Source organism: Amaranthus tricolor, chromosome 4 (genome assembly GCF_026212465.1).
Source record: "Amaranthus tricolor cultivar Red isolate AtriRed21 chromosome 4, ASM2621246v1, whole genome shotgun sequence".
In the NCBI taxonomy this organism is placed as follows: Eukaryota; Viridiplantae; Streptophyta; class Magnoliopsida; order Caryophyllales; family Amaranthaceae; genus Amaranthus; species Amaranthus tricolor.
Genome location: NC_080050.1, coordinates 12,683,267 through 12,755,355, shown reverse-complemented (window position 1 = coordinate 12,755,355; position 72,089 = coordinate 12,683,267). Strand labels below are relative to the sequence as shown.

Below are 72,089 nucleotides of genomic sequence, written 5' to 3'. Positions count from 1 at the left end.
AGATACACAAAATAATTTGGAGGGTTATAAATTTACTACCTGAGTACCTTCCTCTCATTTTCCTTACTAGAATATTTGAATTTCATGGACTCAAACAAGTGTTTGTAATACGATAATAAGTTGCTTACAAAAATACAAAAAAACGCGCAAAAGGTTCAATTTTAACAAATCAAAGAGGCTTTGTATAAGACCCATTAAGGACCTATTAAGGACCCTAGACCCTGTCAGATCCGTAGGGTCCGGTTCTGAGTTTGAAAATTTTGGACCCTTAGGGTCCGGATCCGGGTCTGGATCCAAAAAAAATAATAGCATTCAGGTCCGGGTCTGGCCAGACCCGCCCCATGACCATCCCTAATCTCAAGTAGAGGTTTAAGATATGTTAAGTAAGGGTTTAAATTTTAGAGTATGTTAAGTAGGGGTTTAGAGTACGTTAAGAAAGGGTTTAAAGAATATCAAGTAGGGGTCTAGAGTATGCCAAATAGGGGTTTAGAGTTTAGGTAGGGTTGGTCATGGGTCAGGTCTAGGTCGTGTACAACCGGACTCGGACCCACACCTATTTATTTTTTGTGGACCTATACCTGGATTTAGACCCTTAGGGTATAAAAATTTTGGACTTGAACCCAAATCCGTCGGGTCTAATAGGTCTAGGGTCCTAAATGGGTTCTAAAAAGGTCTTAGTTTAATTATTCATACTTAAACTTTTTACATTTTAAAGGTTTCATTAATACTAAAATGGGTTTATGGGTTGTATATAAGTCTAAAATGAGTCTAGTTAAATATAAAAATAGATTTAGAACAAAATTATAATTAATTTTGAATTGTATAATAAATAGGGTCTAGAGCGGGCTTAGCGGGTCTGGATCTTAAAAGGGGCCAGAGAGAGTGTACGTTGGGTTGAATCTGAAGACCCTAGACCCAAACCCCCATCTATTTTTTTGGACACGGACTTAGATCTAGATTCCGTAGGGTCTCAAAAAAGTAGACTTAGACCTTAAAATTAGAGGCAGATCTAGAGCGAGTCTAATAGGGTCTTAGACATATGATCATACATAGTTTTAAGGTATATCAAGTAGGAGTTTAGGGTTTCTCAAGTAGGAATTTAGGGCACCTCAAGTAGGGTTTAGGGTATGCCAAGTAGGATTTTAGGGTATATTAAGTAGGGTTTTAGAGTACCTCAAGTAGAAATTAGCGGTACCTCAAGTAGGAGTTTAGGGTACCTCAAGTAGGGGTTTATAGTATGTTAAGCAGGGGTTTAGAATATATTAAGTTGGGGTTTTTGTAATCGTTTCATATGATATAATAAACAAATAATTTTCTTTGATATAATAAACAAATAATAGTGCATATACATGTTAACAAAGTTTATGTGATCATTTAGAGTATGTTCAACAAATTCATCTCTTTATCATCTTGTGAAGAATATTATAAGCAATAGCAGGTCTAATATTTGCATCTTCAAAAGATTTTAGGGTATCTATTTTCTTGTATTTCCTTTCTACAAGCTGGATGATGAGTTTTCCTTAACAACAACAAACTAGGTACTTTCTAGTAACTTTATTCTTACTTGATCTTTGTGTCCATTTTTAGTACTAAATTATTTTACCTTCAAAAGCAATAAGTATAATTGCTAAAGATCTTCTAATTTTGAGAAGTAACTCCTTAAAGTGACCTCAAATATCAATAGTTTTTATGTCACTTTCATTTTAGAGTTACTTAATGTATTATCATCAACAATGTTCTGGATATTTTCATCATCTCTTGAAAAAAAAAATAGTAAACCCCTACTTGATATATCCTAAATGCTTACTTGTCATGCACTAAATCCTTAAGGTATCCTAAATGTCTACTTGATATATCTTAAACATCTACTTGAGGTATCTGAAACCCCTACTTAAGGTATCCTTAATGCCTACTTGACTTATGAAAATCGATAAAAACACAGTTTATATACCTTCATATATTCTGGCTACATTTTTATGCTCATCTTCAACCTTATTTTGATCATCAAATTAGATTAAGGGGGGTGTTTGGTATGGTTATAGAAAATGTAATGGAAAAGGAATTTGATAAAGAGGGGTAAGGGTAAGGGTAAGTGATATGGTTATTTGTTTTTTGATATAACTATGTAAGGGAAACACTTGTTTACATTTCCCTTACTTTTTGTTTGGTTTTGATTTGCTTTTTATGTTGGATACTTGCTTAAATTCTTATAGTGACACTGTAATTAAGATAATAAATGAACAACCTTACATCAAAAATAAACTATAGCCCCACATTTTCCAATTTTCTCCATGCATTAACCATCATTTCCTTGATAAAACTCAACATAATTCAAGTCTAAACAAAACTAAACATAACTACAACACTTCAACTAGTAATCTGCAATATGCTATAACAATTACTTTTCAATTCCCAAAATGCAGAAGTGTATAAACTAGGAAATAAGCACCTGACTATTCCTTTTTAGAAGACCATTTCACCTTTTCTTGAGAAGATCGAGCACATATTGTTTCTTGAGGTTTGAATGAGCTTGATAAAAAATACGGAGCTTGTGTTCTTCAGCAATGAGAATTGTAGCTACCTCTAAACTTTCAGAGGATGAGACGCCATCTAATTTCATAACTTCTTCTAAAACTTTGTTCACCTTCTCATCCATCTTCTGCTCTCTCTCCTCTCAGCTTTAGCCCACGCACTAACCATCGTACTAAGATTGGCATTAATGTTATCAAAATTTTCCTGAAATTACTCGTACCATCGTGGAGGGAAGAAACCAATTTATCAACATCACCTTAAAGAGTTTTCTTTCCCTTAAATTCCTTGACCTTGGGTTGTTTTGAAGATGTTGAATCATCATTCTCTTGTTTAATCGAGCGCTTCTTGGATTGTACGGAGTGAGTAGTCGACAGATTTCTTGACTCTGCATCATCTTCATCACTATCTATGAAAAACTGCTTCTTTGCAACTTCAACATCTATGTAATTAATTTCTCCCACAAAAGACTCACTCTGATCACCCGTAGCCTTATCTTTAGCATAAATCTCCTCAAGGATGTCATAGTGAGGAAAAGGTACCCAATACAATCCTTTAGCCTTCTTATGAACCTATTTTAAAACAAGAATTATTAAGTAAAAAGTTTGACAAATAAACTTGTCCACATTTTGGCCAACTACATCACAACAAATTCTTCCTATAAATTCCAATTCCATAACCAACTATCCCAAAACAAGCTCTTCTTACTTCTTACTTCATAGTTCATCCTAAACCTAACAGTACTACTCAAATCCAATAATCAAAGAATACAAAAACAGAAACAGTAGGAGCACTATATTTATATGCATACTAGATAAAATATTTTTATTAGCATAATACATGCATAAACAGACCAACAGACCTTTTGCACAATATACAAAAATTAATGCATAATGATCCCAGAAAAATCTACCTTTGCCCATTCATCAAATACCGCTCTCTCTACTTGCAACATCTTCTTGTCGGCATCCCACCCAAAACTCGAAGTAGACAACATCTCCGCAAGTGCAATGTACTTTTCTGATCAATGTTTGATTCTTGATTCAATGTGCGGAAAAAGCTTCAAACCACAACTAGGAAGTTCACCATTAATCAACTCTTCCAACCTATTCATCGAACCATTTTTAAACCCACCCTCACCCTTCCACTTAGGATCAATAGACAATTGGTGTAAATATTTTATTTGCATCGAATCTTCTTAACATGTCCAAAAGCGCTTATTCTTGCCCCTCCCTCTACTACTTCTGACTAATGGTATTCGCCTCCATATCAAGTACCTAAAAATTCATATAAAGTGAACGAAAATCATTTATATATGTCTATTCACAATAGTCAGAATGTAATAGGAAACTAAACTTCAACACATAATTATCAGTGAATCTTGTTTTCAAAGAATCTATTGGTACAATTGTGTGAGCAATCAAACAATCAAAAAATCACTTAGTACAAACCTTGTCTAACTCTTGTCCTTCAAGAATTAAACAAATCTTGAGCTAATGTGTTTCTATAATTAGTCCATTCATCAAAAGTAGCTATTGTAGTAATGTACTCAACTTCATCATCAAAATCGTCATTCGAATCATTATCACTCAAATCCTCTTCCTCTATATCATTTGTCGGCATCTCTTTCCTAATTAAATTATGAATAAACAACACGCCATCACAATGTGACCTTAAGTTCGAATGGAGAAAAATGAGGGGCTTCTAAGTGTACTCCATCTTACTTTAAGTAGCCCAAAACACCTCTCAATTACATTTCTTACATGAGCATGTTTCAAATTGTAATACTCTTCAGCAGTTTACGGTTGTTTATCTATCCATTCTTTAAGGTGATACCGTTGCCCTCTATACGGAGCAAGAAAACCCTTACAGTTTGTATACCCCCCATCAACCAAATAATAACAACCTTCAAAATTGTTGATATTGGATTATTAAAGTGATTTTTATTAACTATATAATTTTTCTTTTAAATATATAGATTACCTCTGGGAACTCTAAAGCCATTTGGCATAGAAAGAGCATTGCGAAGGACACGAACATCATGTGCAGAGCCTTCCCAACCTGGAAGAACATAGATAAATTGCATGTTGGTGCACAAACACCCAACACATTCATAGCAATGGTACCTTTTCTTGTCCAGTACTTTCCACGATCTTGGGAATGCACATTTACATTAAATGTAGGTACCATCCAAAGCTCCTAAACAATTATATAAAAGCACAGAAAAAAATCACTTGTTTAAACACAAATAACATTATTGTAGGTAAAACTTAGATTTTAAGGCGATAGTACCTTAAAGGGTTTCCTCCTTTCATCTTCACATTCTTCCAATATTGGTGTGGGCTTGTATAGCAAATGATCATGCAATTTAAGTATAGCCCTTAGACACAAGTTGAATTGACCACCCACAGTTTCTCTACTTCTTATGGAAAAGAGAGAAATTGATCTATTTTTTAATGGTAAGCTAATGTATACAAAAACATGGCAATTATCACTTCAAGAGACATATTTTTTGTCTGAGTGAGGCCTCTAATCTCCTTAAGCATCTCACAAATGATATTAAAGGTTTGTTTATTAACTCGGAGTTCACTTTTGTAATTTACATCACTTTCTTGTATTAAGAGATGCATAACTTTTAAGCGCAACATTTTTCTATCTTTTTTACTTTGGATCATTGAACACCCTTAACCGTAGCAAAACTTGTCGTATAACAAACCCAATACATCATAAGAACAACAATGACATTAATAACAACTAATTGAAGTTGTTTTAGGCTTCTTTTTCTTTGTAGTGATTGTGTAAACTGATCCATTTATGACAATAATAGTAAGCTGAATTTCAAAAAATCATAACGCAAAATAAAAATAAGCAATAAATTTTAAAATAAGAGGACAATTACATAATTATGTAAAATGAAAATGTATATCAAAAGATGAATGTAAACAGAGGACAATTACAAAAGATAGTATACAAGCATTCGAGAGGCTTGTTATCTCTTAATGTGTATAAAACTCCTCTTAAAACTATTACTTGAATGAATGGCTAATTCGCTTCCCCTTTATTCATACTAATCATCTTTACATTTTATTCTCCCAAATTAACTAGTTGCTAAGTATTATTTATTACTTAATTCCTATAATACTCCCTCTCAGCCCTTCATGACAGTTAGCTTCTTATATGTTATAGCCAAAAGCTCAAGATTATAATTGTAGCTTTGGTATATATGTCATATACTCCTATAATTAATTCAATTAGCTTCTGAAGAAAATCCTAAGATAATTTCCTAGTGATAACATTCATTTTCAAGCTTTATGGAGCAAATCCTATAATTAATTCAACTAGATTTGAATTTACAGCATCTAGAATCGAAGAGCAGGTAACTAACTATAAAAGCTTGAAAATGAAACACAACTACTAATATTGTGCAAAATTCATAAGCAAGCAAACAGAAAAATATGCTAATTAAGTTGTTTTCCAAATCTATTCATATAAAGAGGGGTAAATAAAAAGAACCCAAAACACCCAAATTACAATGATGAACATGAACAATTTAGCAATGCAAGTTACTATAAATCATAAAAATAAAAGACGTTTTCGCATGACTCCAGGATACATGGTAAAAGCATGTATGAAAAGTAGAGACATTGTGGATTTGACTCTGAATCAATAATCATAAAGACCAGAAAGCCTAGAAAATTCGAAACCCTAACTCAACAAAAATAGTTAGGGTTCATATTACACAAAACAAATTGAGCAAGAAATATGAAAAGTAGAGAAAATCAACATCAAACAAAAAAAGACAGGATGTTAAAAATATTAGTGAGATAGAGGAATGAAAATGTAGAAAAAATCAAGACCAAAAATTTACCATAAATGGAAGAATGATGTCGAAGAACGCAGAAGTGCACTGTATTTGAGAAGACAAAGAGTAACGGATATTGATTGAGGAATGAAATGAGCAGTAATAAAGTAAGGTAATCCATTTCCTTTAGGTAACGGATTGGATTATCCATATCACATAACAAACAATTAGTAATGGATTGGATTAAATGAATCCGTTACCCTAGGCCCAAAAGAACTATACCAAATACCCCTAAAAGATTATCAAGTTTTAAAACTTTTTCAATGATCACGACTATATGGAAAACTTATTATGAATTTGTTATTAAAATGTTAGGAAAAGAAATAATTATGATTCGTAAAAATATTCAGTATACTTATAATTTCATTTATATTCTAATCAGTTTGATTTTGTGATATAAATTGATCAAATTCTTGCATCAAGCCTTCCATTTAATCTCAGAAAAGATTTAAGTGTTAATGGGTGGGGCTCCTGAGAGATGTTTCTCAAATAGACAGTCTCTAAGAAGGCTGACTAATATTGTTATAATCAGTAAGAAATTATAATATATCCGAAGTACTGGAAAAACAATGTTGTCTAATCAGTTTGATTTTGTGATATAAATTGATCAAATTCTTGCATCAAGCCTTCCATTTAATCTCAGAAAAGATTTAAGTGTTAATGGGTGGGGCTCCTGAGAGATGTTTCTCAAATAGACAGTCTCTAAGAAGGCTGACTAATATTGTTATAATCAGTAAGAAATTATAATATATCCGAAGTACTGGAAAAACAATGTTGGATATGGTCGTATGTTGGATGCTGCAGTGGAAAGTATTATTTGGATTTGTATATGATTCTAGAATCAGAATATCAGATAGAGATTATAAAAAGTATTATGTGTTCATATTTTTGCCAAGAATCTCATTTTCAGTGAAAGAAGCCAAATGTACAAACCATATCTAAATACGCACTAAGAAGTAACAACTCCACCGATGTACATTGGAAACTATGCCAAGTCTTTTCCTTCTATATAAAAAAATTATTTATAAAATACTAAAAGTATATGAAAACGGGATGAAAACTAACTTTTTTTCCAAGGGAGTTGATATTAATCCGATGGATGATAATACTTCTATTATATTCAAATGACACTTCTTTTAACCCTTTTATTTCACAAAAATTGCCAAGAGTGTAATTTAATGGAAAAGAAATTGAGTTGAACAGTTAAAAAAAAAAAGTAAATGATGTAAATAATTTATTAAGATTGAGATAGTATAAATTTATGGTTGAAATGTAAAGGAGAGTGAGATAATTTCCAAAACAAGAAACGAAAAATCTTGTGTGAGACGGTTTTTTATAGAGACGCTCTTTATATATGGGCTAAATAGTCTAATAAATATATTTATTAGAATCTGAATTCTTTGTTTTAACGTCGTCTCACCGAAAAATGGTCTCTCACAAGAGTAGCTCAAAAAGAAAATGATGTAAAATCAATACACAAATTAAAAAATACTGCCTGTATTTTTTTTTTTTTCAAATGTCTCATTTGCTTTTGGGTTGTTATTCAGCAATCACTCTTAATTATATTGTATTCTTAATTCATGCATTAAAATATATAGTCAAATGAAATATTGTTTGATTCGTTTTAACATAAGGTTTATTACTATCTAGTTTTTATAATTTTAATCATATATAATTATCACTATTAAATATTAAACTAATACATTGACAACATGCAAAAAGCAAATAAAACATTTAAAATGAAACTGAGAAAGTGGTACAAATTAAAACAAATTAAATTAAAAATTTTAGAATAAAATTAAGCATCTATAGAGTTAGTTGCATCACAAATATGTTAACAACCTTAAAATATGTGATAAATTTAATCATGTTGTTTAATACTCAATTTTAATCCCATGATACAAATTTGAAAAGATGGGTGAAATACTCGTTATAATATATATCTATACAATATACTAATAAACAAATAATTATAACACATATTGACTTTACCATAAAAATTTTCCCGCTCTTTTCATGTTTTAATTAGGCAAATATTTTTTTAACATATCATGTAATATCTTTCTAATTAGATTTGTTTAATTGATTAATTACAAAAGATTTTAAAAAATACTTATTTACTAATATTTTATCATATACAACCAATTACGATATGTAGTATCTTTTAATTACAATTGATAATTATCGAGCAACATATTAATTATTCATCCAAAAGATATTATTTTCAATTAAAATATTTTTGTAACAAATTAAGAAAAGAAAATAATTTTGAAATATTTTTTCATAGATAATCTTATATATTACTTATATGGTTATATGCAAAAAACTACATAAATTAAATAGGTTAGACATTATTTATTTAAGTAAATAATTATGATATCAGTGAAATAAATTTAAAATGATAATATGTTAATTAATATAGTGAAAAAATATGCTCTCTAAGCTGAAAACATATTTTAAGGTTTTACAAAGACATAACATTTAAATTATTTTTTATATTAAGCTTTATGTGTTGAAATTTTCTATTATTATTATGTAATTATTAATAATCTATTGCTTAGTGAATGATTTTATGATTATAATTTATATATATTAGTAAATAATATGTATCTTAATCTAATAGTAATTCACTAATTTGAGTCTTATTAATACTTTTACAGTTTTTATAACAAATCAATTTATGATTTCAATACGATTAAAAAGTCATATAATAACTTAATACATATATATAATTAGCAATTTTGTATTTAAATAATTTGTAAACCGTGCTTGACAGGAGAAATTATCTAGTTATAATACAAATTCAAAGAGGCAGAAAGAATATTAGCAATCCAAAGATGGAATACGAGCAAGTAGAAACCCATGAGCTTTAAATTAAGAAAATAAGGTTACAAATTGTTCAAGTTTTTAAAAATCTGCGTCACATAAAAAAAGCACAAGTTAAATAACGAATACAGAAATGTACCTGAATTCAATACGAAATGAAAAATGCAATTACACATTTATAATCTTGATTACAAATAACATTAGCAGCACATATTTGTGTCCTCCACAAATTACATCTTATCTAAAAGAGCGCGCTACACCTAATTAACATAACCAACAACTCAAACACTAATTTCTCAGAACTGTGTCGTCTCACTTGGTGGCATCCAACTCAATGGCTGTTGAGCATCAATGGTAGAACTGGCCACATAATACGGTGCAGGTTCAGCTATAGTGGGCCCACCTATGCTAAACGGCACAGCTGGCGGTGGTGGTGGTGCTGCTGGTGCTAGCATAGTTACCGGTACTGTCGGTGGAGCTGGGATAGTCTCTGATGTGGCGGTGCCATGCTGAATTTCTGCATTCACAGGCATTTCTTGCTCTGGTGGTTCAATTGGAGGCAGAAATGACGGTACTGTTATACTCATTGTTGACAGATCTTCCAGTACTTGCAATGCTGTCAATGCATCCGCATTATTAATAGCCAAATATGGCTTAAGTATACCAATAGCGTCCCTCATTTTTGCTTGCTGCAACCCATTTTAAAACATAAGATTACTTCGGTAGGTGAACCGAAACCAGAAAATAACACGGATAAGTTGGATGAACAAGGCAATAACTATTACAAGTTTTGCCTCACCAATTTTAACAGCACGTCACACAAATGTTACATACGTTTAGCACAACTCAATCTAGAAATTAATTAAGGAAAAGGACTTACCATGTCTTTGACCTTATTTATCAGCTCTTCATCAGCAAATCGTTGCTCAGATGTTTGCTTCCCCGCAGCATTCTATAGCACAGAACTTGTGAGCAAGTGAGGTAATATAAAGTGTGAAACTCTAAAGACGAATCATAACTTTTGAAATGTCTTTGGTCCCAAGTGATATACATGCATTTTGAAGACAATTGCATGGAATAAGATCGTGACGGAATGAGAACAACACTAATACAAGACCAATAGAAGCATCATATTCCACCCTCAAAACATCACAATCCACAAATTTGAAATTTCTAGGTCATACAAGTCATATTTTGGACAATTAAAGACTCCGAAATCAGAATAACACTTTCATTAGTCCAAAGCTATACACAAACTTTATCAGAAATATGTCTTTTCCAGAGAATATCTTAACATAAGCAGCAAAGCTGTTAAAACCATTTGATGAATGCAAAAACGAAGGAAAAGTTATCATTAGGAGTGATTGAGGTTTAGAACATTTGCCTTCAACGAAATTTACCAATTGGACCAAAATAACATTAGAGAGAAACTAAGAAAGTCCTATGGATTGAAAAGTATGTAGGCAAAAGACCAAGTAAAATGACATCAAAGGTAGTACGACAGCCAACAAGGAGGGAAGAGCATAAAATTAGGTAACAAAGAAAAAAAACAGCGGTGAGGAACGGTTGCCCATGATTAAAATGATGAAATTATAGGATTTACTAGATAGCGAAGGTAGTGACAATAAAATGATGAGAAATTAGAAAGCATACAAGGACAGCAAAAAACAGAATCAAGCAACTATTTTGTTTTTTAGGCCGACGAACAAGACTAGTTTCTCTGCAAGGGAGCACAAAAATATACGAGTACAAGCAACGTGATCTCCACAATGACAACAAATATGCATGCTTTATGTACCGTTGAATTTCAAATATGAAAGGTCTCTTGAGCCATAGGTTTATCATACAAGATATTATATACTAATCAAAATACTTGCATACCAAAAGAAGGTGTTCCCTCTGATCCTTTTAAATTGCCTCACTTTCTACTTTGGGTTGTCCCCCTCATTTTGTCTAATTTCTTTATTTGCAAATTGACTCCATCACCTTCTTTTAATCTCATCCACATTTTCAAAGTATCTTTCAACAACAAATTTAATACACAAAAGGGAAAAAAATACCAATTCTCAATACTCCCCTCCAAAACATCCCCAAGCCAAATGAGGCTTATCCATTGGCACAAAGTAGTACTATACACACCTCTAACTTACTCTCTAGAACAAAAAATTACCTAGTTTTCATTAGACCACCCAAGCTTTGAGGTCATCAAATACACCATTTATCATCAAAAATAAATATTGATCAAAAGTAGACTATGCCACTTTTGGATTATGGAATCCACAAATATATAACTTGTTAGTATATACCACGTGGTATTGAAATCGTGAAAACCATTTGTTAACTAGTGGAAGTGTAGTGTATGCAACCCAAATCGATTACTTGTTAACTAGGAGAACGAGAAATGATAAGAAAGATTGCCAAAAGTATAAGGTCACACTGCATAAATATGTTGTCACCCAACCGAAACTCAATGTTGATATGCAATCACGCTCGCGTAAGAGTAAATCCAAACCAAGAAAGAATCACAAGATAGGACCTTAAAGAAGGAAATGTTAAAAATTTGTTGATCATATTAGACAAGCAAAGCGAATGTGAATTCCATTTGGACGAAGAATAAAAAAGTATGATCATGCGACAAAAGAAGAGAATGTTTAGATCAAGTCGTTGATGAATCTGAGGGTGGTATTGTACCGAAACAAGACACAACGGTAAATAAGGAAATGAAGGTTGTGATAAAAGAATTGGGAAGAATGTTATTTAGCTTTAGGATAATGTTGGGGTGAAAACATTGCAAAATACAAGGAAGTCGTAATTAAGTTAAAACAAGGTGTACATGCAGCAATGATAAATGCATACAAAGGGTGTACAAGCTAACTTGGAATTCAGAGAAGGGAGAAAGATCTTTACAAGATGGACTTGTGAAGAGACAATATAAAAGAATCGTAGGATGTAATGTAATGTGTCAAAGATAATTAAAAAGAGGGAACCAATGATGGATAGAAGGACTATTTCAGATGTCAAGAGAAGGGGCATGAGACATTTTAATAAAATTGTTCAAAAAAATAAAAAATCTATAAGACGATGAAACAAATTGGTGGTGGAAAAGGCTTAAAGTAAATGAAGCAAGAAAGTAATGGGTCCCCACTCCCGAAAGATTCTTGTTTAACACTTGGAATTGTGTAGAACAGAAGAGATTAAATTGCTTAACTTTTCTTTAATTAATATAGAGTAAATCAATATGCCAAAACACTAGAAGATAAACACTATGGTACCAATGTAAAAATGGGGGTGCACAAAGCCCTTAATTATCAATGAATTGTGCTTATGAGTTACATCATGAAGTTATGGGAGAACATAATAGAGCTCGCCTAAAAAGATACACAAGCATTTTGGATAACTAATTTGGTTCTATACATGACAATAGTGATTTAGTATGCAAAAAATGGAGCTAGTGTAGAGAAAAAGAATTTGTACATGATTTTTATTGATATGAAGAAAAAATAAGACAAAAAAACAAGTATATTTTAGGTTATGGAAAAACAAGAAAATGTAATAGTGATTCACGTCACTATCACTTCAATATATCAATATAGTCTAAGATATGAACAAGTACAAACCAATATTAGATAGTGGAAAAGCCACAAAGATTTTTAAATACTATAGATTTTTAAAGTATAATAGGACATGTGAAGGAGAAATCAAAATTTTGCAATAACAATTGATCTATATTAAAGTATGAGCCCTTTTGTCTCCAATGATCATAGATGAGATAACAAGATCTATCCAAGAACACGTTCTATAATATAAAAAAAGTTTTCTAGTGTGCTGTGGGCTGGAGAAAATGGGTGTATAGCCATTTTCTTTACCAAAGATTACTTCAATACCAGCAGCCGACCAGATCTGCCCTTTTGCCGATGGTATGCTGGGTGGGAGAGGTTCAAGAGGGCGAGGAGGAAGAGGGAGAGGGGAGGAGCCAAGAGCCACAGCAATGGTCGCGAGAAGCTCAACAGAAATTTCACCAGAGGACAGTACAGTAAGACAAGAGGTAAGATCAAAATAATGGTAGCGGTGGAAACCACCAGCAACAGCCACGAGAGGAGGAGCAACATGAGGCGAACAAGGGAGGGTCAGCATAAGAAGAGGAAGGAAAGAAGATTAAAGATAAAATTGACTAGTTGAAAACCCAATTAAAAACCTTACAAGAACTTATTCAAAGTATGGGGAAGGAGACGATGACACATCCCTTACCACAATCGGGTCTCGATTAGAAAGGTCAGGGTGCTGGACTGAGATCGAAATGTGAATCCTCGGAGGACTCGGGAACGGAAACAGTGGGCAGCCCTCTACATATAGGGAACGGGAAGACAGCCCTAACTTCACCACATCCGAATCGAGGACCAAATGCAACTGGGCTGGACTTGGAGAGTGATTTCCTAACATTGGGAAATCAGAAAGTAGGTAATTCATATTGGTAAGCAACCCCTCTAACCTCTTGGAGGGACAAGGTATTATCTCTGAACCCCACTATTGGTATACCCCTTAAATTTGTTGCCCCTTTGCTAGAAAATGGTAAGCAGATTGTGCATATTGATACCCATGATTTGGAAGAGTTAACTAATGTGTGGGAAAGAGCTATAGTGTTCTATGTGGTTAGTGAAAATGCTTTAGCCGACATTATCCGCAGATTCATCCGTAAACACTGGTCCCATGTCCAAACACCTATTATACATCCCCATGAAGAAGGATACTTCATACTACAACTTAAATCGGAGAGTGAATGAGCTGAGATTCTAAAGGGAGGTCCTTACTTCTTAAATAGAGCCCCAATTGTGGTTAAAAAATGGAGCACAAATTTTGACTTCAAGGCAGAAATTCTAAGAGTAATGCCAGTCTGGATAAGGTTACCAAGTCTTCCTCTTCATTTTTGGGGTGAAGAAACACCGAGTAGGATTGTTAGTGCAGTGGGAGTTCCAAATTTAGCTGATGACTGTATAGCAAAACAACTAAAGGTGTCATATGCTAGAGTGCTGGTAGAAGTAGATATCACAAAAGAGTTTGTCAAAGACATCAAAGTGCGAAATAGTACAAGAAGAGAGTTCACTCAAAGAGCCATCCCAAAGAGGCGACCTTTCTTTTGCCATAAATGCAACAAGGTAGGGCATATATGTAAGGAGAGTACTTAGCACCATAAAGGGGCAAACGACAAAGAAGAGAAGAAAACAAAAGGGGAAACAAAATGTCAGTTCCGTCAACAATAGCCAAAGTAATGAAAGATGTCATGAATATAGAGGGTCTCCGTACTAAATTGGCAGAAGTTGCACCCCTTGAAGAGGAGAAAAATGAAGTTGAGTCCAGGCCTCCTAGAAATCCCCAGACCCAAGTCACTACTCTCATGAGCAGCCCAGAGGTGGCGGAAGTACAGGGGTGGACGCCGGTTGCGCCGGGAAAAGTGGCACGCAGACACCACAACAAGGCGACAAAGAGTATGTCTCAATACACGGGGCAGTCAGGAGTAGGCATGGTTGTGAAAGATATAAAGGATTAGGAAGCTATAGAAAACACCACCCAGAAAAGGGACGAAATCTTTATAAATCCCTCAGAGCAATGATTATCACAGCCTGGAATGTGCGGGGTATGAATAGCCATAACAAAATCAAGGAAGTGGGAGACTTTCTTGAGGAAAATAATATCAGCATAGTAGGCTTGCTTGAAACTAAGATTAAAGAACAAAATGCAAGGAAAATACAAAAAAAGCTAGGGAATAAATAGGACTGGAGCATCAACTACAATCATCATGAGAAGGGTAGCGTGTGGGTGAGTTGGAGATCAGACCGGTGCAAATTCAAAACGGGCACTACACATCAGCAATACATTACCACCAGAATCACAACCATGGATACTCAAGAAAGCTTTTATGTAGTCTTTGTGTATAGCCTTCATAGAGTTATTGACAGGAGAGAACTTTGGCGAGGATTGCGGAGGTTAGACTACGACATTCCTTGTCTATTCATCGAAGATTTTAATGCTATCTACAGAGAAGATCATAGGAAGAATGGTTCGCAAGTGACATCTTATGAGATCTATGATATGCAAAAGTGGATGGAAGACTTGGATCTTCACCCCATCAATAAGCAAGGCCATAAATACTCCTAGACCAACAAAGACGAAGGGCAAAAGCGCACTTTAACAAAGATAGATCATGCTATTGAAAATCTGCATTTGATGGACAAGTACAATCAAGCCCATGTCCATTATGCTAATGCCCAATCTTCAGATCATACCCCTTTAATCCTGACCCTCATCCATTAGAACCAGCAAAGCCATTTTGCTTCCTCGACTACTTATGTGATCATCAGGACTTCATGCGAAAGGTTAAAAAAGCGCGGAATCTCAAAACTAAAGGCACAAGGTTGCAACAACTATGGTACAAGTTGAAGAATGTCAAAACACAGCTAAAAAGGTTACACTCGAAGGAGTTCACAGGGGTTAAAGACAAAGTAGAGAAATGGAAGGTAAACCTTGCAACCATTCAAACTCAATTGCAAATAACCCCATGAATGAGGAGCTGCATCAAAAAGAGAGAGAGGCAATCATACAGGTGAGGAAATGAAGGAAAATTGAAAACATGGCCCTTCTCCAAAAATCCAGAATTTCTTAGCTGAGAAATGGGGATGAAAATATTGCGTACATCCATGCTACCATCAAGGAAAGACGGGCAGCTAAAAGCATCTATGAGCTTCTAGACAGAGATGGCAAGTGGCTCAAAACTGAAGGAGAGATTCAGCACGAGATCACCCAGTTCTACCGAAATCTCCAAGGTGCGACAACTAAGAACCTTGTGATGCTTGACAAGGACATTATGAGAAAAGGTCGCCAGGTCAATGCAAACAACACTCAGATGCTAGTCCGGGAGGTGAACGAGGCAGAGATAAAAGAAGTACACCTTGGGATTTCTGACAACAAAGCTCCAAGGGTAGGTGGGTTTAATGCTTATTTCTTTAAGAAGGCATGGGATATCATCAAACAAGATCTTACTAGAGCTATCAAAGAGTTCTTCGATAAGAAAATCCTTTTCCCCCCTTCAACTGTACTTCTGTTACGCTTATCCCAACGTCAACTACCGCAAATAAGGTGGGTGACTATCGGCTGATTGCCTGCTGTACCGTTGTCTGTAAAACATTTCTAGAGTTCTAGCAAGGAGGCTTCAAAAGGTGATTAGGGATGTGATCGATCAAGCCCAATCAAGTTTCATTCCAAGTAGGCAAATGGTAGATAACATCTTATTGGCTGCGGAATTGATAAAGGGCTACTCTCGTAAAACAACAACCCTAAATGTATGATAAAAGTTTATCTCAAGAAAGCTTATGACTCAATCGACTGGTTGTTTCTTCACACGAGTATGGAAGAGATGGGAATTCCCCCCAAAATTTGTCGGTTGGATCATAACCTGTGGCACATCAGTCTCTTTCTCTATCCTCGTGAATGGCACCCCTGCAAAGCCTTTTGATGCTGAGAAAGGTCTGCGCCAAAGTGACCCTATTTCCCCCTCTTTCTCTATCAGATGGAATATTTGTCAAGGCTTATGTACAAGATGAATGACAATTCGAGCTTTAACTTCCACCCAAGATGCAAGAAAGTAGAAACCACCCGCCTCCTCTTTGCTAATGACCTCCTTATGTTCTGTCTTGCAGATACCAATTCAGTTAGTACCATGATGAACACCTTTGACCGATTCTCGAAGGCCTCAGGGTTGGAAGCTAACACGAGAAAAAGCAATGTCTATATGTCTGGGATAGATAGACAAACCAAAGAGCACCTTTTGCAGCTGTTACACATGGAGGAGGGAGAGTATCTGAGGATTCTGTTACACTCCAAAAAGTTGAATACTACATATTGTAAACCGCTGGTGGACAAGATTCTAGGTAGAATCAAGTTTTGGTCCTCGCGTATGCTCTCCTATGCTGGTAGAATCCAGCTTGTTGGGAGTGTCACTGGTGGGATGAAAAACGCCCAAATCTTTTGCCTCCCTGAAAAGCTTATCAAGATGGTGGAGGATGTGTACCGCTCCTTCATCTAGACGGGAAAAGAGGGTTTATCCAGGAAAACCAATGTAATTTTGGAGCCAAATGGTTTTGCCCTTTACCAAAGGAGGGTGGAACTTGAGAGACATGTACATTTGGAACAAGGCAACAATGCTCAAGCACTTGTGGAACTTAGCCCGAAAAAAGAATAACCTATGGGTTCACAGCTACTATATGAAATTGGAGGAAGTCCATAATGTAAAGGTCTCTATTCACGCATCTTGGAGCTTTAAGAAAATCATCAGCCAAAGAGTCATGGTAGACCAATTCGGGGATGGGAGATCATAACGAAAGGGGATAAGTTCGATATAGGGAATGTTTATGATATACTAATTGCAGAAGCTCCTAAGGTGCCATGGGGGAGTATCATGATCAAGAACGTCGCTAGCCAGAATATGCTCAAGTTGGCAACCAAAGATAGAGTTAGGAAATGAATGGAGAATAAAGATGAAGATTGTGTGATGTGCAACAGCGATATTGAAACAACTCAACACCTGCTCTTTGACTGCGAATATGCTCAAGAAGTCAAAATTCGCCTCTTCAGCTTCCTTCATCACAGGTTAGCAGAGACTAGGTTCCTTGCTGAAATTTTGAGAATGAGCAAGTTGAACAAAAAAAAAGACTGATCGAGCTAAGCTCATTGCTGGAGTTTGGACTGAGATGATCTACAACATTTGGATGCAACGCTATAGGAAAATTTTTGATAATCACTCTTGTAATATTAAGGATGTTATTAATGACATTGTTTTTAGAGTGGCAGGGAGGATAAATAATAGAATAAGAGAGATGCTTGTAACTAGATAGAGGTTTTTGCTTTTAGGGGTTACATAGAGCTATTGCTCTCCTATTTTTGTTTTGAGCATAGGCTTGTTTGGGGGCCTCTAGTTGGAGTTAATTTCCAACTACAGTGTGTATTCCGTTATTCCTTTTGGTATATAACACATTTTACTTGCCAAAAAAAAATGAACAAGTTCTATGGTGCATGTTCTTGTTGATGACATCGCGTTGATAGATAAAACGAGAGATGGGTCAATGCTAAACAAGAGATGTGAAGGATCAAAAGAGTTAAACTAAACCAAAGAAAAGACAACGATGTATGAAATGTCATTTTGGATAATACTAAAAAAGATATTGTAAAATCAAATACAAAAGAACTTTTTCTAAAAGAGTATTTCAAGTACCTTGTATGAAGTGTTCAAAATAATGGAGCAACTGATCAAAATGTATAAAATAGATTTTGTCATTAAGTCAAATGGAGTGATGTAACCCAAATACTATGCAACTGAGGATGCCACTAAAGTTGAAAAGAAAAATTTTCCTTTAAGTGTTACTAGACTAAAACTACTATAGAAATGTTGAGCTTATAAAAAACTAGCTATATAAATGTCGAGCTTATAAACAACTAGTTGCAAGAAAAAGCATATATTATAATAGATGAACATACATGATTTGAAATAAAGATATAAAAGGATATTAGAGTCGCTAGTATTAAAGACAAAATAAGAGAAAATTGTTACATCGATTTGATCAAGTGCAAAAAACGAAAAATGTACCAATCAGAATAGTAAAAAGGAGTTTATCTTAAACAAATGAGTTGATCTTAAACATAATAAGCAATTTAGATGTTTATATGTTCACATAATTTTAGATATTCAAGATAAATATATGAGCTAATAATTTATAAAACATGATTTATCAATTGTTCAGAAACATCATTTTTCTGCGGCTAAGGCTTTAGCATTGTTAGAAAATTCACATAATACTAAGTAGATGATGTTCAAAACATCAGAAAAATTGATATTTTAATCCAACCTTTTACTCATCCGGTGCGAATAATCTCACATTTAGATTAACTTTTAATAATCCAACCTTTGTCCTTAGTTTCGTAGCAACGCAAACTTTTATTTTATAATAATTCAACCTTTGCCTGTAGTTTGCTATCAGCATACGCAATTAGTATGCTGACAACAAACTAAGGGCAAAGGTTAAATTATTAAAAAAATACAAAGGTGGGATTATTACAGCGAATGGAAGAAAAGTTGGATTATTAATATAAAGTTTTCCTAAAATATAAAATTTATCACTTGTTTGTGATCAAGGCTTGTAGTTATTTTTAGTTGAAAAGTTAATTGCATGCTGTAAAATAAAGCTTTTAAATACCCATCATGCATGTCTTAAATAAACAGTGCTCAACTTTAATTTTTTTTAAATAAAGCAAAATACACCTAGCAAGAAACCACCATCAATATCCCAAAACATAGCCCATAATTGACATAAACATACTCCAAACAACTACAAGATTTCATCACTAAACTTCCTTTTACTCAATTAATTAGCTCCACTATTCTTTAGATTAAACTAACTAAATGCCGCTTCTACCCCTCCAAATAGATTACCTATTGAACACATAGACCATTTAAGCCAAAAACACAAGTATAATTGTATAAATATAGTGAATAAAAAGTGGCAAAATTCAAATTCAAACTCAAACAAATTCGAAAATTTAGGAGGGAAAAAGAAGCTTTACCTTCCTTGGCCGGCCAAGGGGCTTGCCAGTATACCTCCTCATAAACCTGGGTTGTATGCTAAAACTCCCCTTAGGCGGCCTACCACGTCGCTTACCACTCGCAAAGTAACTTCCACCTCCAGGTATCTTTGGTGGTCGTCCACGTCGCTTTTTACCAACAGGCCTTACAGCTGGGCCTAATGCACTCCTCTTGGGTCTACCTCTATGCTTCAGCCCACTAGCAACTTGCCCATCAGGAGTAACAGCAGCAACATTCATATTTGCCCGTGGTGGTCTTCCCGGACGCTTCTTCACCACTCCGTTGGCAGGAACAACTGCCAATTCTTTATTATCGGGTTCCAATCGGACCTGAGAAACAGGTTGAGCTTGCTGAGGATCATTTTGTTTCTTTGAAGGACGTCCTGGACGTCTCTTAACAGACTGACTATCGGTAAAGCCCATATGAGCAGCTGGAACATAATTAGTCTTAGTTTGGGTTTGGGCTTCTTGGGGCTGTGAAATTGGCTGAACAAAAGGCACTTCGGAAACTTGTTGCTGCTGTTGCTTAGGTGGTCTACCACGAGGCCTCTTAGCAGAAGAAGGCCCATTAGTAGCAACCCCAAAAGAACCACCATGTTGGGCTGAAGAAGGTGGATGAGTAGGAGAAAAACCAGACACAGGAGAAGCAATCTGGGGTTCTGTTTTGGTCTTAGGAGGACGACCAGCCCTTTTTTTAGGGGTAGGGGTAGGAGCTTGAGTATCAAGAGGTGGAGGAGCAGCAGATCTGGGAGGATCAGATGCAGATGCAGATGCAGTAGTATTAACAGGAGAAGCAGCTCTAACAGGTAGCTGATAAGAATTTTTAATCATAACAAGTTGACCCAAATTCTTCAGCCTTTTCAAGTGATGAGTCAACAAAGCGGAGTGAGTTGGTGGTAGATTAGTATAAACTCTGTCTATATACTTGGCAATTGCTCTCTTGCTCGATCCACCGGCTTTCCCCTGCGAACTATCCCAGTTTATAGCTTCCGATATCATCTAAAATCCAACAAAATAGTTAGAATTAAATTAAAACCCAGAAATTAAAAGTAAAAATATATAAATAAATTTGGATCTGGTTTTTTTACGAAAAAAAAATTAAAAATAAAACCTCGGCATAAGATGGGTGAGTAGCAGTAGGTTGAGGCTGAGTCGGGGTGGCGTTGGCGACAGGGGAAGAGTGAACATCAGTAGGTGTCGGAAACTGAGCAAGAAAACTCTGAGCATGGTGGTGTGGTTCCATGGAGGTAAGATAATGAGAGATTTTCGGAAAATCCTCCGAAAATTAGAATTTTATTGAATTTTCTTTCGAAATTCCAAATCGATAATGTTTATTTTTAGGTTTTATTTGAAGAAATGGAGATAAAATTGGGGGTTTTGATTTAGATTTTGATTTACGAGTTGGGAAATGGGAACGAAAATGGCAGAAGGGTAATTAAAAAAAAGTAAAAAAGATAATTGAAGAGAAGTGGTGTTATTGGAAATTGGAAAAAGGGAAAAAATATTTATGGATAGTGAAGAACTGATATTTATTGAAATTCATGTGTATATAAATTATATGTTCCCTTTTTCTAATTAGATCTGAAATTTGAGATCGGACCGTTATAATTGCTTTCAGACCAATATCACAAGATTGATGACCTGGCTTTTTTTTCTCTTGTTTTTAATGTTTTTTTTCTCCAATTTTTTGGTGTGAGAAATTAAATTTTAGTAAGAAATTTTTTGTTGCATGTTTTTTAGAAACCTGTAAATCAAAATAAATTGTATTCGGAAAATAAAAACCAATTTTTTAAATTAATGGCAATTTAATCATATCATATTTCTTAATAAGTAGAAATTATTATATTATACTCCCTCCATTCTTTTTTGATCTTTCACTTTGGGTTTTTCACAGATATTAAGGAAGATAGAATCTTTGGGTTGTAGTGGGTATTATTTTAATTAAATAGTAATGTGAAGTAATGATTGTATTGGAACTATGAGGTTGTAGTGGGTATTATTTTAATTAAATAGCAGTGTGAAGTAACGATTGTATTGAAAGTATGAGAGAGAAAATATTTATAAATAAAAGAAAAGGGGTACATTAAAAGAAAAGGGCGGGTTTTAAGGGGTAAAAGTGGGATAAAAATTTTCTAAAAATAGAAAGTATTCTAAAGTAGAAGAACTTTTGAAACTACCCGTTATAATAATGTGGAAGATCAAAAAATAACGGAGGGAGTATGTCCATTGTAATCACCAAGTTGAAACAAATAATGAAAATTTGCTTCCTAAGAATTTTATGAAGTAAATATTTTTTAGAAAGAAAAACCTTTTGTCGTAATTAATATAATGTCAACCAAGTTACCCACTTTTATTTTAATAAATCGTCAATAGTCAATCTTTAATTTTATCAAGCATCTTTCTAAACAATTGACTTATGCAATAACAAACTTTTTTTTTTAATAATACATGATTCATTAATAAAGAGTCATACAACATCTACATTAGAGACAAATAATTAGCAAGTACCTAACAACTTTAATCAAAGATAATTCAAAATTAACAAAACTACGATCATTGTATATGCGAATATGGGGATGGTTGATCCAAGAACCCGTTTATCCCCTTCAAGAACGTTGCCAAGAACACCTTTGTCACAATGAAAAACATGAACAACCTTCTGTTTGTATGAAACAGAAGGGTGACAAGAACAATTCTGATGAATGGTTCTACGTCGTGGATGGAGACAATGAACTTTCACTCAGTCCCTGGCCTCCTCCTCACACTCAAGTTAGGATTCACTCTCTTAACTCTCGTGGAAAAGACTGAATACTCCCTTTGCTTCACTCACAAAGACAACACTCAGGATTGTAATTGCTCACAATTACTTAGAATGAAAATTCATTAATCAACAAAACTGAACTATGATACAATGAGGATGCCCCTTTATATAGAGCTTTTCTAACGGCTAGTTAGGGTGTTTAACAAACATAACTAACCTCGTGCCTTATTATTTAAACACGTGCAAAACATAAAACTAAAACAGAAATATAAAAATAGCTAAGTATTCTGAAATCAGCCATTATCAAATATATGTCGAGCACGCGCCCTTGTAGCTGTTCTTGTGGGCTCTGTGAGGGCTAGCACCATCATCCTTGGGTCTGGGCTTTTTGTCTCATGTCTAAAGACGCCATCCGTTGGATTTCCATGTTCATACGTGCACCAGGCTAGGCGTTCCAAGGCTCACAAGGTGGGCTGGCAGACAGGCTGGTGTTCTGCTTGTTCTGTTGTTTGCTGACTTGGGAACATGCCTCTGTTCCTGTTCTGTTTGATGGTTGCTGGGAGATCTTCTATTGTTCCCTCCTGATCTTCCCATGCTTCTAAGTTCCTCTTTAATCCATTGTGAAGGTGATCCTCTTTATTCTTCAAACAAAAGTCAGCAGGTTCCATAGGTTTAATAGGCTGAGTAAGTGCAATGATGCAATTATGTTTTTCTTCCTTCGCCTTGGATTGTGGGCTATCCATAATTGCATCAAGGGTCTTTCGATCTGTAGTAGTCTTGAGATAGAATTGAATTTGATGTAGTTGATGGTAATTATAATTTTGGTGTATGCTGCATTATCGCATTAATCTCATTCAACAAATCAATTACAAACCAAACTTCATAACTCCAAACTCTAATAAAGAGAGAGATCAAAACCCAACATATGGGTAGAATCAACCCAATGAATGGGTAGAACAACTCTCATGGAAGGAAATGACAAATATTTATTCTAATCATATTCAAAAAACTTAAAACGGACAAATTTAGCGGCTTAGAGTTTTTTTATAGAGAGAGAAGAAAGAAAAGGAGAGAGAGGCGGTTGAGTCTCAACAACAAGCTTAAAAGCCAACAAAATAATCAATCTCTAATTTTACCAAGTATCTCCCAAAATAGTTGTTTTACTCTTCTAACTTGAAGGTGAACAAAAATCGCTAACACTTTCAGTTAGTAAAACAAGTAAAGTAAATAAGCCAAAAAGAATGAAATAGCTAACAGAAATTTGTCAAACACCATAAGATTTTTAAAATTTATGAATGACTTGAAAAATTAAAATGTGTGATTGTGACAATTAATAATGGAGTGTATAATCATTTCTATAATATAAAATGTAGGAATTTCACAGAAATTGACTAATATGAAATATATAGCAAATTTAGAAGGACAAAAAAAAATATTTAAATAAGATTTTGAAATAATTATATGATATATTAGACCCCTTTTTTCCACCTTACAATAAGTAAAATTTCAATAATATTTTTGAGCTTTTTAATGTAGGGTAGGCTAAAGGAAGGATTATGAAAGAGAACATCGAAAATTGAATTTATAATCTTTACTTGGAGAAAATAATACATGCTTCAACTTAGATAACACTTAATTACTGAAAAAAATAATAATAACTAATGTGAGCATAGAAATGTAAGAATAAATTAGGAAAAATTACCCTGAATAATACGAACTTTCACTGATTTTCCTACAATAATACGAACTTTCAATTAACCATGAATAATATGAACTTTGATACATATTTCCCGCTGGCATACCATTTTACCTGTTACCGGTAAACTTACTCATTCCTTTAAAAAAAAAATTTTGGCTGATAAAACTATGTAAGAAAAATTACCCTGAATAATACGAACTTTCACTGATTTTCCTACAATAATACGAACTTTTAATTAACTATGAATAAAATACGAACTTTGATACATATTTCCCGCTAGCATAATGAAGAAATGGGAAATTTACTGTTTCTCCAGGTAAAGAACCGGTCAGGTATGCTAGCGGGAAATATGTATTAAAGTTCGTATTATTCATGGTTAATTGAAAGTTCGTATTATTATAGGAAAATCAGTGAAAGTTCATATTATTCAGGATAATTTTTCCAATAAATTAATACTCTTACATTTCTATGCTTAGTTGTTTTTTGTACTAATTAAGCAACAATTTACAAAATAGTAGAATAAATAAAATATTTAATGTAAGAGTAAATCAATAATAGAATAAAAATTAAAAAAATTACCAGAAATAATATAATATTTTGCGTGATTCAATAATAGTAATTTTTAATAATCATGAATAATACCAACTTAAGGGGTGTTTCCCTAAAATGTCCTTGACATGTGAAAAATCAAATAATAGGAGATTATATGACAATAAAAATTAATAAATTAATTAATAAACTAAAGTTGGTATTATTCTAGGAAAAAACCTTAATAAGTTGGTGTTGTTCATGGTTAATCAAAAATTGGTATTATTGTAGAGAAATTAACAAAAGTTTGTATTATTCATGGTAATTTTTCCTAAAAATAATGTTAAAATGTCCTAACCATGTGTGTAGCAGGAGCGACAATCTCAATACGTAATTAACATTATTGATAATGTTTACAATAATAATACGAAAGTCTCAAAATTTCGATTTGCTAAAACTTTTTAAAACTTAAACCTATTTACGACAAACAATAAATATTATATCAGAGTAGGAAAATGAAATACATATCGTTTGTTCAAAAAATACGTAATAATTAAAATTCAATACATCAAAATTATCAAACATCAAGTAAATAACAAAATACAGTTAAGTTCTCAACAGCAAAAACAAATTGTAGTTGCAAGTCTAGATCAGAACCTGAAACTAAATCTGTAAAATGTTGTCATCCATATTATGGATGACAGCCGATTGAATCGGTCAGCGCTTAACGCCGAGCATAACTTTCTATCCAGCTCAATATACAAAAATTATACACTACATTTGCAAAATGATAATTTAAGTACGAACTTATGATTAATTAACACAACTATATACTTTTACTATGTTATTTCACTGTTCTATACTTTTACGTCATTAAGATACCATTCTCAACCTTGACAAAGGTACATTACTGCCACTTATACGATTCGGTAATCTTAATACTTAATTAAGTTCATTTCGTTAATACTCATTACCGTACCATACTTCAAAACAAACACAATAATATGATACTTGATATATGTAAGGGTCTAGCTAAATTAGGGTTGAAGCCCTACATCTAACTATTGTAGGAGTCGTCACCCCTCTAATACAAATTTTCTCGAGCTTCCACAGGATATGTGGCTAACACCCTTTTTTACACTGCATTTTACATGCCAGCTAACACGCGCGTCGCAATTTTACATGCCGGTCTATGGTTCGACATTACCTTACTATTAGGGTCATTCATTCAATACTCAAATAATTTCACACAAGCACATCACATTTTTATTACTACAAGTTGACTTTGACCAACTTAGGTCGTAACTTCCTTTATTTAACAAGAATCTTAATCATGATGTTAAATTTACTTTTATGCCCTAACAAGTTCATTACTAAATTTATACACATTAAACTTTAGTTATAATTATATTTTTAATAGTTCATTTGTTAAATTAATTCACACTAATAACTTAATAATCTACTAATAGTCTCCAAATTAAGATTTTTCACAAATAGCTATTAAAATTTATTTCTCTTGAAATGAGTTTCAACAATCAACATTTCTAACTTTAAACAAATAAATATTTTATTATTTTCACAAAAATAAATATTCTAATTATGAATCGAGTAAAACTATATTTTTTGGATAAATTACCAAAATTCAACAAATTCACTAAAAATCAATATTTCAAGTTGAAAAACAAGTAAAACTTATTAAGTTCACAAAAATCAATATTCTAATTATAAAACAAATACCACTTGTAATTTTACAAAAATCAATATATACTTTATAAGTTCACCAAAATCAATACTTCTTGTTATAAAACAAGTAAAACTTATATTTTCACAAAAATTAATATCTTTTTGTTATGAAACAAGTAAAACTTTAATCTTTTAATATTTTATAAAATTAAAATTTCACTCATAATTTAAAAAAGTAAGTTCATTAAAAACACTTTTACATTTTTTACATAGATTTTGGTTAAATCGTCAACTAAAGAAATAAGTTGTACAAACTAGTTATTTAATATCACAAAAGTTACTTTTATCATAAATTCTGATACATACAAGAAAACACTTATATATATATATATATATATATATATATATATATATATATATATATATATATATATATATATATATATATATATATATATATATATATATATATACACACACACACACACATAAAATGAATATTTAAAATTCACTTTCAATAAAATTATGAAAATAATAAATGGTATATATAAAATGTATTATGAATAAGTTAAGTTTGTTACAATGATTAAATGATTACAACTAATTCACATATTTAAAATAAATTCAAAATGATTTATTTTAATAAAGCTTAATTAATTTTTTTATAAAATTGAAAGATTTTTCAATTTTTCAAAAAGAGTAAAAAAAAATTATAAATTTGGTCTCATTTTAAAGATCTTGAAAAAAAAGACTATTTGTATAATTTTTATTTAAAATAAATATTTTTAGGTGAAATTATCCATTTAGTAAATAAAACTACTTTTTTTAAGCAAATAGAAAGTAGGTAAGTAGTTTGCAATTGCATGTCACTGAAATTATGAAGTTAGATGTAAATTCATGTCACTTTATCATAATTTCCAGATTATGTCACTTTATCCCTATTGATTGGTTGTGCAATAGACAACATATCACTTTTCAACCTATTTTAGCTAAAACATAGTCAAGTGACATCTAATATTTATGTTTTCATAGCTATACTTTTATGAATAAATTTACTTTAAAATTTTTAATAAATTAATATAAATTCATTTTTTTATAATCACTACAAGAAAATTAGTTTTTAGCAACAAGCTTTGACAACAACGACACTTATTGTTACAATAAACTGTTATTAGGTATCGCAACAACACAAGTCGTTGTGAAAAATAATACTCCTTCCACACCAATATAAATGTCCCATTTACTTGGGCATGGATATTAAGAATGGTGTGGGGTCCATTAAAAAGGTGGTAGTTGGGTAGGTAGTGAAGGGTAATTAGTGAAGGGTAAGTAGTGAAGGGTAGTTGGGTAAGTAAGGTATATGGGGATATATTCGTAATTACTTGTGTGAACTAAGGATATTTAGGTAAAAAAAATTGACAAAAATAAAAATGTTACAATTGATATGGTTTTGTCAAATAAGAAAATGTGACAATTATATGGGAATATTATGTATTGCAACGTGTTGCCAAACATATGAGAATCATTTCCCTAAATAATGCAATTGTATAAAGTATTTCCCATTTTGCTTGAAATGGAAAACTAATTCCCACATTACCGTCCACGTAGGATAGCTTTGAGAATTTATTTTTTTTTAAATATAACCGCTACATGAAGTAGCGGTTTTATTCAGGCATCTGGAGTAAAACGCCATCTGAGATGGCGGTTTGGTAATGGGAATTTTTTTAAAAAAAAAAAAAATATGTTAAGTAAACCGCCACTTGAAGTGGCGGTTTGGTAGCAGTACAAAGCAGCCAGAATGTCGTGAGTTTTCATTCATTCCATTCCATTCTTAGTTGCTGCTGGTTTTGCTAAAAAAAAAAAATATTCTTCAATCTCATTTACTTCAAATTTACAATTCCTCTCATTCAACTAAGCTAATCAACTACATTCTCATCTTCTCCTTGTGTACTAGTTCATTTTCATCCTCATTTAAGGTATGAATAAAACCTTAATTTTTGTTCAATATGCAAATTGTTTTTTTTTGTTCATTATTGTTTGAATTGAAGTTATAAAAACGTTAATTGTTTGTTACATTCTATTGTTTTCATGATTTAAGCTTACGTTTTACACATTTGTAGTTGAATTTTAGGATTTGTTTTGTATGCATATAAAGTGTTTGATGAAATGCTTCAATGAAAGTTTATTACTTTGTAGGGTTAGTTTAATGGTTTTTGTATATATTCATGGTATTTTTAGCTTTTATATTTGAAATGAACCTTATAATAAGTGTTCTAATACCTTAGTATCACAAATTCTTGTATTCAAATTTACACTTCCCGTTATAGTGTATTGGGGTGAGGAAGTCATGATATTGGTTGCAAATTGGTAGCAAATTGGTGGAGATATCACATGAAAGATCATTATCCCATTGAAAAACATGTTGAATTGGTTGCAAATTTGGATAATGCGAGGGAAGTCATGATATTTTTATGATTTTTATAACACTTATGGCGATGAAAAACACGTAACAGCGATCATGGCAATGCCGGGCCCAGTTGATCCATCAGTGCTTACGCTTCAGGCGACACACAGGAGCGTAGCTGCGTGGGAGGGCTCCACTGCCCAATTGGTTACTCGTCAGCACTACCAGGCGAGTACGTTACGGTGGGAGGTGGATGACAGGGTATTAGACGTAGTCGAGCTAGCTGGTTTCAGATACATTCACTGGTTGTTGGGCGGGGGCTTAGAGCTCGATCGAGCTCTTATCACTGCATTGGTGGAGAGGTGGAGGTCAGAGACACATACCTTCCACCTCACAGTTGGCGAGGCAACGATCACGTTGCAAGATGTGGCAGTTATCATGGGACTGCCGGTTGAAGGACAAGCAGTCATTGGTCATGGGGAGGGAAATTGGCCAGCATTAGTATATGAGCTGCTAGGGGTTTGGCCGGAAAACCCTCAAGAACCCTCACAGCCGAAGATCATCGTTGGATCGTCATTGAAGCTGACTTGGCTTCGACAGCATTTTAGCACGCTTGAGGATGATGCAGATGATGTGACGGTTGACAGACATGCCCGAGCTTACATCTTGTACCTGTTTGGATGCATCTTGTTTCCGGACAAGAGCGGCGACTCGGTACAGTTGATCTATCTCCCTCTACTGGGAGACTTGGAGCGCGTAGATGAGTACAGTTGAGGAAGTGCTACCCTAGTGTATCTGTATCGTAACTTATGTCGAGCATCTCGTAAGGGTGCCAAGGACATGGGTGGATGCTTGATGTTGTTACAGATATGGTCATGGGAGCACATTCATATAGGGAGGCCCATTATTCGGACGGTTCGATCGGATGGGCAACATGATCAGGAAGATGACGCGGATGATTTTGAACCGATATTAGGGTCACAGCATCGGCGCGGGATGGATCCTTTGGCAGTAAGGTAGCAACACTCAATTCACTATTCAAATTCATAATTTCACTATTTTATGATAGATGAAAATGTTAATCAATGTTTATTTGTTTGCAGCTGGCTTCGCGTATATCTTTCGAGATCCCACTCCCCACATACTCTCGTCTACTACAAGGACGCACTAGATCGACAATGGGACGAGCAGGTTAGTAACATTTACTATTTGTATTAGTTATGAATAAATTGTATACATTACTAAGCATATTGATTTCTATTACAGATGACATGGCAGCCTTACACAGCGGCTAAGATGGAAGCTCTACCGCACATATGTACATCGGGCCACGAGATTTGGAGATCGCATTGTCCTCTTATTTGCTTTGACATCGTCGAGCTACATCTCTCGGATCGTGTCATACGTCAATTCGGTTTGGAGCAGGTAATTCCGCAAGCCTGTGACACCCAACCTCAACTACATGCGATCGATCGGAGGACTGGGGACAAGAACTACCTCGTATGACATAGATCGCATGTACATGCGTGGAACGACCGAGAATCTACGTTGGTTGGAGGAGATAACTTCACAGGTCATAGCTCTGCTATGTACATGAGTTGGTACAGGCGCATCTCCATATTACGCCTAACGAACACCGCATTTGCGCAGCCAGGATCACATTACCATCCGACATCTACGTTACTGGTACGTTTTCTTTCAACACTTATAACAAATAGTAATAGTTTTAAGTAACTCTTTTAACAATATAATGATAACAAACAGGCTGAGCGCATCCGATCGGTACTCATACAATGTAATGACACGATTCAAGGGGCCGCTACATCGCCAGTTGACGTGGGGTATCGGCTATGTTATCAGATCTTAGGCTCCATTAACGCGTCGTTGACCGATGCATTGAGTCAGGCGGGTTATGAGTACCTCATACCGACTCCACCCGTCATTGGCGAGGTAGATGACACATTCCACACTCCTTCTCCAAGGAGTTCAGCCCATCGAGGTAGCTCTTCCGGAGGATCCAGTTCTCGATCCACAAGAGGCCGCCAGCGTTCATCTACTCGAGGTCGGTCTTCCAGATCGCCATCGACATCCGCTACTATGTCGCCGTTCGTTCCCCCGTCTTCCATCAACACTCCTCCGCCACATCCATCGCCTCCGCAAAGGATTATCACATATCAGCGTGCTAGTCAACGACGACCTCCTGCTCTTAATGTCATTGCGGAGGTTGACGAGTTCACACCATCATCATCCACCGGTGCGCAAAACAAAAGGGGCCGGGGGTTGTAGTTTAACAAACTTTGTATATTCTTATATGACTTGAACTTCTTGTATGAGTTTCCATAATTGTAATATATCTTTGTATTATTTTCATAATTATTTTTTCCAAAACAAGCCGGTTCGTAATTGATTATTATGGAATAGATGGTATTGAACTACTTTAATGCATGTTGCGTTCACTATTTTAAAATGAAAGAAAAAAAAAATAAAATGCCATAAGCAAACCGCCACATGAAGTGGCGGTTTACTAGGGACCAAACCGCCACATGAGATGGCGGTTTGCCTTGACCAAACCGCCACTTCATGTGGCGTTTTTCTGCTTAAGGCAAACCGCCATCTCAAGTGGCGGTTTTGTCTGAAAAAATTAAAAAAAAAACACTTTTCCACGTGGACGGTATTGTGGGAAATACTTTCCCAAATTATGTAAAGTGAGAATTAATTTTTTTTTTACGCAATATTCTGGAAATAAACTCAACATATGACTTATATTTTAATAAAATGTGAAAAATACTAAATATATGACTCATCACTTCTCACTAAACACCCTGTTATTCACTACAACCATGATTGTGCCCCCTTCTCTTCTTGAACACAGCCGGCTCGCCGGCTCGCCGCCTCTTCTTGAGCGTCGCCGGCTCTTTGACTCTCCTTGAACGGCGCTGCTCGCATCTTCTTGAACATTGTCGCCTCTTCTCTTCTCTGTTGTTGCACCTTAGGTAAATTTTAACCGAATTTCACTAAAATTTTTGGTTTTGTTCGTTTAATTGTAATCAGTGTTGAGATTTAAATTCATAATTATTACTCGTTGGGATTGATATTTTAGGAAAATCCATAATCAAACAACCTAAGTTTAACCTCTAAGTGTTGGGATTGATATTTTAATGAAAGTTTGGTTGATTTTGATTCTTAAATTATCCACGTCATTGAAAAAATTCAATAATTGTTCTCAGTTAATTGTTTCTCTTAATTATTGTTCTTTGCTTTTTTAAAATACAGTTGAACAATTGCAGTTAAATTGTTGTTCAATTGCAGTAGGTTTATAATTCATTACAACATAAGTACTAATTAAATAATCCTTTCGTTCTTTTTTTATCTTCCACATTACTATAATGGGTAGTTTTAAAAGTTCTTCCACTTTAGAATACGTTCTATTTTTAGAAAGTTTTTATCTCACTTTTACCCTTAAAACCTTTTTCTTTTAATGTACCCTTTTCTTTTATTTATGATTATTTTCTCTCTTATACTTTCAATACAATCATTATTTCACCAAAGTGAAAGATAAAAAAAGAACGGAGGGAGTAACCAACGAGGATTATCCAGCCATTAGTAAATAAAATGAATTTTTAATAATCCAAAAAAAACCTTTTAAAATGAATTTTTATGTATTTGCTCTAGTACTAGTATGATTGTTGGTAGATACTAGTATGATTGTTCGTAGATACTTCTACTTGTTCTTGTTGTAGTAAATTAGTTATTCAGATTTGTTTATTTTGGTTTGTTGGGTAATTAGGTAATTAACACTCTATTTGTTCTTGTTCTTGTTGTAATAAGTTAGTACTTCAAAGTTTGTAATTTGAATAGTTGATTGTTTTTTGAATTTTTTTTTTAAAAGAGTCAACAATATTACAAATTTGGTCACATTTTAAAGACCTTGAAAAAATATTACCTTTTATATAATTTTTTTTAAAAAAATTATTTATAGATTAAATTACCCATTTACTAAATAAAACTAATTTTTTTTAAGCAAATAGGAATAAGCAATCGATAGGAAGCATTAACATGATCAAATGAATTTAGGGAATGCAGCAACAGGTCACTCTTCGACTTTTTTTACCTAAAATATAATCAAATGAGATCTTATATTTATTTATTAATAATAATATTTTTATGAATAAATTTAATTTATAAATTCAAATACATTTATTTTTTTAATAATAAAGCTTAATTTGTTTTTTGAATATTTGAATGATTTTTTGAATTGCTTTTAAAAAGAGTCAAAAATATTACAAATTTGGTTTCACTTTAAAGATCTTGAAAAAATTTTAACGTTTGTATAATTTTTTTAAAAAATTATTTATTGGTGAAATTACCCATTATGAAATTAATTTATTTAAGCAAATAGAAATAGGAAATAGGCAAGTAGCAATGACAAGATCACATGAATTTAGGAAAATGCAGCAACATGTTACTCTTCGTCCTCTTTTAGCTAAAATACAGTCAAGTGAGATCTTATATTTATTTTTTTAATAATCATATTTTCATGAATTAATTTAATTTAAGTTTTTAATAAATTCAAATAAATTTATTTTTTATGATAAATCTTAAATTTTTTGAATACTTGAATGATGTTTTGAATTGTTTCTGAAAATAGTTAAAAATATTACAAATTTGATCTCATTTTAAAGATCTTGAAAAACAATTACCGTTCTTACAATTTATTTTTTAAAAAATTATTTATAGGTGAATTTACTCATTTAATAAGTAACATGACATGAATTTGCATGACGATGTAATTATGAAGATATAATTATTTTACAACTGGTAAAGAATCTTGAAAAATAATTTTGCTATATCAAGATATTATTCTCTTTTATTTTAGAAATAATACTGGTTTACAAATTTAGTACGTTTCATTTTGCTATATCAAGAAGTTATTCTCTTTTACCCTGGTAAATAATTTGGAAACAATACTGCTTACCAAATCTTTTTCTGCACATTAAATTGTACTATATTAGAAAATGATTTTCATTGCAAATTCACCTGCCACGTTAGCATAAAAATGAGCGAAATAATTTTCGCTAAGAGCCTGACACGTGTCACTCCTGTTTCTTCATTAGTACTAGTTTTTATTTTATTTTTATTTTTATTATGTTTATTTTTATAGATTTATAGATTTTTCACCCAACTTCCTAAACATGTTCAAACATTGCTAATTAACATACTAAAAATACTTTTAGCATAATCATATTTAATATAATCTTAATCAAAATTTCATTAAACTAACTTCCTACTTAACATACTCAATATATTTTATACTTAGCATATATTAAAGTAAATGTAATATAAAATTCCAAATAAAGATTCGGGTAAGAAGTTATACCATAACAACACCCAGGATTAGTACCAAATACTAACAAGTAAATATGATCCTCCAACCTAAGTACTCCAACCTCCAATGCTCCAAAAGTGACGGTCTTCTAAACTCTCAAAATAATTATGCTCCCACAATGATGATAATTTAAGCTAGAAAAGTGATATATTATGCTCCTTCATCTTAATTTTCTTCAACTAATAAATATTAGGAAATTAGTGTAAGAAAAAAATTAAGCAAAGAAATATCTTTATGACTTGGTTTAGAGGAAATGTGGAAGTGAGTAAAATTGATTACTTGTATTGCTTGCCTAATTTGTTACACTAAGTAAGTATTTATATTCCTCTATGTCAGTTACAACTAAGTAACCTCAACATTTCTAATACATTCCATTGCTTAGATTAGTTCACTAGATAATTCTATTTTTTATTATTAATCTAGATATATCTACCTTAGTTCATTTGATACATCTAGAAATTAGTTAAGATTTTTCATATTATATTTTCAACACTCCCCCTAATTTGAAAAATTTTGAATTCTAAGATGTCTCTTGAACTCAATAAATTTTTCTTTTGATATGGGCTTTGTGAAAAGGTGAGCGAGCTGCTCCCCCATGTTGCAGAACTGTAGTTCAATCTCTTTCTTGTCTACCAACTCACGAATGTAGTGATGTCGTATCTTAATGTGTTTTGATCTGCCATGAAACACTGGATTCTTCGTCATTTCTATTGTTGACATGTTGTCGCATAACATTGTATTCAGTGTTTATTGCTTATGTTGTGGATCGATCAATATCCTTCTGAGTCAGATTGCTTTACATGCTGCACTTGTTTTTGCAATGTACTTTACTTCTGTTGATGATAAAGCTACCGTTACTTGCGTTTTTAATGACCATGAGACCACCTTGGTTCCAAGCTAAAATACGAACCCGTTTGTGCTTATTTTATCATCCACGCTTTCGGCCCAATCGTTATTGGTGTATCCTGTGAGCTTGAAATCCTTTTCAGTCTCGTACATGATCCCATAGCTCTTTGTTCCCTTAATGTATCTGAGAATCCTCTTTCCTGCTGTTGGATGATCCTTGCTTGGTTCACTCATGAACCTGGATACAATGCTGATAGCGTTGACTATATCTGGTCTTGTATGAGTGAGATAAATGAGAGAAACAACCAGGCTTCGATACATTGCTCCGTCGACTTTGGTTTGCCATCGTACTTTGATAACTTCTCATTGATTGCCATTGGTGTAGCCAGCGGTTTACACTCACTCATGTTGAATTTCTTGAGAAGGTCTTCAGCATATTTCTCTTGTGATAGAAATATTCTTCCTGGGCTTTGTTTGATTTGTATGCCAAGGAAGTATTTCATTGTATTGAGGTCTATCATCTCGTACTCCTTCTTCATAGCCTTTTTAAATTCTTCGATCATTGTTGGATGTGTGCCTATATAGATTAGATTAACCACGTACAGGCATAAAATGAGAAAGTTATTACCTTGCGTCTTGATGTACAATGAAGGGTCACTCGGACTCTTGATGAAACCATGTTGAAGAAGATAACTATAGATTTTGCTGTTCCACGCTCGAGGTGCTTGTTTGAGTTCGTAGAGAGCTTTTCGAAGGAGGTATACTTTGTCTTCTTGGCCTTTGATGACGTATCCCTGCTGTTGCTCGACGTACACTTCTCGTTCGAGTTCTCCATTTAGAAAAGCTGATTTGACATTGAGTTGAAAGACTGAAAACTAATGTTGTGCTGCTAGTGCTAGGATTGTTCTGATTGTCTCCATGCAGATAACTAGTGCATATGTTTCGTTGAAGTCGATCCTTGGTTGTTGCTCATATCCCTTTGCAACGAGCCTTGCTTTGTACTTGTTGATGGTGTCATCATTGTTATGCTTCACCTTGTAGACCCACTTGAGTCCGATGACTTCCTTGTCTTGTGGCTTGTCTACAAATTCTCATGTGTGGTTCTTCTCGATCATTTGAATTTCGTCGTTCATTGCCTCGATCCAGATTTTCCCGATTCTTCTTCGTGATGTGGGCATAAGCTACACAGACGAACACTTTGAGGTGCTCTACTCTTGGTTTTCTCTTGTGCCAAGCTTCATATGGTGTTAAATCCTTAATTGCTTTGTGGGATATCTGTTGAGGATATATACTGCCGTGTGAACAGCTTTGGCCCGGTATCTTTTCGGTAGATTTTTACCCTGTATCATGCTACGGGCCATTTCCGCTATGGTACGATTTTTTCTTTCTGCGATATCATTTTGTTGAGGCGTGCGTCTTGCTGTAAGTTCTCTTTTAATTCCATGCTTCTTACAGAAGCTGTTGAATTCGTTGCTTGAAAATTCTCCGCCACGATCCGTTCTAAGAATCTTAAGAGAATGCCCACTTTGATTTTCTGTGAGGGTTTTGAATTGCATGAACTGAGAAAAAACTTCGGATTTTTTCTCCAGGAAATATACCCACATCAAGTGGGAGTAGTCATCTACAAATAAAAGAAATTTTTTTTTTCAGCCAAGAGATAGATTCTTGGTAGGACCCCAAATATCTGCATGAACAAGCTCTAGAGGAGCCTTGGCCCTCCAAGATGCGGTAGGAAATGGCAATCTGTGCATCTTTATGACTTGGTTTAGAGGAAATGTAAAAGTGAGTGAAATTGATTGCTTGTATTGCTTGCCTAATTTGTTACAGTAAGTGAATATTTATACTCCTCTATGTCAATTACACCTAAGTAACCTCAACATTTCTAGTATATTCCATTGCTTAGATTAGTTCACTAGGTATTTCTATTTTTTTATTGTTAATCTAGATATATCTATCTTAGTTCACTAGATACTTCTAGACATTAGTTAAGATTTTTCATATTATATTTTCAACAATTAGTAGGTGATATTATGAAGTGAATTTAGGAGAAAATAGAGGAAAAATAATTGGGCCACTCTTCTTACACTTACACGGCTGAGTAGGGAGGGTTTTGGTGCTATAATTTGCTAAGGTTAAATTTATAAAATGGCTAGTATAATACTAGACTTTGGGTATATGTAGGTAAGGGCATTTGAATAAAAAAATTTGAAGAAATCTTGGCCTTTTATTGATCAAAAATCAACCAGCCCTATAGGGGTAAGGAGGGGATTGAGTTTTGGGAAAATTTGAAAAAAATAAGATTATTTAACAACTTTATTCAAAAAACAAGCTTCGTTCAAACTTTATTCCCAAAATAAGCGTCCTTGCCTCCAAACATAGGCTTGGTGTATACTTGCACTTACTAACAGCGAAATGAAAGAAATGGTCAAAAATTTAGTCTAGGGTCAAGTTGCTATTACTAACAGCGACTTAATGGTTGACTGGTCAAACTATTAAGTCGATGTTACTAACAGCGACATATCCCTTGACCTGGTTTGACTTTTGTTGATCTTTTTGTATGATTTAAACTAACCGTTGTAAAATTGAAAAATAGCCTTTGTTATTATCTTCTATAAATAACTCCATCATCTCCCTACTTCATTGTATCCAAACTCCATCATTCTTGTTCTAATTAATCGATTTTGAAGGTAACATAAAGTATTATGTTAGTATTATTCTCAATTTATAAATGTTAATGTTATTTTTGAATGTTTACTTATGTTACCATATCATATGTGTTCCGTAGATGTCACAGGAGCATTCTATTGAAGAGCTTTGTGATTTTGGTTATGAAGTTGAGATTAATACAGATTAGAGCGACGTCGATCCTGGCCGTGATTTTGTTGCTGGTCCTTTCTATTTGGCGAAATGATTCAACGCCGAAAACTCTGAGTACTTAACATCATTTCATTCGTATTAAACGTGTGATAATACGATAATAATATATACATCTACATATATATTACAAATTATACACAAAAGTCCAAATGTTACAAATATTGAATATGTACAAATGTTCAATATATACAAAATGTCACTAATGTTCAATATATACAAACAGTATACTAATGCTAATCCTCCTTCTGTACCCTGTCTATCTGTGACGGTTTACGACGCCTCCTACGATAGTAAGAGGCCGTCGCATGACGCTGGGGTAGGGGAGGTGATTGATACTGTGATGATCCAGCACCCTGTGAGGACCCGACACCATAGTAGGGGCACGTTAAGTCTACCTCCTCAAGATGAACGTCGGCATAATGAGGAGATGACCCCTGCTCGTCCATAGTGGTGTCGGGCACAACGACTTCTGGAATGAAGTGCTGAAACTATGTTCTTAGGAGTATGCCTTGGGCAATCTCTCGTATAGGCTCCTCTTGGGTGGAGCTAATGACAGATGCAATGCCCTGTGCCTGCATTAAGACTGGAGTATTAATGAAATGTATAACATATAAGTTCTATGGATAATAATTAACGTTGAAGAATACTTATAAAGTATGTTATCGTCGGTGCTGCGGGAGCGTACAGGGCTGCCGCGATGATACCTCGTGGTGTCATCCATCGACGAGTGATGGAGAGGAACCACGACATGTAATCCGCCGAAGTAGGTGCGCCTACAGCCTTAATCGGCACACCTTGGGCCAACAGCTCCAGCATGTGATCCCAACGAGCTATATGGCCACAGTTGATCTCCAACCAGTTCTTGGGCTCCCGACCCTTGTGTCAGCTGTGATGGAGATCCGCCACCGTGTCACAAGGCGGCGGGATTCCCTGTACCATCCCAAATTGGCGCAGTACGCGCGCAGGGAGATGCACTTCGACCTTGTTGAGGCATATCAAAGGTACAGAGGCTCTCCACGCCCCTGACAAGATATCCCTGAGTGCTGAGGCAATGCAGCGTATGCCTCAGCGGGGTAAGGGTCCCATCGAAACTACACGTGAAAATGTAATTAATAAATTACGCAATATGATAGTTACAAGACAAGTTGTAGTGAAGTTTTTACCAGGTCAGCTCGAAGTAGATCGAGTTGATCGCGGTAGAACCCCACGCCCGATCCTGTGCTGGTCCTTGTACATCTATCAAAGGACCACCGCGATCCATACGGCACATGTGGGGGTGGAAGAATTGGTGGCGCAAATACACCACGTCCCACAATCCTCATCGGTTGCCTCACCTAGACCGCTCGACTAAACCCGTGACTAGCGCCCGATCGACTCTCAATAAGCGATGAGGTGGAAGTCGTACAACCTCGCTCGCTGAAGGTAGGGGATGATCCGTGCGTCAATGGCCCACGGAGCAGAGTCGGGATGCCTGGTGTATATGGTCTCCACGTCGGACACCTAAACGCAAAGATTATATTAGCATAAAGTTAAAGTATAAAGGCATGTACACTCAAAATACTAAGTTTACTAACCTGGACATCCCATAGTACACTGCTCCTGTGATCCGCCTGCACCGTTAGTACACTAGGTCTCGAGGGCCTGGAGCAGCTGGATCTATCTCTATTGCAATTCAACAATAACTAAGTTGTAGTTATGATTATACATAAAAAGACTTAAGAAATACTCAAATTGTTTACTTATGTTATTTATTTGTTTCATAGTCTTTATGTTTATATACTCAAATACAAATACTGTTTACCTTGACGTGCAAGTTCTAGTGTTGTGACCTTCACTACCACACCGTCGACAAGCGTTGCGTGTCATTGATGCTTCGTCCATCTCGTTGGTGATCCTCCTTGACTTAGGTCTTCGTAGTCCGCGAATGTGATATGGATCGTGTACCACCTCAACACCGGTGTATTGAGGCCATGACCTCTTATCAATGAACGGCATGAATATGGATTCATATGTATTTACATAGCTCTGGGTAGTGTAGCAAGAGTCCACAAAACGCTCATACGATAAGTGTCTTTTAATACAAACGGCAAGAACATGAGATCAAGGTAAGTGATATATGGAGGGTTTGTTACAAGTGCATTTCATTTCTCTCAAATCCACACTTTGTATTTTACCAGCCTTGGCAGATCCTCTATTATCACGTCCAGTCTTAACTTGAAAAAGGCCTCGTCTGTAGTTAAATGCGACGATCTCATGGAAGTTTTCCTTCTCAGTGTTACGGGTGATAATTCTTGTGGCGTGTGAAGTGTACTTACTTCCCCCAATTAGCCATGCATTTGCATTCTCGCGTCTTTTAACAAAATAAGTATTAACACGGTAGAAGGTGAACTCCACAAGAGTAGTTATAGGCAAAAAACGTACACCCTTCATCACGTTATTGAATACTTCGTCTAAGTTGGTATTAGTAACACCATACCTAATCCCTCCATCATGACATATTGACCATTTACACATATCACCAACTTGATCAATCCAAAAAAGAGCTTCTCGATTAGCAACACCAATAGCCTTCAATCCCTCGATGACCTTATGTGGTTGTCTTTGCTCTGCAGTTCTTCCATACATCTTCTTCAGCTTCACATTACCCATTTGACGGTTGAAGTTACTTAATAAATGTCGCAAGCAAAACCTATGATGGGTATTCGGAGGTTGCCATTCCGGCTCCTCCATGGTTGCTAGAATGCCGCATGTCTATCGAAAATAACACATAAACCTGGACTATGCATCATATGCTTACGAACACACGCCATAAACCAAGACCACACGGGTATTCATTCTTTCTCTACCAAAGCAAAGGCAAGCGGGAAGATTCCCTTGTTCCCATCTTGAGCAATCACAGTTAACAACGTATGGCGATACTTACCATACAAATGTATTCTGTCAATGGCAATAAGGGGTTTGCAATTCTTGAACCCCTCAATACTAGGTTTAGAAGCCTAGAACACACGTTGGAAAGTTCTAATACTAGGACAGACGTATACACCAACATCATTATCTTCCTTAAAGAACCACTCAACTACAGTCCTGGGGTTAGAAACTTGCATTGCTTTCAAGAAGCGTGGAAGAAGAGGATAAGAATTTTCCCATGTCCCATAGATGGAGAGAAGGGCTTGTTGTTTAGCACACCATGCCCGCTTATAGGTCACTTCGACACCAAATTCGCCTTTCACCATTTGTCGCACCACAGAGACCTTAATTGATGGATCTTCAACAACACAATTTCTAATAAGATTGTTAATCATGGAAGATGGCAAATGAATGTGTTCAGCTGACACATTTTTAGTACTTAATACACAACCCTCATGCTTCCCTTTATATGTAACAATTTCCCATGCAGGTGATAGGAGCTCAACCTAGCCCTAAACCTCCAAGCACACCCTCTCTTACACTTTAAGGTGAGCACGGTTTGATTTGAAGTCTCAGTTTGGTACTCAACGTTCCTACGAATATGATACAATCTAACAGCATCCAACAACGCATCCTTGTTATCAAACATCATACCCTTTTAAAACTCTCCTTCATTAGTGTAGGTTGTATCACAAGCCTAAGACCTCCAAAAGTTGTTTTCAACGTGTTCATCTAGAGGGGAACTAGTGCATAAGTTGTAGGAGCAATGATTTTTGGAATGTTACCTAAGCTCATGTCATTAGCTAAAGCCTCCTCGTCAACACCCACATCGTCCTCAGAAGGAGCTTCAACGAATTCGTTACGCTCACTATTAACATCACCCCAAGGCTCATTTGTATCTTCTAAGTTAAAAGTGTCATCATTTGAGACTTGAATTTGAAGTGGATTAGGTTCATTAGAAGGAGAAGAGGAAGATGGCATAATGAGATTTTGGGTTTCTTGGGTAGGAAAGGGCGTATGAGAAGGAGCAGAAGATGTTATATTCAGGAATGCTTTTGTTTCTACAGCATTGACATCTAGATTCCCTAGGGGTACCTCTTCTATATATAACTCTAAAGAAGGAATAGAGGTAGACTTTGAATACTCCCACATTGCATCTATAGCCTCCTCATCCTCAACCGGAAGAGCTAACAATTCTCCACTCATATTGTACTTAAAACTTACATTAACAGTACTTCTTGTTGTGTCAATGCCAATCTTAGAGCATATAAGATGTTTAATTTCATTCAAATCTATGTTTGAGTTGCATGCAAATAGTTTACGTCTTCCCCCAACATAATTAACATTGCTACGAACCATTCCAAAAATATACAATAGTCGCACGAAATGAAGCCATTTCTACAACAATACGTACAAAATCAACATCACCATCAAGTTCATAAGAAAGCAAGTACATTGTTATTAGGGTTTGCATTCAAATATTCTCTACATTAAATTCAAACATTTTCTACATTAAATTCATTAACAAACAACCACATTATGAAAATCATAGCAAATAACAAGTACATTTGACATATTTATAGAGTTTAAGTATAAATGACCACTTTAAATGACATACTTTTAAAAAACAAAAAAAAATAATAAATTTATAATAAAAAGGTACCTTAATAAGCTGTTGATCACCAAGGAGTAGTAATTTGCAAGTTTATGAACCTGCATTTAATTAAAACTTCATGAACAAATATAAACCCTAAATTTTTGAAAAAAGAAAAAAAAATTATTACCTGAAGTGAATGTAGTAAGATGACGGAACTAATTGGTAGTACAAACTTGGAATTTGATGAGATTAATTGAAGGATTGAAGTTGATTTTAATGGTGGAAAGAAGAGGGAGATTTTCGTGGGTTATTGGGGCTCTCAACGAAGTAAAGTGAAATGAGGAAGAAGGAGCTTCAGCAAAAATTTAGAACGCATGAAGTGGCTGTTAGTAACAGCGACTTAATAGTTTGACCAGTCAACCATTAAGTCGCTGTTAATAACAACGACTTAACCCTGGACTAAATTTTTGACCATTTATTTCATTTCGCTGTTAGTAAGTGCGAGTATACACCAAGCCTAGGTTTGGAGGCAATGACGCTTATTTTGGGAATAAAGTTTGAACAAAGCTTATTTTTGAATAAAGTTGTTAAATAATCTTATTTTTTTTCAAATTTTCGAGTTTTGGTCCATGTAATTTACTTGTACAAGTATACAAGCATAAAATAGTATGGGTAGGTTTTGACCAAAGTAATTTTTGGTGATTAAAATTTGTTTAGGCGTTAAACTTGTTTAAAAACTTAAAGTTATTAATAAAAATTATACTAGTTTAAGGAAAACTTATTTGAAATAATCCAACATTTTTATGATTTTCCTATAATGATCTCACCTATTAATTAACCATGAATAATTCAAACTTTAGGGGGCATTTGCCTAGACTAAACTCGGTAATCAGATGACTTGCTATAACAAGTTTTATTTTTAGAAAAAGATAAATTAAAATAAAATGTCGACAAAAAATGTAAACAAAATGTTGAAATTTTTTTCTGATTTTTTTATTATTCAAATTTTTTTATGAAAATTTTTTAAATTTTTTTTCGAATTTTAGATTAATTTTCAGTTTAATCTATAGTAGATCATCCAGTTACTTGAGTTTACTCAAGGCAAATACCACTAAAGTTGGGATTATTCATGATTAATCAATAGGTGGGATGATTATAGTAAAATCATGAAAAGAATGGCTTATTCTAGGTAATTTTTCCCTAGTTTAAAATAATTTAAATAAAAGTGTTAAAGTCGTTAAAATGATCGTTAACAAAAGTAATTAAGAAATAAGAATTTTAAATGTAAAGTTTTTAGTAAACCGCAAACTAATTAAACAATTTAAAAATTTTCGTTACATAAAATTAGTAGTCAAAGCATTTGGGTTCGCGAAAAAAAAATACTATTTAGAAATATTAGACAAAGTTTAAAGTTTCATATTCGGAATAGTTTAAGAAATGAGGCAAGTATTAGAAATTTAAAAGAATTAAATAAATAAAGAACTTGAAATCGAATTGGAAATTAAATAAGAAATTAAATCAAAAAATAAAAAGTGATTAGTTAGAATATAAGATTTTAGATAAAGTTGGAACTAAATAGTCAAATATTAGGAATTAAATTTAATGAATTATAAATTGTTCAGAAATGATTAAGGTTAGGAATTTCGATTCTGTTACAATTCGTGTGGGGGAGTATGCATTGATGATATTTAGAAACTTTTATTTGATTGAAAATTTTCTTTACAAGTATCCGAGATCAGATTTTGAAAATCATGCAAACATAGGAGATGTCTCGAGCGGACAAAAAGGTGCTTATAAAATCGGTTGCTTAATATATCCCTTCGTATGCAATGAGTTGCTTCAAATTGTTGTCATCATTCCACTGAAATCAGAGAGTATTATTAGAAAATTTTGGTGGATTTGATTAAGTCCGAGCAAAGGCATAACGTGGAAAGCATCGATTTTCTTGTGCACATCCAAACATGCAGTTGGGATGGATTTTCAAAGTCTGTAAAAATTCAACCTCGCTCTTCTATCCAAATAACTTCAGCGTTTGCCCCAAATCTTTTCTTGCTTGAACATATAAAGAGTATGTTATGAATGGTGTGACATGAGTGCACATTTGGTGTGTGCATTCATGTGTGACTCTTGGGTTTGGAATCCAATGAATATGTTAATGTAGGGGTATTAAGTTGAGTCTTGATGATTGTGATTTATGATGGTAATTAAAAGTATGGATTAATGAGGTAATGAAGTATGAGTTATTTATTGGAGTTATGGGACTTAATGAAGAAGTGCAAAGGTTTAATTCTTGATGCTCCTAGGATGCTATTTTTGACTCTTCAAGTACTTGGGGATGTTTCGTTATCATTTATTCATAGTTTTAATGTACTTAATGTTACTTAGTGAGATCTCTCCTATAAATAGAGAGCTCTCATTCACACATAAAGAATAATCCACAAAAATACACCCCAAGCCAAACACTAGCCTATATCTCTTCTCTATTGTAATTCTCCATATTTGAGAGTTCTTTGACCTCCTTTTGATAATATAAGAGATACTACACACCGGAGGACGTAGCCTAAGTTGGGTGAACCTCGTTAAATCTTTGTGTCGTTTTATTGCATTACTTTCTCCTACAAACATCGATATCATTGATAGCTTAATTTGTTTGTCACAAAACCTCATACTTTCGATCTTAGCAATATTGGAGTTTTAAACACATTGTTTGAACTCTAATATAGCATCGTTTTCAGAGCAAATATTTTCCAAGGAGTACACTTTTGCAAGCTTCTCTTGGTGACAACCAAAGTTATGCTTGGAGAAGCATGTGGAGAGCTAAACTTATTCTTGAGAGGAGTATTGGGTGAAGAGTGGGTGATGAAAAGTCAATATTCATTTGGGAGGATGCATGGATTGGAGGGAGTGGTACGAGTAAAACTATCACCTCATTTAGGGATTTGAAGCAAAATATGAAAGTGGGGGGTATTGATTGATAAGGAAAGAATTATGCGGCGAAGAAAGCTCATTGAACACATCCTAAGGATTCCACTTAAGAGACACAAAATTCTAGACTCACAAGTTTGATCGTCAAATGACAAAGAATTTTACAGTTAAAGATACCTCCTTACAAAGGAAATAAAAGGTAGCTTGTTGAGTTTAAATGGAGAAGACCAAATGTGGAAGATCATGTGGAAATTAAATATCTCTCTTGTTCCTATCAAGGATCGAAGACAATTAGTTGGCTCTAAGCTTGGTTAGTACTAGAGCGATTAAGAGAGACATTTTTGGTTTAGAGACTTGTCTTTGCTATCTAGCCCTTATTGCAGTAGGACCACTCCGATGACCTAGCTGCACAAGTAACAAGCGTTAAAACGACCAGAGGGTGGCTCTAGAGGTCGGCTCTAATGCTCAAGTTAGTGAGTATATTACCTAAAAAGTGCAATCCTAGGGCTGACACATCCAACAATATATACTCGTTGAATGGTTCACTAGCGTAAGGTGCAAGAGAGTCAACACCTTCGTGTGCGTTACTTCCAAAGTGTTGATTACTTTTATCCGATTCCACCAAGATATAAGAGTATAGTGGTAAGATGGGAACAAATCCACAAGGAGCAAACAAGATAGAAGTGTAGGCTTTTTGGCTTAAGCTCAACTAATCCTTAAGTCTCGTGATAAAAATTAGCACATGAAATATGAAAATAACAAGATGAATATACAAGGCTACTTAAAATAAACATCATCAAATACACAACTTCTTGTGGTGATTAATGATTGTTTCAAGCTTTATGGCTTCTTTACCATTAACATGACTCTGGTAACTCAGCACATCATCAAGTAAAATCACAAAATCAACTAAGATTACTGAAGAGTAGAGCGATTACACGCACACCTTATAGGGTTAGCTCATGAAATAAACTTCACTAATCTCGCAAACATTCTAGCTCTACAACCCAAACACAAGCAAATTATCCCCACTACATATTGATGAGCTACTTTAATCCAATGGTTAGAAAATAACTACTCACAAACTCATGGTTATAGACATAAAAACCAAAGATAGAACATAAATTAAGCATAATAGAGTATTAGGAAGTATGAATTTCCAATTTAACGCTCTATAAACTAGACATGTTCTTCCAGTCCTCCTTAGTTGGAGCACCCATCATACTTCCTAAGTAATTTAACTACAACAGAATCTTTCATGTGTAATGTAACAGGCGCAGTAGTTTCATTCTGCTAAAATCCATTAAAATATAAAATCGTTTAAAGACATAAGTTTAAAATATTACAACTGAGAGAATATCACACAATGTTTTCTCAAAACATAATAAAAGCATAAATACACCATAATCATCAAATTCAATATCTAAAATAAAATGCAGCTAAGTCCTCGATAAAGAAAATCAATGTTGCGACCTTGATTGAAACCTGAGCTATATCTTCTTGCAAAATACTACCATCCATAATACGGATGACAGCTGTTGGAATTGGATCAACGGTAAAGCCGAGTAAAATTCCTCAATAATATAATTCTATGAGAATTACACAAGATATGCATAAGTACATTTCAAGGCTCGATTTTAAGTCAACCCTAGTTTGCGGTTTAACATTTCCTTACTATCAGAGTCATTCATCCAAGTAAACATATTTTAAAGCAAGACTACATGTTATTTTCATATTGCTATAAGTCAACCCTAGTTTAGTCAAACTATAAGTCAACATTCTCTTTAGGAAAAGTCATTATATTGGCTTATTCAATAATTAAGAGATTCTAGATAATTAAAGTTCCACAATTTAGGATAAGGTTCTACGGGCTATATTAGTTCCTTACAAAACCATACAAAATTATAAATCTTAAGGATAGTTTTTCGTAGTATTTAATAATGAATTTCCATTGATTAAACATGTAAATTAATTAAAAATCCATAATTACCGATAAAAATATTCTAAAACTATTTTAGACGTCTCAAAGCTATATGAAGTGAGTTTTAGACCCGAAAATTCAAGAAAAACGAGCCTATGCATACTAACTAAATTGTTTGTCCAATTTACGGATAGACCGACATACAATTATTAATGTCCTCAAATGTCCACAAAAAATTTTTCCGAGGGTCCTCATATGATACTACAGTATACAAGAGTGTCACACAAATTTCAAGTCCAAAATAGACCACTTTATTTAAAATTCACAAGTGCCCATAAATGGTCATATAAACTTATCCAGTGATCAAATTCCAAACCTACTGTCCATATAAGAGTCTCATAAAAATTATAGCTCGAATAACTTCATTTAGTGATTATTTCATATTATAAAATTTTACGTTTTATCGGTAAGTAGTTAAACTCTAAGTAAAAATTCATAAAAAAATACCAGAAGATTAGATTATGGTCCAAACTTGAAAGAAACGTAATAATAAGATTTTTACACTATTCTATCCATAAAGATCATATTTGACCCCCTTTAATATATTACGACATTTTTTATTACTTAAAATTCCATAAATAACCATTATAATGAAATAACTTTATGACACGTTTGGGAACAATGATTTCATTCGGAAATTTAGAATTTGGTCAAATTTATTGTTTGGCAAATCAAAAATTCTCAAATTTGCATTTGGATCAAATTTCACCATTATTTTAAAAGTAATTAAAGTTGAGAATTTGAGAATGACTACCCAAATCTTGTCATTCTCAAATTCTTCATTTATGTTTCATAATTGAAATCCATAATTTGAAATGGAATACTTATTCCCAAACACTACATAGGAAATGAACCTAAATGATTTTCTAATTTTTATCTAATGTGGAGTTCATATAAAATACATTCCTAAGTTACAAAGCTCACACAATATTCATTCACAATAGTAACTTCACAAAAACACATCAAAACACCATTTCTACGCATTTTTACATAATAGAAATTCATAAAATTTACATGCATAAACACTAAAGTAAAAATACACATAAGAAAACATATATCCATCAATATCATATAAATGAAAAAATTTGAGATTTATGTATTTTTCTTTAGCGACTTTAATTTAATACCGATTTCGAGTAATAATCACACTACTTGAAAATTTATAATATAAATATATAAATAACATTTCTAAAATATCATAAAATTTCAATTTATAACATGCATATACTTAAACTTATAATGAATATTTTATTTTTACTTTTAACACAAAAATGTGTTATTCTTACCTTAAGTCAACATGCAAGATATAAATAAATCAATCTAACATATTATTATATCTTTCACATAATCAAGTAAATATAATATAACACCCCTGAATTTCCGACTCTTTATATGGAACGAAAACCGCAAGAGAACGGAGGAAATTCGGGTGTTATATAAAAAGAAATAAAATAATATTTAAAATGAATAAAGAAAGCAAAAGGTTAAAGTTTGAATGATTTAATTAAAAGGGATTAGAAAACTCCCATAAAAGATGTGCAAAAAATTTTGGCAGCATCTGCCCTAAAGTTGGACGCACTGAACAAATAATGATCAATAAAACATAATAAAGAAGAGGCATCATCGGCCTTGTAATAAAATATCACGGCGGAACAATCATCGCCTAATCTTCGGGTCCACATGCTAAGCATGGATCGTGGTTCCAATGTAAACGCTTGAGTTCAAAAGAAGAAAGAGAATGATAAACTATTTAAATCATACAAACCATAAAAACAACGCAGCGGAAATAACTTATACAGAGGAGGACATGTACCTCAAACTCAAAACATAAACAACTTCATTAAAAGAAACCACATGTAGACAAAAGAATATGTACACTTTAGGATTCTCACTCATTTCCCCCGTATGCAATGTAAAGAAGCTTCATCACCTGTAATGGCTATCTATGACATCCTCGCTACTCCACGTAAGATCATAGACCAACATGTCATAGCAGGGCCATCAAAGACAGTCATCCAAAATGAAAACAAAATAGTACGCTTCAGTAATCAAGGAACTTAAAACTATTAGAAACGTAGAACAAGGGGATAGATGACGACATAGCACAACAATAACGAATCTACTCATCTGTCTAAACACTTATATTTACTCATGATTTCTCTTTCAACTACTAATCCCTCGAATTTTATTCAAAAGTAGTGGATCTTTTCTTTATTCATGGTATAGTGACACGGCCAAAGGCGTTATCGATCACCCCCACCCAACGCAAAGTATGAGCTCATACCTCCTCCAACTGACCCTCTCGGATCCTACCTTCGGGAAAAAGACACACTGGGGTACCAATCCAGTGAAGCCCACATGGTAACACCTCGGTCAAGGGGCGGTATCGGCCACTAGGCGCCCCATGACAAAAGTATGCTCATACTCACCATATGGTGATCCCGTCGGATCTCACCTAGGGGTCTACTAAATCAATCTGATATGATCCAGTTGAGTCACGCTAACTAATTGTAATCTAATGCTTAATCAAATGGGAATAACTCCTGCTTTCTACTATTAATGAGTGGCCTAGGATAGAAAAATGCCAAACCCACTGAACGACTCAAACGTAATACGAAATCCACCTATAAAGGAGTCATTCTAACTCTAAGTAAGACATAATCGAATTCTTAAATAGAAAAGGGGATGATTCCCGCCTTCTATTGACACTCTTATTCTCTAACTATTTGAAGCTCAAGGATTTCATAATCGACAACTCTTCATATAAAGATTACTCACTAGCATCTCATGGTTTCGATACGATGCATATTATCAAAACAAACAACGATATCTTAAGGGGAAATTGCATATAAGGGTTAGTTACCGCGTGTACGTAACAGAAGTTACTAACACTATGCAAAAGTCAAGACAATCACCAATACAAGGTTTTATAACCTCTTATGAAGTGTATACCTACCAAATTTAAAGTAGGTCTTATGAGTCTACTAATCTGTTTAAGAGTTACTTAATACTACGAAAAGTAACATTTAAACTATTCACAAGTCTTAACACCTTTTTAGCACATTCAAGCACTCATCACGCATACTTAAGCTCACTTATAAAATAGCTTATAGTTCGTAACTTAAAAGGCATATTTAGATCATCCAACTTCCAAATAAATTCATTAATAAAGTATATTACTATAAGAAAAATTAATTTGTGAATAAAACTTGATATGTGATACATCAAATTGAAATATTGATATGATTCACATTACTTTACTATTATTATGTATATTAAGGATATAGATGAAATTAAAATCACTATTCTAAAAATCGTAATAATACTTATAATTCCAATAATGACAACAAGCAAACCAAAAATTATCCATAACTACTCTAATCAACTTCAACATCATGATTTGCTACTAATAATGCTTCTAAACCATTATTTTCTCAAATGAAGACATTCAACTTTTGCCCATCCAACATCAATTCAACAGCTCATTTAACAAAGTAAGACCACATTTTAACATAGAACTATAAGGAAAATAAAAGGAAAAAAAATGATTAACAAAATTATTCTAACCAAATATACCACCAAAACACCAAAAGTAGTACATACTACTATTATTTTTATTCCTAACAAAATTTCAAGTCATCCTTGTTTAATTCACCATTACTACACTTACCCATAACACAATTTAATTAATTCATGTTAAATTTACCATTACTACTCTAACCTATAACAAATAATTTGATATCAATATTGCTCAACTACTAAAATTCATCCAACAACACTAACAACAATAAAGACCAAATCTAAACTTCAATAACATCATCGACAAAGTTGTCTATGTAATTTAACACTATTGAAATACATCATAAATACACTCTTTAATCCTTATTCTCAATCCTAATTCAAACCCTAACTCATTCATGTTCAATTCACAATTATTTTCACTCCCAAATCAAATCCTAAATTAAAACATGCTTGAATCATTATTTTGATTCTTACCCACAACAATACCAATAATTTTACTCAAATTCAAGAAGAAAATATGAAATTAATTACACAAAACAAAGAAATCACAAAAAAGTAAGGAAGAAGAAGAATAGGAGTAGCTCATAAAAATGGGGGAGAGAGGGAGGAAAGATGCACCAGGCTAGTTGGCGTCTGCTGGCCGCATGCGGTGGCGGCAGTGGTTGGCGGCGGCTGGTGTGGTGGCTCATTCTTTTTGTGAGAGAGAGAGGTTAAGAAAGAATGTAAAATATGAGGGAGATGGGAACAAATAATGTAAAAGGGGGAAAAGGAAAAGTGGTGTGAGAGAGGTTTAAAGACAATTCATTTACAATAGACATTATAATTAAATTTCCACAATTTTAAAACATCAATACTGCCAACACTACCATCCTCATTAAGTCTTCAATATCACATTGAATTTTATTTGCTTGATATTCGAATTTGGTGAATAGTTTTTGCATCTTTTGGTATGATTACCTAGATAAGTTATTCCATTTTTTCTATAACAAATAATAAAAACTTTGCAATACTTATAATGACCAATTTTTGGCTTTAACTCATCAATAGTGTAATGATTCCACTATTTTGACTTGTTATTCCTCAAAGCGATAGTTATGACATTGATTTTAAGTTTTTTTATTGGGGGTCCTTTATCTATTAATTAGGAAAAGTTAATTTTAAAAATCAAACCTTTTGCTCATTGTCTTTTAAAAATCCTACCTTTCGATTATTTTTTTAAATTCGACAATCCGACTTTTTGGTTCATAATTTGTTTACTGCTGAATTTTGCAAGTAACTTAATAAGATCAGTATTTTAAAAGAAAACGCAGTAAACATGCTAGATTTTTAAAAAATAATCGAAAGGTGGGTGTTTTAAAAAACCACGAGAAAAATGTGAGATTTTAAAATTAAATTTTTATAATTTTTATTGAACAAAATATCAACACTCTCTCCAAACTGAGTTCTTTCATGTGTTTGTGAAATTTCATTATCATCAAAAGAAAACTCAATATTTTATATAAATAATAAAACATACCATATACTTACATATTAGACAATAACTTCAAATTTGATACAATTACATAAAACAAACACTAAACAAATTGCTAACATACTTTATCATACAAAAATAACAATTTACCTAAAATTTGAAATTGTTTAAAACAAAACAAAATACCTACATCTTGAAAACAAAACAAAATGGCAAATCAAAAGAAAACAACAAAACAAAATCGAAAACAAAAAATTGCACAGTATGAATGATCATGGCAAAATAAACAACAATGGATGGAAAAATATGCATTTATAAACAACAATTCTAAAACAAAAAAAATATAAATGCAAAAGAAAGAAAGAAAAAATGACAAAAATTAAATTTGAAGACTCAACTCTCTTAAATGATGATAATTCAAAACACATATTGATTAAACAAATAAATTAAGTAATTACATTTAGTTGTTTAAGTTAGTCTAAAATCATATTGGATATAAATTTAATAATTGTTAAGTTCGAATTGTTGGAATATGCTTAAATAACTTAAATTTATCTTAAGGTTGAATTTATAAGTCTTGAAATACGCTTAAATGTCTTTAAGATAATTATGTTTATAATAAGGTTAGTTTCGTAATTATCTTTGAAATATTTTAATAGGTCAAGGTTTTATTAAAATTAATTATCTTTGAAATATTTTAATAGGTCAAGGTTTTATTAAAATTATTTTGAAATATTTTAATAGGTTAAAATATTGAAAATAAGTTTGAATATATTATTACACGTCTTATCTTAAACGTTTGAATATATTATGTTTGAATTTAAAATGTGTGTTTAAGATATTTAATTGATTGATTGTTAAAGAACAAGGTACACACGTTTTGCTATTTATAGTACACGTTAATATTTGAATTTTAAATATGTTGTTAGGCTAATTAAATAGTTTCCTATAAATAAGATCGTAATTTAAATTAATACTAAAAGTAGGAAATGACTATTTGAATTAATGCTAAATATAGGAATTAATTTGAATAAGTATTTACACGTTGATTAATCTGGTTTTGCTGAGTTTTCAATATCTTGTATGAGTTTTAACGTGGCAGCTCAATAAGTATTAAGCAAACTAAAGATAGCAAACAAAGGACACATTTAATAATAACAGCAGGAGCGTCTGTTTGAATAATTTTTCAGAAGTTTGAAGAACGATCGAGATTGATCAGAACTGCTGTTTTCACGAATGAAGCTTCCTTGGTTTACAAGATTGAGTTGAGGCGTGACATTATAAATAGAAGACTTCATTCAAGAACTAAGAGAGCACCTCTCCTCAGAATTTTCTCTCTTCTTGTAATAAGATCTAATATTCTTTAAACATTTAAAAGAGTTGTAATTTTTAGTTCATCTAGCTCTTACAATTTATAATAGGCTTAAGTGTTAAAAAAGAGTTAGATTATTTCAATTCAATACGCCTAACCTAGAATACTTTTCAAAGTGTTCAACTTGTAATCTCTATTGAGAGATTTGGGATTTGCTTTTATTAAAGGGACTTGTAAGACGTTTCTTCAAGGGGAAGAACGTGGTGAGAGAAGATAGTGAGATCTTCTAGTTCGTCTTAAAGTCGGATTAATAAAAGGTGTTGAAAATCCTACGGTTGAAAGAGAACCTATAGGTGGGGAGTAGGTTGTTTAGAATCGAACCTCGTTAACATATCGTGTGTTATTCTTTAAGTTTAATTTCCGCACATACGTTATTGTTTTACATATTAACTCAAAATTGTCCCAGAAAACAGTTTTGAAAGGTCACTCAATCTCTTGCGATATTCTTCCAGACAAAAATTTTAAACGCCCATACTCTCTATTCACCCCCCTCTAGAGAGTATTTGACCTCCTATCAACTTCAAAATTCGAAAAAATTGTAAAATAAAATAAAAAACAAAGAAAATCAAAATTAAAAAAATGGTGAAAGAAAAGAGAAAAAAAACCCAAAAAATGAAAAGGTGGTGTTCGAGACTGTAGGTAGATTTTAACAATGCTTTGTAAGAAAACTAAAACAGGTTATACGAGAAAAAATTACTGAACTAATTAATACTGAGAGATGATTGAAAAATAAAAAGCAAATAATTGAGGAAAAGACACAGATCTGAAAATGGCGAATAGAGATGAGAGTGAATGAGGAAGATAAGTAGCGATGAAAGGGGACATGACGATTGACATCTAGGTATCTAAACATGCTTTATGCTTAGTTGAATTTTTTTTTTTTAAAAAAAGAACGGATACTGAATATTTGGATTCCAAAAAAAAAAACTGCATATCCAATCCAAATTATCTAGCTTTGACGATTGGGTACCGAATAATTCGAATCCGATTTTTCGGATTGAATGTTTTTGAATACCCTTAATTCATGTTTTCTCCAAGTCGAGTAAAGCCCTATATATACAAGCCAATACATAACGGCAAAGGAGTAAAACAATGTGAAATTAAAAACTCCTTCTACTGCTGAAGTGCTACGAGTACCTATAATACTCGAACGAGCCTTGTCTTTTAGAAACTTTTACGTACTGATCTTTAATTCCATCACTTAGATGGCTAGAAGTGCCTTGAATGAGTGTTACATTAACGGCCCGTTTGGTACATGGTATTAGAGGGCGGTAATGGTAATAAAATTAAGTAATGAAAATTTTGGTTGTTTGGATGCCTTCAATGGTAATGGATGGAAATAAAATAAGGTAATGAAATTACCAAAAAGAGCCATTTTCATTACCATCAAACAACATGGTATTAGGCGGTAATGGTAATGAAGTATTACTGTGGTAATAAAATAAGGTAATGTTGTTTTGAGCTGAAGAAAAAAAATAATGAAGAAAAAAAGGTAATTTATATAATTATCCAAAAAAATATTATTATTAAAAAAAGAATCATTAGATAGAATAATTTAGATACAATAATGCTTTTAGATACAAATATATATATAATAATGAAACTAAGAGTCATTACCATTTTTTATTACTAACAACCAAATGCAATCAATGGAATATTATCTTTCATTACCATTCTTTAGTCATGCACACCAAATAAAAGAATTTTCATCACCAATTCTCATATCCATTCCTTCATTACTATTGCCATTACAACATTTCATTCCCATTACTTCATTACCATCAACCAAACGAGCCGTAAGTGGCATTAGGATGCTCTTGGAAAAAGGCTTGGGTTTCACACAATCGAAATATGATTTGAGACAATTATGCCACCATGGTACACCAAGGAGGGGAGGAACCTACACAAATAAGCAAAGTAGGGGGAAGGAGGTAAACAAAGAAAATGGAAAAAACCATATTAATGGACCTAAAATGACTAGTATATGAAGGAATGCAACTAGAGATAACCAACTCATGACATGAGCAAATGATGGTAGAAATGCATGTAAAAATATTTGAAAATGGACTCAATGAATATCGAATGAATCACTTAACTAATGAATTGCATTGGCAGCAACAAAGCGGTCGAATCAATAGTGCCGAAAAGGACCAAAGTTTTTTAATAATTCTTGTTTTGGGGACAAAACGGGATTTGGTGAGATGTTTATAAGATTAATTTTAGAATAATAGAATAAATAACTAGCAAGGGGTAATGAATGAACATGCATGTCATGGGTATGCATTAAAATTAAAATCAATCTTTAAGCTATTGTTACATAGGGAGTTAGTCTAAGATACTCTCATAAATTCATAGCTTAGGGTGTGTGTAATCATTAGACTTGAATGTGCTCTCCAACTCCTAAGCATAACGTGCCAAGAATTATTAAGTGGTGTTTGGTTCAAAACTAGTCTAATGCTAAAGTAAGGGGTGAATCAAGTAATGTTCAAAAATCCTAGGATAAAATTTTTTTATGGATCATGAAAAGGGGTGGTTGAGAATTTACCTTCTACGGTAAGAGCTCATCCTCTCACTCAACTTTGCTCTTTTGGATCTAGAAGTGAACCTTAGTCATGCACTATGACCCATTTAAAACAAAATTAAGACATTTCCAACAAATTGAGTTAACTCATGCATTTCATCCATAATGTCCTCCCCCAACTAGAAGGAGATCTACTCACTTATTACACAATAAGCAAGTCAAATAATAGTCAACATGACTATAATAATAATAATAATAATAATAATAATAATATTAAAAGTGATTTCTAGCCAAACAAAATCAACAAGAATAAGAACAACTAAAATTATCAATTTCAACAATATTACTTTTAAACATGCATTTCTATCCTAATCAATAAACAAACTTAATTAAGGAAAACTACATAGAGACTACCAAGAAATGGAGCATAAAAACAAGAAAGAAAAGCAAATAAATTTACTAGCACCCTTAAGGTGGGAATGCACTTCAACAATGATAATGGAGGAAAGCTTGACCAAAAATGGTACGAATGAGTTGAAGATCCAAATTACAACTTGGAATGCCATAGCTTACAAGGGTATGCTAAGGAACCCAAAATACTACACTAGTATTTTTACTTTTGAGGAATTAAGAATCTATTAGAACCTAATAACTAAGCTAAACTAACAAATCTTGGGAATAGAACAAGCTGGAAGAAATGAGCTAATATTGCTAGAAAGTAAGTATAAACCCTAGATGAAGTAGTATGGAAAAATTAAGTTCTACACTAGAAATGAGCTGATACTATAAGAAAATAAGTAAAAGCCTTATGTGGCTAGAGTCCGTTGGTTCTTGCTTTGAGGCTCGATAGCTTGAGCATGATTTGACATGCTCTTTTAGGTTAAAAATAACAAAACCAGAAGTGACAGCCCATACTAAAAGTGTAAAATGGAGAAACACAACAAAATCAGTATCTAAAGATCAAAATGAGGGGATAATCAAGTCTTACCTTAGTGGCGATAAGTAGCATATTCCATAAAAGAGACCTGAGTTTGGATTTCATTAACCTCTTCCCCATGTTTACATTCAAAAGCGTCGTAATAAGACCATCACAAAAATAAACGATAGTTAAGCAACATTAAAATTTGTACACTAATTCTAACAATGATAAAAAATTTTGAAAGACAACACTCATGATCACAAATAAACAGGGTCTGTAACACCCTTGAATTTCCGATCTCTTATATGAAACCAAAACCGTAAAGGAAGTTCAGGTGTGTTAAATTAAAATAAAATAAATAAAATATTTATAACCCTTATAAATGTGAATAGAAATTTCGGTAGCAATTCGACTAAATTCGAGGGCGTGAAGGTATAAAACACAATAAAATAACTAAACTCATCCAAGGCATCATCGCTTTTAAAATCTCGTACCACGACAAAATGATTCATCGTCGGCTCCTTAAATCTTTAAGACAAGCATGGATCGTGGTTCCAGTGTCGACGCTTGAGTTTTTTTTTTTAAAAAATATAAAATACTTTAAACAATGCAAACCCATAACCTACGCAGCGGAAAATTTAAATAATACAAAGGAGAACACAAGGCCTCATATCAAAAACATATACTGACAAAGTTTGCGAAAGACATAAGAACTACAAAATCAAAAGACGTTTACATAACACAAGTTATGCTTTGCATTCCACACTCCCCCAAGGCAATACAAAAGATGCTCCAGATACCTAGTATGCCAGTCTATGATTCCTGCTGCTCAACATCAGACAAAAGGCCGATGCATCATAGCAGAATAATCATAGAAAGTCGTAAAACAATCAAACATTAACACAAACATATACACGTCAGTAACTAACACCAAATATAATAAACCCAACATACTAGATATCATTATATTATACCACAATATAAATATGATTTCATAAGACACAAGCACAACTAGTAAAGACACAAGCACAACTAGTAACCATTTATGATCCATTCATACTTGTTAATCTCATTTCTTCCCTCGTAACTCGAACAATGCGTTCTTGGGTGGAATGTAAGTCTTAACACTCTTCTTTTCAAAACATAAACTCTTATAAACACGCGTAGTGTCAACTCATTAAAGGGCACCAACAAGCTACTTAACGCTTGACCTTACAAAAAGCTACTCTACCTTAAAGTAAGTGTAATCATAATATATCCTTGGGATTCTTAACTCCCATAAGTTATCTTAAAATAGGCGTAATCTTTTTATAAAGGAAAACCCTTGGGGTTCGCAAGACCCACAGGACACTTCTCACTATAAATCTTGTACCAATGAATAAACTCTCTATCAATGAGAACCTTAGGGTTTGGAAGACCCACCAATAACTCAAGCATACTCTTGCTATTATTGAGAACCATGGATTTTGCAAGACCCATCAGTAATTCAAATATACTTTTGCTTTCAATGAGAACCATGGGGTTTGCAAGACCCACCGATAACTCAAACATATTTTAGCTATCAATGAAAACCATGGGATTTGTAAGACCCACCGATAACTCAAACATACTTTTGCTATCAATGAGAACCATGGAGTTTGTAAGACCCACCAATAACTCAAACATACTTTTGCTTTCAATTAGAACCATGGGGTTTGCAAGACCCACTGGTAACTCAAACATATTTTTGCTTTCAATAAGAACCATGGGGTTTGCAAGACCCACCAGTAACTCAAACATATTTTTGCTATCAATGAGAACCATGGGGTTTACAAGACCCACCGGTAACTCAAACATACTTTTGCTTTCAATGAGAACCACGGGGTTTGCAATATCCACCGGTAACTCAAACATACTCTTGCTATCAATGAGAACCATGGGGTTTGCAAGACCCACCGGTAACTCAAACATAAATTTAAACTCATATATAAAGGAATCATTCCGACTCCAAGTGAACATAATGAAATTCTATCAATAAGGGAATCGTGCTTAACATATAATAATACCTTAGTTTCTGCGTCTATACCATTCTAAGTTCAAGAGATATGCAATCAATAGCTATTCATGTATATGGCTTACTCTAGTACTTCGTATTTATAATACAATGCATAAAGTCGCAAATATTGATAATGCTTTGAAACATAAGCATATAAGAGTTTGTTACCGCGTGTGCGTACTTGTGATTGCAACTGCAAGACAAAGAGTTATCACAACCACCATGTATGAGGTTCTTAAGCTTCTCTTATGAACTGAGCACCTATGCACGGTTAATGTATCACTAGTAAGTCTATTTAACCTCATATAAGAGTCACTTACTCTAACAGAAAGTACCCTATTACCATTAGAGCGAATTCTAGTTCATGCTATCAAGAAAATTAGCCAAATGTAATAATTTCAATTCTAAGCTTGCTTACCACTATACCATTAATTCCAATCTAAGCACAACACGTGTTTTCCACTCAATATTTACAACAAAGTATGTTTTAGCAAGACTTAACTATATATTTTTGCGTTGTCATATTACTATGAATTAGTAGACTTAAGATTGAATAAACTAATGTATTATGAAACAGTCGTATTATTAGGAGATTTCATTAGTCATTTTTAGCGCCTAATTTTTCTTATATATTTGTTCGTTACTAAGTATAATTTAATTAGTGATGGTAGTAATTTGAAAATTCTCTACAATGATTTGAAACTTGTTAATTCGTAACGTGATTACGAATCGTAACAAGTAACGTAAACTTTGGAGGTAAAACTTAAAGTTGGGCAACTGCCCATAACAGTTCGAAAATTTTTATTATTATTACCCAAGCATATTATGTAACCATGATGGGAGTAAATTAAATATTTCACACATATACAAGTGATTTTTAAACATGAAGTACAAGTTAGATAACTTGTTAAATGTACAATAATTTTTACCCAAACCTTAAACTATCTTAGATAAACCTTTCTTACACCATATTAGACCAAATTGAGGATATAACTCACCTCAAATCAGCCCCAAAACAGCAGCCCCTAGCTGCCATATTAGCCCTCTTTTAGCCCCAAAACTCACTTGCACACTCCACCAAACTCTCTACCCAAAGCCCCTATTGTTCTTACCCAAAAACACCATCATAACAAGCATGCAAACATAATAAATCAAGACATATTTGCTGTCCATATTTTCAGCTTCATCAACCTTCTTTCACTCTTCATTTTACTCCTTATTTCATCCATAAGTATAGTTGAAGTTCAATCTTGCAATTCCTTGCAAAAACACCTTCTTTTCTCATTAAATCTTCTTCAAAAGCCCATCTAAAACTTCTGAAAATTTATGTTTATAAACTCAAATCTCCCATAAAAATAATCTTCATCTTAAGAGCTTTCCATAGACACCAAACTTGAAGAAATCCACCAAGTATAGAGTAAGTTATGTTCATTTCTTTATTCCACTAGTTTTTGTTAAAACTTGTTCATGTAAAACATTTTTTTTACATGAATCTTTCTATAAACTAAGATCATTATAAAATGAGTATTTTATCTCTAAACTAAGAAAATCATCATTTATAAATCTATAAAAATAGGCCATAATAGAAAGTAAGAAGATGTATTTCTATAAACATATAAATTTTGTTACTTAAAGGATTCAAATAAAATTATGGGACTTAACTTAGTATGTTGCTCAACATAATAAGTATACTCCAAATATATTAAAATCATCACAAGTATTAGTCTAACAACTCTAACTAGGAAAAGTTAAGTGCATGTTAGAAATCCAAAATTATTATTGATTTTTGGATGAATGCAATATGTTTAGTTGAAGAGTTGGAGTTGAGGCTTGAAGGGCAAGCAACCGAAGTTCGAACAACTTCTAAGAACGCATAGGAGCTTACGGAATAATTATATAGGCTTGGAGTCGAGGTATGTCACATGGGGTGATTTTTAAAGGATTTAAGAACTAGTTGGGAAAGTTTGTGTATAAACTTGTTTTTTTTAAAAAAAAAAATAAATTCCCGAAGTGAAGTTCTTAAATCTTGAAAAATGATGTGAAAATGATAAATTTGAGTATGGAATAATTTATTACATGTATTATTATTGTGGGCATCATGCATGTTGATTTTATAAATTATTGTATGTTTAACGACATGTTTAACACTACTTTGTGAAAGTTATTGTGATGGAAATGGTTATATGAATTTGAAAATTTGAAATTCATTTTAAAAGAAATTTCCAGTAGCTATATGTTAAGAAAATTTCTTGGATACTTTTTGTTGAGATTATTCGTTAAATTGATATTTTAATGGATTTTAAGGTGTTAAATACTCTTATTATAAAACATGGTATTAGATGAACTCTTCATCATAAAAAATAATTAATAAAAACATATTATAATGTCTCCAACAAGATTTGGCCAGAACATATTTAGTTTGGAATTTTTTTTTATAATTTTTGAATAATTGTTAAATTGTTTAACGGTAAATTGTAAAATGGTAAAATATAAAATAATTACCAAACAAAGACATATGGACTTGAAATTTTTATGACATACTCATATGAACAGTACGTAAATTGGTAAAATTTTGGAAAGGTTTCGTTGACATTTAAGGACCTTAATAATTTTTACTCGGTTATTAATAATCGGTAAGTTTGAAAACGGTAAAATATAAAATAAATACTAAATGACGTCTTTTGGACATGAAAATTTTATAAGACACTTATATAAATAGTAGATACATGTTCAAAAATTTAAATGGATTTTTGTGACCATATATGGACTTAAATAAATTTTATTCGGTTTATCGGTAAATAACGATATTAATTATTAAAAATACCCCACATGATTTTTAGTGGTTATTTAAATTTTTTACCCCTTAAAATAGCTTCTGAAATATAATATAATTTTTATAATATTTTATTCGGACTCAAATAATTTGAAACCTATTTTATTCTATTTATCGATAAAATGTCTATACAAAATAATAAAACATCATACATGAGTTTTATAAGTTCAAATAGCCTAATAAACATGTTATATGACTTCTGGAACTTTAGTATAATTTTATAAAATAAATTATTAATTATTTACTAATTTATCAAATTAATAGAAAATGTTTATTTATTAAAAAGTGTAATATTGTTAATTAAATTTGGGTAAAAATAGACCTATAAAAAAAATTTATAATTATATTAATAACCTACTGCCTCATAGTATAAATTAAGTTTAAATTAGATGGTTTATAAATTTTACGGATTTAAGACACCATTTAAATAACGGTAAATACCCAAATTGTCGAAAATAATTGTAAGATCGTGATGGGACAACCTTAAATTCATTTTAAATAAGGTATTATAATGACTTGATTAATTTGGGCCTTGTTGGAAAATTAATATGTACTTTGTAAATCAATTATCGATTTTATTACCAGCAAAACTATCTCGTATTTAAGAAAATAGTGTTTTATGAAATCTTCTGTCGTAATGATTTTATAGAGTTATGAATCATATTCTAGTTGTTTTGAATGAATTTCAAAACCTTTTTAAGTTATATTTTCTTTAAGAAGGATTGAAACGAAACATTTTAGTAGTTTCCTAAAAAAAATCGTATTGAACTTTAATTACTTTTTGTTACGATGCATTTCCGTACATGCTAGTGATGCCCCAACATAATACATAGGTTATGTTTAATGATATGATTATGCTAAGCATGTTTTACCCATGTGGGAAATATTATGATTTGATTTTTCTAAGTCGCAAATAAAGTATGTTTTGCTGTGTGCAAATAAAAGATGTTTATCATATGGAAAAAGTTAATATTTTTGACTTTCAAATGCTATTAAAATTACAAGATATATATTATGTACAAAAAAATGTTTTAGCCTAAATGACGGGTACATATGCCACAGCAAATGTTGTGTGCATGATTAAACGGCTGACCAATGCTGAGCGCGTATTGTTCACAATACCATTGTGTTACACTTGCCAGACATGTCGCGGACGGTAGACCGACTACCAAACGAGTCACAGGATGACTCACAGAGTACCCATGTAAACTTATGATATGAGTTGAAATTGATTTGGATCTATTGAGATCTTATGATTTATGATGAAAAATGAGAATTTGAAATGAATATAGAGCCATTGAACTGGATTTGAATCATAATATGATTTATCAAATGAAAAAGCATATTTCAAAATGAATTTACTCAAAAAACACAAAAGATTCTAATAACTTGTTTGACGGACACCAGTGTGTTTATACTCAGCCTTTTTGCTGATACCATTCTTTGTATGTTTTTCCAATGGTTTTGTTTTTAGAGTAAACCCCTATGGCACCTCGACGGAGAATGGATATGCGAGCGGAAGTTGAACCCGAGTTGGATTTGTTTAGATCTCTTTATTGTATTTGAGAGACTATTAGTTTAGATTTAGACTACTTTAAGGATGTAAATTGAGCTTTGGACTTATTTCGATTTGGTTGTAATTTTCCTATATTTTGGACAGTTAAGACTTCCGTTATATTGCTTGGAAATTGGTTTGACCTTTAAGTAACCCCTTAATTGTGTTGGCAAAAGTAAGTTTCCGCTTGATTAATACTAAATTCCAGTTAGTGTTTTGCCTTCATAATTCGAGGCGGTTACATATTACATATAATAGACCAAAGTAGTAAGCTAGTATTGACATGGAATCCATTTCACCACATTATTTAAGGTTCATAGAGACACTAAGAAATTACTTATCTCGCTCACAACATCAAGTATCCCTTTTTTTGTACCAAGGCTATGCCACTTACAACGATGATTAGTTTAAGAAAAAAATGACAATTAATTGAATTCCAAAGTACAACGAAAACAATGTCAATTCATAACAACAATCCCAAAAGCCCATTAACAACTCTTAGCAATCAATTAAAATTAAATAACAACCACTATTAACTAACACCTCTTAATGCTATTAACAATATAAACCACCATTAACAAAAATAATAATGACAACTAACAATCACTTTTGTGAGTAAGAATCCTAACAATTACTAATAACTAATATTACCACCATTCATCAACAATGTCACATGAAACAAAGCTTGTACAAGGTTTTTCAATTAATAAATCACCATCAAAACCTTAAAAAAGTAGTACATACTACTTTTATTTTCATCCTAATATAAACCCTAACTTGTCCATATTCAAATCACCACAATCACTTAAACCCATGACAAAAGTTCAAGTTATGATACTCAAATTTAACAAGGATAAACTCTAAATAACAAGAAATTAAATATCAAAACATAAAACATCAAATTGGGTAAGAGATTGCTCACAAAGGGTTGAAAAGATGATGGAAAAAGTAAAGAGCTTTAACCCATGTGAGAGGGGGGTGCCGGCGGTGGCAGCTTCTGGTGACTATCGACAGTGGCGGCTCGCGGGGCAGGTGGTGGTGGTGGATGTTCTTGGTGTTGATGAAGGGAGGTGAAGGAGAAAAAAAGAAAGAGATGGAAAATGAGGAGTATGGGTTTAGGGGTTTTTATTTATTTATTTTCTTTCTCTTTTTCTTAATTCAACATCCTAACTAATTTATATAATCACATATTTACTTACAAGCCCAAATTAACACAACTTTCAATATTCTAGTAAAAATTTTGAATTACAAGTATAAGTTTATTTGAACATCTTTATTTAAATAGTTATAAATATACTCTTAATATAAATATGTAGGCATTCATACAAAATTATAAATAATCGATATAAACTAATTCAAATAATTATTAAAAAAAACAAATCTCTAAAAAGAATATTATTACAACTAAATAATGACATAATTAAATGGCGAGATGTTATAGTTCAAAATAGTGATACAAATTTTATACTTTTTCCTTCCATTTAACATCTCTTTTTAAAAATCCTTTTATTATAACACATATAATAAAATAAGCCATCTTAATAATGGCATATAATGACATAGAGGTATGAATGAAGAATGATAGAATTATAAGAGTGAAATATAAAGAGATTTTGAATGTCATAAGTGCTTATGCACCAAAAGTGGGGATATAGAAATCAATTAAAAGGAAATATTAGAAGGATTTCTATGATATATTGAAAAATATACCAACAAATGAGATGTTTTAACTCAGAGGTGATTTGAATGGCCACGAAGGGTATTTTATAATGTTTACGAAAACGTTCATGGAGATTTTGGCTATGGAACAAGGAATACAAAATAGGAGTCCATTTTAGATTTTCCACTCTCATATGATTTTTGGGTTGATAACACATGGTTTAAGAAAAGAGATAACCATTTGGTGACTTTTGAAAGTTGGAACCATAGTAAATGCAACCACGTTGGCTACTTTTTTGACAAGGATGATAGAGGTAGTCACCTAAATTATAAGGTTTTCCCAAGAGAGTGCATAGCCAGCTAACACAAATTTCGTAACCTAGATGTTCACCTTCAAGCAAGAGTAAAGGTAAAAAAAAATCCAAAGAAGAACGTAGGATTAAATGGTAGAGATTAAAAGAGGATAATGCTAAAATTTTTACCGAGAAAGTTTTAGAAAAGCAAATTGGGAGATGACTTCAGAAGCTGAGGATACTTAAACAAAGATGAAAACTTGCATCATTCGAAAATCTAAGTAGATTTCAGGAGAATCAGATGGTAGTTTCATAGCAAAGAAGGATACAACGTGGTAGAAATGAAGAAGACAAGACAATTATCAAGAAAAAGAAAAAAAATATTATCTTGCATCGGGAAAATGCAAGAATAAGGAAAACATAGCCAATTATAAGGAAATCAAAACCAAGACAAAAGTAGTTGTCCACGGGCAAAATTAAAAGCTTTAAAAGAGGTAGACAAACTACGTTCTGAAGAAGGAGAACAATATTTATATAGTATGGAAAAGAGGAGACAAGAAAAACAAATGACATAGTGTAGTTAAGTTTACTAAGGATAAGGATGATAGCATTCTAGTTCAGGGCAGAAACATCAAGGATCGATGGAGTGAGTATTTTGATGAGCTATTTAAAGAAGAACAAGGACAGGTTGTAGGGGGCACCACAATCATTCCCTTATATGAAAATAATGAATTTATGCGAAGAATACAGAAATCAAAGGTTTATTAGGCTTTGAAGAAAATGATGCATAAAAAGCAATTGGGCCAAATGGTATACCTATTGAGATATGAAGATGCCTAAGGACGAGTGAGTTGACTTGGCTAACTAATCTATTCAACAATATTTGGGGGTTAAATAAGATACCCAATGAATGGGGAAAAATTACTCTAATGCCTATTTACAAGAATAAAGGAGATGTCCAAGATTGCTCTAACTATCAACGAATAAACTCATGAGCCATACTATGAAGTTATGGGAAAGAGTGATAGAGATACGTATGAGGAAATGTACTTCCATATTAGAGAATCGATTTTGATTTATGCTAGGGAGATCTATGATGATATCAATCCATCTTATGAGACAAATGATAAGAGTATCATAGGGATAGCAAAATAGACTTACACATGGTTTTTATTGACTTTAAAAATACATACAATAAGGTACCAAGAAAAGTACTTTGGTGGGTACTGACAAAAAAACATTCCTAAAATTTGCATCAGTATAGTGCAAATTATGTATCAAGAAGTAAAGACAAATATTAGGACATGTGGAAAGGCAATAGATGATTTTGCAATCCCAATTGGCCTTCAAAAGGCTCCGTCCTAAGCCCTTTTCTTTTCGTAGTTGTCCTAGATTTGATAATGCATTGATACAAGGAGACGTGCCTTGGTGCATGTTGTTTGCTAAAGTCATTGCTTTGGTAGATGAGATTAGAGATGGGATACATGCTAATTTAGAACAAGGGAGACAAGAGTTAGATTCACGAGGTCTGAAATTAATTCAGAGCAAGACAAAGTACATAGAGTGTAATTTTTAGCAAAAACGAGATAATGAAAGGCATTATAAAACTAGAAGAAAAAGAAATCGCTTCAAGTGGATGCTTAAAATACGTTGGGTCTATATTCCAAAGTTGTGTGGTCACCCAAGAAGATATGAACCATAGAATTAAATGTGGTGGCAAAAATGGAGAGCGACTACTAGAATAAGAATTCATGTGAATGCCATTGAAACTGATTTATTGGTTCATAAAGTCGACCCTAATTTTTCAAGAATAAGGCTCTGGCACTGTTGTATTGTTTTGTTTATGTACAATATGCAATTTTAAAAAGCTAGAAAAATGCAAAATTTAAATCTAAATAGACCAAATTGCCATTTTATGATTGAATCAATCTCGATAAAACTTTCTCCATTTATATATTATAATCAAAATTACTAGTTATAAGTTATATCTTTAAATCGCAAATGCAATTAATTAACCCCTTAACTTATATTGATTTTGAAATAGAATCCCCTTACTGTTAATTGATGTAAATAGGATGACAAAAATGGGTGTGTGGATGTGGTATGCCCTCCCCCATATTCATACCCACCTAAAATTTTCATAACCCTGACCTACCCACCAGGCTACCACCCATGGTGGGTAAATTTTTCATACCCATCCCTACTCGTTATAGTGTACTAGGTATACCCATCATAAGTTTACCCACCTGATACCCGCTTGACATTCATTCTAAGTCCACATTATATATATACTCCATAATTTTTACAAATTTAATTGTGTATATCTAATTTTGTTTTTAAAACATAACATGTAATAAAATAATATTAATATCCTTATTTTTTTTGTCAATAGTTTTAAATAAAATTATAAAAAATTAATATAAATTAATACATTGAAAATATAGTGTAGACAGTTATGGGGTGATAAATGCAATTATTTGCACTTATTTATATCATTTTATACTCTTTAATGATGATCGTTGTAAGTAATTTCATGCTTAGTGCCTATAGATTCAATGTATGAATTAGTTAGTAATTTTCTTGTTCTAGGATTAAGGCTTGATCTTAGATTCAAAGTATAAATTAATATTATTAATAGTGCTTTTAAAATTAGGGTTTGATGATTAAATTGGGCTAATAACCTTAAATTTTATATGCTTTGTTAGACTAATCAATAGAAAAAACACGTGAGATTAGGATTAACTTTGCTTTAGGGTAAATTTTAGTTAAATTCTTATTAGTTCAGTCGATAAAACGAAGTGTGAGATTTGAACTAATAGGTTCTAAATCCGATAGTTGATCAAAATAGCAAGAAACTTGAGATTAACCAGATCACTTTTAATCCTCTAAATAATCCAAACTTTTATAGACGTTATTATTGGTTGTGTTCATATGAGAATTTAAGTGATTTCCGAAATCCTAGAGTCTTTTATTTATTAATTAAACTTTAAATTGTTGATTTTAATCTACTTCTTATGACATTTAAATCCTTTAATTATTTTTAGTATTAGAATATATTCAATATCAATTATATTTCTTGTTTTGTATCTCGTGATTATAAATTAACAAATTTATTAACTTGCTTCCTTAAGTTCCACTCGTATAGCTAAACGTACACCGTGGGCTTGCGGTTAAAATGAAATGTCACTCTCAAGTTTTTAGCACCATTGCCGAAAAAGCGATGTATAATTTATTTGTTTAGTTCATTAATTTACATGATACTTTTGTGTTGTCAAAGGCTATATTCTCTTTTCCGCAATATGAAGGTGATCAATTTCGCAATATTTGTACTATGAGGATTTAAGCCATGTGATGTTAGAGGGGATGAACCCGTAGTCTTGGAGTTTAGTCGACTATATATGGGTAATGGTCAGATACTTAACATGGATGGCAATTATCATTGAGACTTCTTTTGCAATATGTCTGCTCAGTGTTTGCAAGATGAACAACATTAAGAATCTCTTTCTAGACTAACATCAAAAATTATTGAGCAATTAGCAATAATGAATGAACAATTGGCTTAACAATCAACTAATCTTGCTAGTAATCAAGAAATTATCGATTAGATGGTAATGAAAAAAGAAAAAAACTAGTTGTGCAACAATTGAGCTTGATGATTCCCTTTCTTCAAAGGATAATGTGGGTGAGTTACATTTTCCCATGGAACAAGGTGATAACCTTAATAACTCTGACTTAAACATTGATTTATCTTGTGATAGGTCATTTATTGTTCCATCTATAATGGTGTATGAATATTCGGATATGACTTGTGCTAATGTTCTTATGTTGAGACCTTGCCAAAGGAATTTTTGAGTTTTTATGCTCAATCCTTGGAGTAAGAGGTCAAAATTATACATTCATGTGTCAGTAGAAATAAAGATCTTAATTCATCTTATAAGGGTCATATTGGTGAGGAGGTAAAGGAGTCGCTTGGTGAAAATTTTGCAGTTAATAACATATTTATTGATGGCGAGGAAGTAGGGTTTTAGGGAGTCATGCTATTGAGTCTTACGATATTACTTCTTATGATTTGTCTCTCCATCTTACCTCATCCATACACCACCCATTGAGCATGAGTCCACCATTGACCATCCCAACTTTGTTAATGAGGAGTATCATTCCAAGTCTATTTGGGAACATAAAGTAGATGCACTTGAAATAATGTTAGAGAGTAACATAGTCTATGATGAAGAAACATTAGCAGTGGCTAATTTGTTTGATACCGAGTTTCTTAATCTCGAGGCTTCTTCATGTCTCGAATTGTTTATGGCTGAGGAAACAAAGCTCCTTAAGGTTGCATTACCACCTTTAACTCATAAGAGTACTATAGAATTTGTTAATACTGATTTTATTCTTGATAATTATGTTTTTGACGAACTCTCTAGTTATAGTCCCTTTATTTTTGTTGCTATTCTTCTTTCAAACTACCTCTTTTGTGTTGGTTTAAATTTTTCAGTGGAGTTCGATAAGATGCTAAGAGCTTTAACGATGTTGTTGTGAAAAATTAATATTTATCAACTATCAACATTGTTGCCAAAAATGCAAAAGTTTTGGCAATCACTTTGTTTCATTGCATTAAAGGTTGTAGGAATTGCAATGACAATGCTTTTGCAACAATAAAAGTCATTGCAAAAAACTACATACTTTTGCCACCACTTTAGTCGTTGCTAAAACCATTTGCTACGGCTGTACCCGCAATAATTGAAGTCGTTGCAAAAATAACATTTTTAGCAATAAAATGTGGTTTTTAGCAATGGCTTATTTGTTGCTAAAAACGATTTTTCTTATAGTGGTTTTATTTTATTTTATTTTAATTTATTTTACTTCTTTTTACATTATACTTTATCTGTGTGCTTATGTATTATCATATCTTTGTTTCTTTTCTATGCTGAAAAGCATTGAGGACAATGCTTCTGATAAGCATGAAGGGAGTCTACACCTATTTAGTTGTAGTTTTTATTGCATTCCTAGTATAGTTTTTGTTTGTTTTTGTTTATCTTTTGATTTACCCTTTATTTATCTTGTTTGTTTTTGTAGTTTTTAAAAAAAGAATGAGAAAAAAATTTGAAAAAAATAAAGAGAATGCTAGCTGATAACCTGTGAAGGTGGTCTAGGCAAAAAGAGAGTAAGTGTTCATTAGCTGTTATTGTTATTCATCCTTTGTCGTGACGCTTGCAGGTATATTTCTATTCCTATTCTTGTTTTTCTCTATAATTTTAGCTCCACTAGATTGTCACACCTTAACCCACCTAACCATCTGTACTTAGAGTCTTAGATTACTGCTTCTCACATTTTTATCAATCATTGTATGTGAATATGAGCTATAAATTTTAACCAACACAAAGCCCCCATCTTCTTTTATCCAAAATAGTTCTTGGATACGAGATCCTAAAGATCCATTATATGAGCCTTAAAGTATTGGAGTATGGGTGTTTGTTTGGTTTCATTATGTTGTAGTTGTGCTGATGTTGGGTTGTGTTAGGAATGAGTTTGAGAGATTGATAAGGGGTTTGGATTGTTACAAGACTTTTAAATTGAGATCATCTTATGAGAGGAAGGAAGAGTTAAGATATAAAGCCTCTTATTTTTTGTGTGTCACAATTAGAGCTAATGTTTCATGTTATAAGAGGTAATGTAGTAACTTGTGGGGGTGTTATCCCAGTTCAACATTGGTGTTTTATTAGGTATGCTTCATTGTCTATATTTTTATGCTTTAAGTGATTTATCCAGGGTTGTTGAAGACCCTATATTTGTAAGGGTTGATGAACACCCTCTTTCTACTCACCATGAAAAGCAAGTATGGTTAATTTCATTATAGCTGAGTTTGTACATGTTTTTCACTAAAAAGGGGAAAGAAAAGAAAAATAATTGAAAAGAGAAAAGCCCTAGCTAGGTTGAAAACCCGAAAGGGCAACCTAGGCTAAAGAGCGACATGAGTATAGGCGAGCAAGTGAGAAATGAAAAAGTTAATGATTGGTTAGGAAGAAAAACCCAAAAATGAGCTATTAGGCAAAATGAGAGATAAAGAGAGATTTTAAATTTTTGCATCTCATTTGTACTTGGAATTAGCGACATAAAAAGGGTGAGCTATAAGTTAGCTATTTGGGTAAGTCACCATTGGAGGAATAAGTGTAATTATTTTTCTTTTTCATATTCTTTCGGAAATAGAAGGAGGTTGAATTGTAGGAATTTGAGTACTATTTATTTTGTACTCTTACTTGTGTTGTGTTAGTGTTAGCCAAATGTAGAGGACAAGTGTTTAGGATATTTGGACTCTTGGCGAATACCAAGAATTACAGAAGTTTAGGAAAGGGAGGCATAAGTAGTTTAGCATTTGGAGACCATGTCTTAGCTTTGATTTTTCATTTTTCACTTTGATTATCTCAAGGACGAGCAAAGGTAAGGGGGAGTGGCTAGGTGTTGGTTGTTGGGT

General features: G+C 33.0%; 1 protein-coding gene and 1 long non-coding RNA gene across 2 annotated transcripts; both read right to left on the bottom strand.

Moving 5' to 3' along the window:
- Positions 1-2,275: 2,275 nt before the first annotated feature.
- Positions 2,276-6,491, bottom strand: LOC130811006 (uncharacterized). Its single transcript, XM_057677132.1, has 5 exons — positions 6,398-6,491; positions 4,822-4,872; positions 4,513-4,728; positions 3,443-3,806; positions 2,276-3,101 (listed from the first exon to the last, which is right to left on the bottom strand). Exons 1-4 carry the CDS (start codon positions 6,398-6,400, stop codon positions 3,768-3,770), a joined length of 309 nt encoding a protein of 102 aa, XP_057533115.1. The 5' UTR covers positions 6,401-6,491; the 3' UTR covers positions 2,276-3,101; positions 3,443-3,767.
- A 42,430-nt stretch (positions 6,492-48,921) lies between these two features.
- LOC130810611 (uncharacterized) lies at positions 48,922-51,864 on the bottom strand. Its single transcript, XR_009041072.1, has 2 exons — positions 51,578-51,864; positions 48,922-49,394 (listed from the first exon to the last, which is right to left on the bottom strand). It is a non-coding gene; the product is annotated as an uncharacterized LOC130810611 (long non-coding RNA).
- Positions 51,865-72,089: the final 20,225 nt, after the last annotated feature.

What these genes read in the sequence shown, in the direction of transcription:
- LOC130811006 (XM_057677132.1), bottom strand. An exon ending in AAAGGAGGAAACCCTTTAAG is followed by an intron (nt 4,729 to 4,821) that starts GTACTATCGCCT and finishes ATAATTGTTTAG; the next exon opens with GAGCTTTGGATGGTACCTAC. An exon ending in TGGCTTTAGAGTTCCCAGAG is followed by an intron (nt 3,807 to 4,512) that starts GTAATCTATATA and finishes ATGAATTTTTAG; the next exon opens with GTACTTGATATGGAGGCGAA.